Source organism: Neovison vison, chromosome 10, assembly GCF_020171115.1.
Source record: "Neovison vison isolate M4711 chromosome 10, ASM_NN_V1, whole genome shotgun sequence".
NCBI classification, from domain to species: Eukaryota; Metazoa; Chordata; class Mammalia; order Carnivora; family Mustelidae; genus Neogale; species Neogale vison.
Genome location: NC_058100.1, coordinates 4,132,505 through 4,204,376, shown reverse-complemented (window position 1 = coordinate 4,204,376; position 71,872 = coordinate 4,132,505). Strand labels below are relative to the sequence as shown.

Genomic DNA, 71,872 nt, shown 5'->3' with positions numbered 1-71,872 from the left:
AAGCAGGCTTCCTGCTGAGCAGGGAGCCTGACGTGGAGCTCGATCCCAGGACTCTAGGATCATGATCTGAGCTGAAGGCAGACACTTAACGGCTGAGCTACCCAGGTGCCCCAAGTTGACAGCTTCTTTGAAGGTCTATTTCTGAGCTTTCTTTTCTTTTCCACTGATCCATGTGTCCATTCTTTTGCCAACACCATACTGTCTTGATTACAGTAAGTCCTGGAGTTGGATAGTATCACTTCTCTGACTTTGTACTTCTTTTTAGATATTGTGGATCTTTTGCCTCTCCAAATAAATTTTTTAGAGTAAGTCTGTTGATATCCACAAAAGAACTTTTTGGGATTTTGTTTGGGATTGTGTTGGATAGACAAATCTATTTGGGAAGAACTGATGTCATGACAACATTGAGTCTGCCCGTCTGTGAGTACATAATATCTCTCCATTTATTTAGTTCTTTATTTTCATTCATTGCAGCTTTTGTAGTTTTCCTCACATGGTTCTTGCCTATATTTTGATAGACTTATACCTAAATATTGCATTTGTGTGGGGGTGTTAACATAAATGATATTCTTTTTAATTTCAAATTGTACTTGTTCATTGCTGGTATAAGAAAGCAATTGACTTTTGTGTATTAACCTTGTGTCCTACAACCTTGCTATTGTTCACTGGTTCCAAGAGTGAGTTGATTCTTTTGAATTTTCAACTTGGACAGCTGTGACCAAATTCCAACAAAATTTTGATTTGGACAATCAGAGAAACTCTGAACAAATACAGATTTATTTCTTCTTCCCCAATCTATATACATTTTATTTCCTCTTACTGTCTTACGGCATTAGTTAAGAATTCCAGTATCATGTTGAAAAGATGTGGTGAGACAGGACATCCTTATCTTGTACCTGCTATTTATTAGTGGGAAAGCTTCTAGAATCTATTATGATGTTACCTATATAGAGTTTTTTGGTTTGTTTTTGTATCTTCTTGCCCAAGTAGAGGATATTTCCCCTATTCCTAGTTTACTGAGAGTTTTTATCACAAATGGATGTTGACTTTGTCAAATACTTTTTCTTTGTCTATTGATAAGCTCTTGTAATTTTTCTTAGCCTGTTGATGTGAACTTTATTAATTGATTTTCAAATGTTGAACCAGAATTGCATGCCTGCGATAAATCCCACTTGGTTGTGATGTATAATTCTTTTTACACATTATTGGATTCAATTTGCTAATATTTTGTTGAGGGGTTTTGAATTTATGTTCATAAGGCATGTTAGCTTTTAGTGTTTTTCTTTGGTAATGTCTTTGTCTGGTTTGGGTATTAGGATAATGGTTGCCTCTTTGGATAAATTAGGAAGTATTTCCTGTGCTTCTATTCTCTAACAGGAATGGAAAGGAGTTGGTGTAAATTCTTCCTTAAATATTTGGTAGAATTTACCAGTGAACCCATTTGGGCCTGGTGCTTTCTGACTTTATATTATTTTCTTTCTTGTTAAATAAATTATTTTAACATTTCTTGGAAGACAGGTCTACTGGTAACAAAGTCTGTTTTTGTCTGAGAATGTCTTTGATTCTCTTTTGCTTTTGAATGATGATTTTACAAGGTACAGAATTTTAGGGTAGTCATTGTTTCCTGTCAACACTAAATATTTCACTCTACTCTCTTCTGCTTGCATGAATGCTGAGGAGAAGCGATATGTAATGCTTATCTTTGTTATTCTATAGGCAAGATTTTTTTTTTAACCTCTGGCCCTGAACTGAACTTAGTGATAGGAGCAATCCTGTGGTATAGATTGAGGGTGGCAGTAGGACATGGGTCTTCTAGTTCCTGAGTTAAATAAGGATGGGGAGCCCATATCAGGGTATTACCCTGTTACTGCTACAGGTTGCTAACAGGAAAGCAAAGAAGATGACCCATGCACAGGGAAATGGGCTGATTTTTGCTTCTACAAGACTTGAAAGCCAAAGTGAGATAAAGTCCATGCAGTACATTTTTTAAGGAAATGGGTCATTAAGAAACACAGGAGGACTGTGGAAGGGCTGGTCACAGTGATGACATTATTAGCCAGTGTTGCAAAGTATAAGTATAGGGGCAGAAAAAAAATCCTTGAAAAATAACTTCCCCATGTTTTTCTTTTTGCTGAGACATCTCACATCAGAAAGAGATTTAGAAAAAGTCAACATGGTTTATTAACACTCAGTATTGCTTTTTTTATTTCTAGAGAGGATACTGTATAAAGCAAGAAACACGGCAGAGGCAGAACTTAGTTCAAAAGAGCATTGATCCCATTTCTGGGAACATGATGAGCACTGTAGCTCGGATGGCCCTCCCACCACCTGACCTTGTACTAGTTGTCTTCTGTACATGAAGGAGCTGGCCCAGGGAGAGGAAAGCTCAGGACTCAGAATGTTTGGGAAGAACACCTGTTCTGGGACAGTCCCAGGGTGCTTGGTGATGGCTGTGCATGTTGGTAGAGATGACTGGATCAGTCCCAGGTGGTACAGAGGAGGCTGAAGTGCCAGGGTCACTCAACCCCTGCCATCTCTGGCCCGGATGCATCTGTAATGATCGAGTGTAGTAGTTAGCTTCACAACTCTGCTACTCACTAATGTTGAAATATTTCCTCCCTCTCATTCCTGCAGGAAATGAAGCAAATCATGAGAAATTTCTCGATTTGCTCTCAATATTGCTGACTCCCAGGCCTGTGGAAGAGCACTGGGATGCTCGAGGCTGGGGCATAACTCAGGAGTACAGCTCTGTGTGGCACCTGGATGGTTCAGTCATTTCAGTTATTAAGTGACTGCTTTCAGCTGGGGTCCTAATCCCAGGGTCCTGGGGTTGAACCCCATGTTGGGCTCCTTGCTCAGTGGGGAGCCTGCTTTTCCCTCTGTCTCTGTCTGCTGCTCTCCTTGCTTGTGCACACACATACACACACACTCTCTCTCTCAAATAAATCGATAAATAAAAATTTTAAAAGGTACAACTAGGAGCACAGTGTAACCTGTTGGGCAGTGAGAGCATCACCCTTGCTTCCCTTGGTCCAGCTCATTCAGATGCAGACCTTCCTCAGTGCTGAGGTTGACTCTTGATGTAACAAAGCTCCTTGCAGATTTCTCCAGCTTTGGGTAGTAGCACAGGCTTGTCCATTTTTTTCCCCCTTCTAACTTTGTACCTGCTGACTCCTCCTGGCCTCCTGAGTCTTCACTGGCCCACCACCTTTCCAGATGATGTCATCCACGCTTGCTGTGTCTTACCTGTGCACTGGCCATGGTTTTCCCACTCATGGCCATGCAGTGTGATCACAGAGTCACCATCAGCAGCCCTTGTGGTGTTCAGTCCTTGTACCTATCAAAGTTCTCCAGAGGAACAGAACCAATAGGTGTTTCTGTATAAGAGATTTACTGTAGGCGTTGCTTCATGTGCTTATGGAGGCTGAAAAGTCCCATGATCTCACAGATCCCAAGCTGAGGAGCCAGGAAAGCTTATGGTGTAAATCCCAGTCTGAGTCTGAAGGTCCAAGACCCAGGAACCCTGATATCTGCAGGCAGGAGAAGATGGATGTCTCAGCTCAGCCACAGACAAGGATTGGCCCTTCCTCTGCCATTTGCTCTCAACAGGTTCAGGCTCTCAACAGATTGGATGATTCTGGCCCACACTCGGTGAAAGGGAGCTCGAGGCACGAGTAGGGTAGAGACCATGGCTGGTTCCCCTGCCTGCATCCATGGACATCTTCCTATGTGGACAGGAGCTCTGATGTTAAACTCCCCGCTCCCAGCCCAGCACTGCTTGCTTGGTGTCAAGGGAGAACATACTGATGCATTAACTATTTACTGGGTAACAAGCACCATGTTAGAAATTCTACGCTTGTTGTCTGATTCAAACTGTACTGCGTCTTTCAAAACTTAGTATATGGATTCTTTTGTTCCCTCGTGAATCCAAGTAGTGTTTATTGAGGTCTGTGTGACCCATGAAGCTGGCTCTACGCAGGCGGGGGCCATCCCACACTTGGTGACGAAACTCTCCTTTAAATCCTTAAAAAAAAAATGATTGAAGACCCAAGGGCTTTTTTGTGCTATTTTACCGATAAAAAATAAAACTGAAAAATTTTGAAAAACAATTCTTTATTTAAAAATGGCAATCCACATGATAAGGTCAATAACATTTTTATGAAAAATAACCATACCCCAAACAAAAAATTTTAGGAGAGTGACACTTGTTTACGTTTTTGCTGTTTCTAGTGTCTCGCTTCATAGAAAGGAAACTTGCATTTTCATGTGTGCTTCTGCATAAGCTCTGACACCATCTCATGTATCATGTAGCTTCTGAAAAACTGTGTCTCAGGAGAGAATGAGTGGAAAAGGTGAAGAACATTAGTTTTGTCACGAAAATAGTTCTGACCTAAGAGACCCTGGGAAAGGGATCCCAGAGCACTCTGGGCACGCCTGAGCCATGCACGGGCCCTCATCTCTGGGCATCTGCCAGCCTTACCTGAACTCATGGACCATGCTGGTTTTAGAATCAGAGAAATGGGCATGGGGAAGCATCAGTCCTTGGGGGGTGGTTAGCAAAGGAACTGATGAGGAGGTCCATGCTTCTCTTCTCTCGGAGCATTTTTTGGTCCATTGAAGGGGCATCAGAAAGCGTGTTTAGAGGGTTCCTGGGTGGCTCAGTCAGTTAAGCATTTGCCTTCAGCTCAGGTCATGATCTCAGGGTCCTGGAATCCAGCCCCGCCTAAGGATCCCTGCTCAGCAAGGAGCCTGCATCTCCCTCTCCCTCTGCCTGCAGCCCCCCTGCCTATGGGCTCTCACTCTCAGTCGTTCTCAGTCAGATAAATAAAATTTTTTTTAAAAAATGAAAAATAAAAGCAATCCTGGGCCACAGTGGGGAGAAACGAGACGGAGAGCCGAGGTCAGGAGGCTTGTCACCCCTTGGTGCTCTGTATGTGGGTGAAAGGCAGCCTTCCCAAAACTTGTTTTCCTGTTGATTGTGTCTTATTCCTGACCCCGACCAGCAAATTAGAATCTGTTGTGCTTCATAGTACCGGGTGAAACTCAAGGGCAACCCTTTCTTTGGATTGCTAACATCAAACCAGGAGAGAAACAACTGATGGATGTTTTTTGTTTGTTTGTTTTTTGCTTTTTTTTTTTTTTTTCTGGTAGTTGGCTCCGAGTGCACTGGAGTTCAGAGCCAGGGAGTACAGTTAAAAAAAAAAATCTAATGAGAACTTCATGTTTGCATGTTTCTAAGTGCTATCTATTCTATCATAGTCCTTTCTGGGTCATGTGCCAAACTGGTCTCTGTATACGCATCTGTTTTGGGATTCAGCTCTATGGATCTGTTTTGGCTATTTTGTGCCAATTTTGTGCTGTTCTAATTAATATAGATTTATGGTGTGTCTTGGTATCTGCTAGATCAAGTGAAAACCGATCGTAATTTTTTTCTGAAATAGCCTTGTCTGTTTTAGCACATTACTAAATATAAGCCCCACGAAAGCAGGGAGGTGGTTTATCATTTTGATTGTTGTACCCAGCAGCTTTAATAAAAGTGACATAGTGCAAGTACTCAGTAAATATCTGTTAAATAAAGGAATGAACTTACACTTCTGAACTAATTTTAGAATTTGTCTGTCAGTATGTACGCAGCATCTGACTGGGCTTTTTATCGGGACTGCCTTGAATTTGTAGATGGATTTGGGAAGAATCGACATCTTTGCATCCTTGAATCTTCTCATCAATGAATATGGCCCCACTTATGCGGCGCCCCCTTTCTGTTCTTCAGTAAAGGGGCATAATATTCTCCAGAAGGATCTCATATAAAAATATCCATTTACAGTCTAACACCTTACAAAAGCATAACAAAAATACACAACGGCTTCATTGAGATGGCATTCAGAATGTGAAATGCACCCTTTTAAAGTATGCAATTCAGTGGTTTTCGCCAAAATCAGAGTTGTGCAACCATCACCACTAATTTCAGCAGATTTTCATCACCCCCACGGACACCCTGTAGCCCTTAGCGGCCACTCTCCCTTCCTCCCCTCCCCTAACCACTCACTGATGGAGTTTCCATTTAGGGATTTGCCTCTTCTGCACATCTTCTATAAATGGGATCATACAATACGGGACTTGTGATTAGCTTCTTGGACTTGGCACACTGTAAACTTCACCCATGCTGTAGCCTGTATCAATATTTTATTCCTTTTTATGGCCAAACAATATTCTAACATATTGATATCCTGTATTTATGTATCCAGTCACCAGTTGATGGAAATTGGTTTCCAGTTTTCAGCTGTTATGTAGATAATGCTGTTATGAACATCGGTCTGTAATTTTTTGTGTGGGCAAATTTTTCATTTCTTTTGGGCTTATGCCTCAAAGTGGAATTGTTGCTGGATTCGATCTTGTAGAGGATTTTGGTACCTACTACAACAGGAATATTGGTCTACATCTTTTCTTTTTGTGTGTGTGTGTGATGCCATTGTCTTGGTTTACTATCAAAATACTGACCTCATAGAGTGAGTTGGAAACCATTTCCTCCTCCTTTCTGTTCTAGAAGAATCTGTGAACGATTGGTATTTGATGTTTAGTAGACTTCATCAGTGAAGCTACATGGTTCTGGGCTATTCTTTGTGGGACTTCTGTTCGTCACTGATGCAAGCTGTGCTTATTGTAGGTCTCTTCAGATGTTCTACTCCTTAAGTCAGTTTGGCTGGTTTGTGACTTTCTGGGAATTGGTGATTTCATCTAGGTCACCTAACTTGTTGGCACACAGCTGTTCATAGTATTCCTTTATGGGTTTTTATTTCTGTAAGATCGATGGTGAGTGTGTGTGTGGTATATGTATATATAAAAGGAAGTGATTCTCTGCTCCATCCCTCCCTACCCTTTCTTTTCCTCTAGAGGCTACCTGTATGTGGGGTCTTCAGAAAAACTGAACCAATTGAATGTATATGTCTGTCTTATTTATAAACATACATTAAAATAGACATATATATGCTTATATGTATGTATGCATACATATGTATACATATATACATTTATAATATAGTATATATTTGTATTTCTATATTACATAAATATATGTATATATATCTATACATACATATATAGATATATATAGATATCGATATCTATATATATCTATATAGATATATATACATACATATATTTATGTAATAAATAAATATAGCCTGTATCAATATTTTATATAAATATAAATTTAAATTAAATTTAAATTTAAATCTAATATAAAATTAATATATAAATAAATTTAATATAATATAAATATAAATTAAATATAACAATAATATAATTATTATATTAATAATAATAAAATATAAATTTAATAAATTTAATATAAATATAAATATAAATTTTATATAAATATATAAATATAAATTTATTACATGATTTATTTATGTAATACATAAATAAAAATAAATAAATATATTTATGTAATAAATATATATAGCTATACATACATACATGTATTTATGTCTCTGTGTGTCTGAGAGCAAGAGAGGGAGGGAGAGAGACGAAGCGTTATTTTTCTCATGCTGGCTCCCACAATCATAGAGGTTGGCAAATCTCAAGTCTATAAGGTAGCCCAAGAGGCTGGGGCCCAGGGCAGAGCAGGTGCGATAACACAAGTCTGAAGGCCACTGACTGCTGAGTTCCTTCCCCCTCTTGCCAGGCCACTCTTTTGTTCTATTCATGGCTTCATGAATAGAATATATATATATATATATATATATATATATATATATATATACAGACACATATATACACACATACCACATCCTTCCTTATCTATTTATCTCTTGATTACATCTCGTCCCTTTTCATATTTTCATATCCCACCAATTTAAATGTCAGTCTCCACTAGAAACACTCTCACGGAAACATCCGCATTGATTGCTGACAGAATTTCTGGTCAACGTGACCCGGCCAAGTTGACACGTAACATTAGCCATCACACTATTTTCAATAACTTTACCTGTTCTCATCTTTAGTTCCTAACTCACACACTTCCCTCTTTCCTCTTTCTCAAAAGATGTGTATATTCTAACTTCGGTTGTCATTGTTTCCCGTTTCAGTAATAATGAGTGCATGAATGTTCACAGACGATCTGCGTCATGCACTGTAATGACGTATCTCTTGAACAAGAAAGTTAAGCAGTTTTTTCCCTCTCTCTGGTCCATAATGTCAGGCATCTGTTAATTTTCCTACCTTTTTCTTTTCATGGATCCAGTTATCTGAGAGCTCTCTGACTTTTTCTGGTTTTGCTCAGTGGCTTCTTAGCTAATGGATGGGCTATGGGTGTGACACTTCAGTTCCCACCTGGCATCCCCTTCCTTCTCTCCTCTTCCAGATCCACTATCTCCTGGATTGTTTGTCTTTCTTCATGGTGTACACCCTTCTTTTAATTTTAATTAAAAGTGTGGGCACATTTTTCATTTCTTTTGGACTTATGCCTCAAAGTGGAATTGTTGCTGAATTCCATCTTGTTGAGAATTTTAGTACTTAGTACATCAGGAGTATTGGTCTATAGCTTTTCTTTTTTTTGTTTTTTTTTGTTTTTGTTTTTTTTTTTTTTTATGATGCCATTGTCTGGGTTTAGTATTAAGATAATACTGACCTCATAGAGTGAGCTGGAAAGCATTTCCTCCTCCTTTCTGTTCTAGAAGAGTCTGTGACTCTTCCTGAGTCACAGACTCAGGCTGTTTTAATGGCTTCCTGAGAAAGAAGATAGGGGCAAAATGTTGAGATTTTACATGTTGGAAAAAGTTATTTTACTCTCACATTGCTTGATAATTTGCTGAGTTTACAATTCTTGTTTGGACACCAAAAATTAATGATGGGGAAGCCTCACAAAAATGAATTTGAGATGTTTGGGCAGGGGTGTAGTCAGCCCTAGCACTCCTCATTGACTTCAGACCAGGCAGGAAGGAGAACGACTTGACGTTGAACATGGATGCCATCTCCTACGCCAGCAGGAGGAGGAGGAAACGCTGCTCATCTCCACAGGAAATGGCTCAACCAATGAGAAGTCACCACACTTGGATCTCCCAGTTTCTTCCAAAGGACTTCTGGTTCAGAGCAGCCCTCGCAACTCCCCTGTTTTCTCCTTAAAAAAGGTGCCTCTCCTTTGTTCCCAGACTTGTCTGTGGTTGTGCTGCAGCTCCTCTGTCCTGGGTTGTAATTCTCTCTTACTCCCAAATAAACCCATCTTTTGCTGGTAAATAACTGGCAGTTTTTATTTTTAAGGTGAACAGGACTAATATTTCCTTAAACATTTGAAGCCATTATGTCCTTGTCTTCCAGCTTCTTGTGTCAAGTACAAGGCCATTTTGATTCTTGATCCAGTCATGGCTTATTACTACCTCTGGGGTGGGTTATTTATTTATTTATAAATTTTTATTTTTTATTTTTTATTTTATCTTGAAGTTGGTAAGGTCGTCTTGCTAACATGATTTTTAGAAACTTCATAAAGATACATTTTGTGTTGTGACTGCTTTGGTTGTAGGAGACCATTCGTTTGGAAGCTCATGTCCTTTGGCTCTTTGAAGTTTTCTTTTACTATTTCTTTGAAAGTTTAACCCTTTCTACTTATTTTTGAAGTCTGTCTAGTCAAATATTAAACATCTTCTATTTATTTTCAGTATTCTTTTGTGAGCCCCTGAGTTCACTCCTATTTGTCATTTTGTTCTGCTATTCAAGACATTTCATCAAATTTCTCTGCAACTCTCCTATTTAATTTTTTATTTCAGGTAATGTATTTTTAATCTGTAAAGCTCTTTTTGCTTCTCAGTACATGCCTTTTATATAGAATTGCTTTTATTTCCCCAATACTGTATCTCATCACGTTCTTCTGAAAATGTTGAATATACATCTTCAGAAAGACTTTGATCTACCCTATGCACTGTATCTGATTCTACCTTGTTCTTTTGTTACCTGTTTTTTAGATGGTGTCTGTTTTCGTGTTATTCCCAAATGCTTGGGTATCCCTGTCAGTCCATTTGTAACATGACTAATGCACTGACAAGCTCTTTGGAACTCTGTGTGTGTGTGTGTGTGTGAGAGAGAGAGAGAGAGAGAGAGAGAGAAGGGCTGGGGTGTGTTCAGTGGTGGGCTTTACTCACGAGGGTAATAAAGCTAAGAGATGTGGTGAAGCTGGCTTTCTTAAAGGAAGCTTACTTTTTCAGTGTAAGACCTGGAACTTTCCATACATGTTGGGTTTTGTTCATGGGATGCTAAGTTCCCCCAGGAAATGGTCTTCAGGGTCCTGAGTGGGAGCTGTAAGCCTTATCGTCAGTCTCCTGTAAGCATTGCTGATGTTCCTTTACCTCTTCTTCACCTTCTAAAAAAATTACTGTAGCACACCTCCCCATGCTACCTCCCCTCTGTAAGTGCCCCTGGAAATTCACCCCCTCCAGCTTTCTGTGCAGACAGGGGAGAGGCTCTGGTTGGATAGTATCTCTTAAACGTTTTCAGTGGTGTTTTCCAATTTTTAGTATATGTGCTGCCGAAGTGAGCCCTCGTGGTGTTTTCCTAAAGCAATCATACACTCTTAAGTTCAGGAAGAATTGCTATTTCCCTTTCCTGAGCACTTCTGGCCTTCCAGGGGAGAATTCGGTGTCTCTGTGTATGTGCTGTGTTGCAGGCCTTGTACGCCTGTGGTCTTTGTGCTAAGTCCCATGCAAGACCATAACCATGTATGAATCTGCTTTTCAGATTTCACAGTTTTGCTGCACACACCTGTTGTCATCTCCCCGTTTCTTTTGCTGTGGAGGTGAGCCTGTTCTGAGCTGAGGTTTAGTAGGGTTTTAGGGAAAAGCCACCAATAATTCATCTGCAAAATCTGTGTTTGATCCACATTCTCTCTACCTTTCAATTATACTTTTTTAAAGATGATTTTATTTTTTAAGAATTATTTTAGGGAGAGAGTAGTGGTGGAGGGGCAGAGAGAGAGAAACAAACTGACCGTTGAGCAGGGAACTCAATGCAGGACTTGATCCCACGACCCTGAGCCGAAACCAAGAGTCGATGGCACCCAGGCGCTTTTCTCCTCTTTAATTATACTTAACAGAATTCCCGTCACTTTGTTTTAAATAATGACTAGTATTAGCCAGATGTATAGCTTCACAGTGAACAAGAGAAGTGAGTTTAATTTGCTTTTAATTCTTTTATTTAAAAAAAATTACTACTTTTTAGCTCAGGGCTTCTGGTTTATATTTGCTTCGTCATGTATTTCTGTCCTGTTTCCCCTGCTCCGTTACAGGCGGACGCCCGTGTTGCCGCTGTGCCCCACTCTTCAGGGAACGCGTCTATCTGAAACCACCAGCACTTTTCTGCTACCACCTGCCTGGGGAGGGCTGCTGCCTCAGGCCGCTGCCTCCTGTTTCCTTCTCTTGGCATTTCCGGTCGTTTGGGTTCTCCTCCACCTGTGGCACGAGGAAACTTTCCTGACCCTTCGGCTCTGAGTTCCCTCATCCAGTTGGTCACACTTGTTCTGTGTCTCTAGGTCATGCTGCGTAATTTGGAGCCCAGTAAATTTCCATTTCCGTTTTGAAGCCCTGGCTATGGGATCCTCCTTTAAAAATGTTTCCTTTCCAGCGTTTGATCGAGGTAGGGCTGGGGCGTGTGGAGGAGAAACGCTCTGTGCTCTCTTCGTGCCCTAGTGACCCTCGGAGAAACAGAGCTTCCACTTTTCTCTTTATAATTTTCTGAAGCTTTTCTCAAACAGTGTTGCTTTTGTAATCGGAAAAAATGCCAATTAACATACCACTGTTTCAGAATAAAAGAAGACAAAAATAGGCGGCCTCCTTCACAGATGCTCCTTCCGGCCTGTGTGGGGGCCACCCACATATGCAATGGCCCCCTATGGCATCCAGATCTGCCCAGGTTATCCTAGCTCTAGAGGGCTGCCCCAGAGCACATCAAAGTTTGACTTGCTTTTGGTATTTAGTCAGAATCCTCTATTTGGTTACTACTTTGGTCTTTAGTCTTTGCAAAGTCAGTAGCTAAAAGTCTTGTAAGCTATTTTGGGGGGCCAGTCTGAGCTCGTAGGTGAACAGTGATCACACGCTAGCACAATGGTTACCTCCAGTCAGGTTGACAGCATCAGGAATCTGGACAAAGCAAGCCATGGGCTTTTTAACAAATATTCAAATATGCATTTTCAAATATAGTGAATTATTCTGTGGTTTTAGACTGAAACATCTTTATGTGGTTTGCATGTTAAAATTCAATCAGTTAAGGTGTACATTATATTTATTACTGCAGAAGTAAAGTACAAAAACTATTGATGGATGAGAGCTGTTAAGTTGGGGAAACATTTAAGAGTTTTAAATAGGAAAATCATCTTTTATATAAATATCAAAAGTGTGTGTTGTTTTTTGGTTTTAGAAAGTGTGTTATATGTTGTATAGCCAATAAATACTTTAAAATTTAAATGTACAAAGCAGAATAATGGAAATTAGGTATCAGAATTCTAATCTTTGTAAAACTGGTGTTCTGTATTCATAATTTTAAATAAAACAATTGTGAAACACTATTTTTAGCTTTTTAATTCTTTTTAAGTCCTGAATTTACAGCATGATTTTAATTTTGCCACCACAGTCGTATATAGTAGTCTTCAGGTTAAATCATTTGTAATCCATAATTAATGAAGAGTATGAATAAAAAGAAAGTGTTAGAGAAAAACAAGGTATTTCCTTCAAGATAATTTTGTTTCTCTGCCAGTCTGTTTCTCACGTAAGAAGTGAGCCACCCACCGGACGTCCCGGACGTGTGACCACGGTGGCAGCCCAGCAACTACCGTGAAGAGTAAGCGTCCCTCATCTGAGGTGTCCTGTGTTTAAATACGAACACTGAATGCTCAATAATATAATTCCATTGTTGTCAAGTTCTTACATAAGATTTTAATCCCAGCAGCACAGAAATGTAGTCTGATGGTATTGGACTTCAGCATGAACTTTAGCTGAGTATTTTAACTTTCCTCTATTGAGTATTTGCTCAAAGTATGTTGTAGCTGTCCCTCCGTTCATTAACATTATTTGACTACAATGAATTGGAACAGACTAGGGGAGCCTGGGTCGCTCAGTCGGTTGAGCGTCCAATTCTTGGTTTCGTCTCAGATCAAGCTCTCAGGGTCCTGGGATCGAGCCATGTGTCGGGTGCTTAGCGTGGATTCTGGTTGGGCTTCTTTCCCTCTCCTTCCCCGTCTCCCTCTGCTCCTCCCCCTGTGTGTGTGCATATTCCCTCTTGCTGTCTCACACATAAAATTAAAAAAAAAAAAAAGACGAATGAAAAACATCAGAATGCATTGCAAGTGGTAAGGATAAATACTGTTCTGTGAATTCTTTGTTCCATTTGCAGATTTATGAATGCACACTGGTTTATGATAGAACATGCGTTTCTCACTGAGGGTCGTGGGTCATGGTAAAGAATTTGAAATCCACTGAACTAGGAGGAGGGAAGGTGCTTGGTGTGGAGCAGGAGGGTAGGAACTTAGTGCTGCCGTTGCTAACAAAAGATAGTGGTTCAAAGTTTGGGGATTTTTTTTTTTTTCGCAAGTAACTGCAAATAATGTGACTTGAGTGCAATAGGGTTTAGGATTTAAGCATATGTGGGAGAAAAGTAGGAGTCAAAAATTGGTGAAATAATATAAAATGGTCGGGAGAAATTGGAACGGTAGGGATATAAGCATCATAATGATAATATGCTACCTTAACACTTTTGGGTGGTTATTATGGCAATTTCTATCTACTGTGTTTATTCTAGTGTCGTTGATTCTTAGGACAGTCAGACAGGAGACAAAGAGCAGGTCCTCATAACCCCGTTTCGTAGAGAAGGAAAGATTCCGTTACTTCCTCGGGGATCTGCAATCGGGGAGGGGGTAATGGTGTGTGTTAAATTCAAACATCTTATGATGGTGTGCTCTTAACAAAAGAGACCGGTGGAGGAGTGAAGGGCAGTGCCCTGGGTCTGGGGAAACCAAGTATAACACGGGCTTTTTGGCGCAGGGCCCTCCCCGAGCCGCTCTCTAAGACTCAGTGTGTCTGGGGAGTGTCCAGGAACGAGGACTCCCCTCCTTGTCCTTCCTCCACAGTGTGGGAAGAGAGAGACCCCTGAGCCAGGTGTAGAAATAGGAGGGATGGCAGGAAGACGCAAGCACGGCATCCCCAAAATCTCCGAGGCAGTGGCCGCCTCTGGCTGATGAGGTTGAACCCTGGGCTGGGTGGATTACGCTGGAAGTTGATGGAGATGATTTTGCTGTTTTCCTACTCTCATACCAATAAATATTTGTTTCGTCATTTACAAAGGATGTTCCGACCTATCGTCTCGCATGTTTGTCATAAACCTTGGGTATGTTTTATAGATGAGGAAACTGAGTCTTAGGGAAGCTAAATAATTCATTCAGATGTAGATCTCAAGTGAGAGGTTCAGCAGGACTCAAACCGGAGTCTCGTTCTTCCCGTGCTTGTGTTCCATTCCTCTCACTCAGCCGACCTACAAAATCCACTAGCGTTTGCTGGCGCTAAGTTGGCAGGTAGAGTTATCTCTTGAAAACGTTGAACAGGGCAGGATTTTTGAAGATGGTCTAAAATGGAATTTTTATTTCCTTAGTAAAAGTGACTATTGGCAAATGCAGGGTACTTTTGAATGTCACCATAATTTTTTTTAATTCATTTGAGATAGAATGAGTGTGGGGGGGTGTGGGAGAGAGAGAGAGCGCAAGCCAGGGGTAGGGCAAAGGGAGAAGGAGAACCAGGCTCCACGCTGAGCAGGGGGCCCGATGCAGGGCTCGACACCAGGACTCTGGGATCACAAACTGAGCCAAAGGCAGATACTTAACCGACTGAGCCACCCAGGTGCCCCACCATAAATTTGTTTAAAAAAAAAAAAAAAGCCTGTAGTTGAATCCGTGTAAGAAGGAGCCATAATGAGCTATTTATGAAGGATTTGGACACAGCCCTACTTTTTAAAAGAGACGCACAGAGCACCACCGGTGAAGACCACATCAGTGGGTCCTGGTGAGACACAGTAGAGGGCCTGGAGCTGGGTGTCTGGCCATGCGTCCCTGCCTGTCTCACAGGGGTGTCTATGAAGCCACCAAGCAGAAGTTTGCCCTTAAGACATGTGCATGCGTGCGCGGGACGTGGTGAGAGGAAGCAAGCGGAGGAACTCCTTCACCAGACGGTTCATGGGAGAGCGGCTTTGGTCTGGGGTTTCTAAATGCATACCCTGCTGAGTGGTGGGAAGTGGCAGAATGGCCAGAGGACAGGAAAGGGGAGGTGACCGGTCACTGGGTATGGTTGGGGTGGAGGGCTGTGTGGAATGGAGGACGTTCTGAGGACAGGAGTCCTGGGAGTGGAGGTGGCCAGTGACCCATGCATGTCCATGCATGTTAACTCAGGGCTTCGGGTTCTTACATGGTGGTAGGATGGATGGACAATTAGAGCCTGTCTTGGGTGGTTTCTAAGTCATCAGGTGGCTGTGCTGTCCTCACCATGCACAACTTCCCAACCCTCTCCCATTCACCACTGCTGCCGACTCCCCGCTGTACTCCCCTGCACTTGTTACTTCTTTCCACTCCATGAAAGCCTTTCCCACGGCCAGCCCGTCTCTCCTTAGTGCGCGAGTCCCTCAGACCGTATTGCCACCAATCTTGTGGAGTCTCAGAATAGAAATGCCAGTAGGATTTACCTGGTACTACAGCTTTAACTAGATCATCAGGGGATTTTAATCACTTTCTGAAAAGGTTTCTCTGACATGATCACGGAAACAGATTTCTATTTTCGCTGCAGTCAACCTGGGACGTAAGTGGAAAAGATCTGTAGCTCAAGCCTGGTGAGTTTTCCACGCGCTCCCATGTCTGCTATCCGTTTGCTTATGCTGTCCGGGATGCAGAGAGCTTGGATTGTCTGTGAAGGAATTACTTCAGCGAGGACTTAACCCTGTGCAAGTGGGTGCAGGGAAACTCCGTGTCCAAAATGAGCGTTCAAGAACATATTTAAGATCTTAGCTCTATCCCAGAGCAGCCGCCCCCGGTTCATCCTTCCCTCTGTCCTGGTGTCATTCCACCCACACAGCCCGTTCCCTCCCAGCAGTGCCTTCTCCCGTGTTGAAGTCCTACAGTGTCCGTGTTCATGTGTGAGGTGTAGGCTTGCCTGGACCCTGGGGAAATGTGTCCCTTTCTCCAGTAGCTGAATCTTTGTGCTTTTGTTCTCTTCTCAACTGCCCCCTGCTGCATAGGCTCCAGAGTTTTAGCTCTAGGGACTGTGGGCACTGCTCTGCTTTCCTGCTCCAGAGACTCTTACGGGATCCTCGTTGAAGCAGGCCCATCTCATCAGGAAGGCTTCTTGCCTGTGGCCCGGAGCAGAGCATCCTTGACCTCCTTGTTCCTCAGGGTGTACACCACAGGGTTCAACAGGGGGGTGATGACCGTGTACGTCACCGAGATCAGCTGATCCTGATCCCTGGTATTCTCGGACTTGGGCTTGAGGTAGGCAATGGAGGCGCAGCCATAGTGGACAATGACCACCGTGAGGTGGGAGGCGCAGGTGGCAAAGGCCTTCTTCCGGCCCTCGGCTGAGGCGATCTTGAGGATGCTGGAGATGATGAGGACGTAGGAGATGAAGACCAGCCCCATGGGAACCAGGATCACCAGCACACTGATGATCAACGTCAAGATCTCATTGACCGTGGTGTCGATGCAGGAGAGCTTCATCACCGGTCGGATGTCACAGAAGAAGTGGGCGACCTTTGTGGCACAGAAGGGCAACCTGAACACAGCCAGTACCTGTGTCATGGCTACGATGAGGCCAATGCTGCAGGCTGCCCCCACCAACTGGAGGCACACTCTCTTGTTCATGAGGATCATGTACCTCAAGGGGTTGCAGATGGCCACATAGCGGTCATACCCCATGGCCGTGAGCAGGAAGCAGTTGTTGATGGCCAAGGTGATGAAGAAGAACATCTGGGTGGCGCAGCCGGCCAAGGAGATGGGCCGGCTCAGGCCCAGGAGGTTACAGAGCATCTTGGGTATAATGACAAGCGTGTACACAGTCTCTGAGGCAGACAACATGCTCAGGAAGAAGTACATGGGCGTGTGGAGGTGACGGTCAACACTAATGATGCTCACAATGATGACATTGCCAGTCAGGGTTAAAGCGTACAGAGCAAGGAACACCACAAACAGGGTGAGCTGGTGCTCACGGAAGCTGGAGAACCCCTGAAAAGTGAACTCGCCCACCCAGCTGTGGTTCTCTCTCTCCATTAAATCATAGGCCGAATCTAAGAAAGAAAAAAAAAAATCCTGTAAGGAACCTAAATGGGTAGTTTCTGTCAGGGAGACTGGGCGACTTCTTGTGGTTCCTTGGCGTTGGGTTTTGGCTTCTCTGTGTTCACATTCATGTTTGTTCCTTTTGGGAACAGAGAGTGAAACATTTTCTCGTTAAGAGAAAGAATGTGGCTTTTAGAGCCAAACGCTCTAAACTCCTACCGTCATGTGCTGACTTGTCTTGAGTAAGGAATTAACATCTCTTAGACCAGCCGCCCTGTCTCTGTATGAACGTAGCGATGATGGCATTGTAGGGTTGTCGTAGGGGTGCAACGCTTCAGCTTGAAGCGTGGCTATTGGAATTCAACAAATGATCGGATAAGTTCAGGTTTGTCTGCTCAGCTCTTGGGTCTGCAGGAACGGGCTCATTCCTGAGTGGCTAGGGGTTGGGTGGAGCGTCCGCCATGCGGTAGTCACGCCGCGCTCCCTTTCCAGTTCTCCAGCTCTGTCAGGCCTGTTCCTCCCAGCCTCCACCCTACAGGCCTCTTCTCGACACCAGTCGGTTCTCAGAGTCACCCAAGCCCACGAGGCACGAAGACATCCCCATCCTCCACCTTCCCCGCCCCCCGCATACTCCTCCTGTGCAGGCAGCTAGCGCCCAACTGCTTGCTGCCTCTCCTGTACTGACAGCACCTTACCACGTACTTGTGATCACAAAACGCATTCCTACCTGTTTAATGTCCCTACCACCCGGTGTAGCCGGGGGGACCGGGATGACTGCCCGTCTTCGGATGCAGAAACTCTTTCAGGAATAGCCTGGGGACAAAAATGGGCTTGAACCTAAGTCTTCCTATCCTGGGCCTGTTGTCCTCCCCCTAACCAAAACTGCACTGTGGAGCGGCCCCCACCGGGGCTGGGCTGTATGGTCTTTGAGAACAGGGACCCCGGCGTGTCTGCTGCAGAGCAGGGCACAAGTACCTGCTGGAGAATCCTTGCCGGTCACCGCCAAACGAGCTGCCCGCTAGGAAGCAGAGGGCTGGGGCACCACAGGGAGGTTTCCTTCCAAGAGGAGGAGGAGGGAGCGTTTTTAAACCCCGTGTCCTCTTCCCTGCTGTTTGTGCGTGTGACAGCAGCAAACAGCTGCAGAACCGGGCTGAATTTTAACACTGAAATTATAACCCTAGAAGGAAGCATGACACTATTAACATCTCATTGGAAAACACACCATAGTGCAGCTCTTCTAACAGACTTTACCCAATTACCAGCCAACATATAATTATGGAACAGGTTTGCTACAAAAAAAATTAAATTCAATAATAGGGGTGTCTCCTGAAAAGTACCTTTTGTTAGAAGTGCAGCAAATCACCATATTGCAGAATGATTTACTAGTGGGTAAACAGCAAAGGTAAGCTTTCTGAGCGCTTTTAAGATTAATCTGCTTTTCGGAAACACACCAATTTTAATAAAGGGAATCTACAAAAAGGTATAAGGGAGGGGGATGGTTATGCTTCAGCTCTTCAGAGCACGGTGTGAAAGAAAATGCTGTAATGTTGCAAAAAACAAACAAACAAACAAAAAACAAACCCCCCCCCCAAAAAAACAAAAAACCAACAACTCCTGTGCAGTTTTAGGGACCATTTCTTGACAAGGAAGGTGGTTTGGCATTGAGGTGTGCACCACCGTAAGTAAGTGACCATCAGGCTGCTCCGTGAGGCTTTGTCAGCAGCGTCTCTGGGCTATGACTTGTTTGTAGAATGTGAACCATGAATCCTTGCTGATAAGTGGCAGAGCCCCATTCTGTATGAGTCAAGATACCCTTTAATCCTGGGGGGTCATGATTCCTTAGGGCTAGGAAGGCATCTTTGAAAGCGGCAAATCCAAAGCGGGAAACAAGTATTCCTAGACGCCAGGACCCTGATCAGTTTAAGACTTTAATAACCATAAAACTCATCTACGTGTGTTATTCCTACTGTGGCCCTTTGTAAATCACTGAGGTCTTTTTTGAAATCTCACTTACTTTTCTTCCTGCAAATCTGTGGCTCGACAGAGAGATGGAAGTAGAGGTCAGAGATGTGGCCCATGGGTCACAAGTATTCACAAATCATGGTCATGAAGAAAAGATCCCTGAATGCGGTCCTTCTACGTGCCCTCGGGCCAGTCCAGGGACGGAGCTAGAGGGAAAGTCACAGGGGACTCCTGGAATACTAGATTTTCTCTCCAGCTGGAGGAGGAGCTTTTAACACCCAAGAAAATCTCTCTGAGGACCATCTCTCGTGGTTTCTGGGTGCCCTTCCCTGAGCACCCTTGAGAGTCACCCTAGGGCTAGAAGGAAGCCGACAGCCAGTGCCAGGGGACCTCGTTACAGGTGCGGAGCATTTCCCATGTTGCCTGGGCCCGGGCTCTGGGAATCTTCCAGAGCTTTGTCTGCAAGTAGAAACAGCAGTGGCTTATTTGTCAGGTTTCATTTTTTAAATAAATATTCTATTTTTATATAGTTAGGCCTTGGAAAACCATGGTTACAAAACCCAAGTGAGCTCTCAACTAAGAGCCACTGCTTGGATTCCAGGAAACTGTGCAGTTTTCCCTGTAGTCAAGAACCCTGCTCAGTGTTAGAGGCTGGTCCCCCCCATCCCCCCTTGGACTGAAATAGTCCAATATGGCTATAGTTTTTGTCCTGTGGGATTCAGACATGGAAGAGCAAAGTTCAGTAGACCTCTCTGGAAGCCCGGGAGGCCACTGACAGTGTCCCAACAAAGTTGAGCTGGGGTTTCCTCCTCAGGGGACATCAGGGGGGCTTCCAGAGCCCCTTGCCATGCTGGCTTCCCTCTCCCAACCCCACATGCTGCCTTTCCCAAGAGTATCTTAGTCTCACTGGTTTTTCTTTTATATTGTTCAAAGATGAACTGAGACATATTAAAAATGGGAAGTTTATTTGAGCAGAAATCAAGTCCAGCAGCAGCCGAAGGGCAGTGGTTAGAAGTGTGGTCCCCAGCAGGAACTCGGGGACCTGTCTGGAGGAAAGAGGAAACAAGGCGAGGGAGGACCAGTTGGCGTAGCTTATGGCCTCCGTGGCTCGGCATGGCTGGTCGTCCTTAGTATTCTGATTTCACAACCGTGAGGCATTTATGGGCTTAGACTTGGGTTCCTTTATATAGGCATAAGGCCTTACAGCCCTCCAGCCTGTGGCCTCCAGTTTAATTAATCTAATATTCCTGCATACCCTTATCGGTCTCCTCTCCTGACAGATTCCTTCCAAGGTGATTTTTCTACAGTTCACAGAAATGCCTCTATGTGTATTTTTTTTAAGATTTTATTTATTCATTTGATACACAGAGAGATCACAAGTAGGCAGAGATGCAGGCAGAGAGAGAGGAGGAAGCAGGCTCCCCACTGAACAGAGAGCCCGATGTGGGGCTCGATCCCAGGACCCTGAGATCATGACCTGAGCCAAAGGCCGAGGCTTTAACCCACTGAGCCACCCAGGCGCCCCTCTATGTGTATGTTGATAAACCTGAAAAACATCCCTGTTCCTCCCCCGCTCCCCATTCCCACTTCTCTACTGAATTTGTGGTCACTTTTAAATTTAGAAAATGATAACTTGAAGAGTTTACAGCAAATATAATCGTGGTGATTAATGTTCGCCCTTCTCCCTACCCGTTTCAGAGACCAAGAGGGGAGACTGGCCAAACTAGAGTTACGTAGGAGACTCAAAAACTTCTCATTCAGCTGGCGCCGTGAACAGTTAGCATCTCAGCCTCTCCCTTGTTACTTGCAGCCGCGTGGTATCGTCATATGTGTGCCTTTGCTGCTTTGAGGTCACGGTGGGATGGGATCGTCCCTCACTTTGGGGTCACCTTGCTGGGTTTTCACTCTGCTCTAGCGAGAACACCCCAGTTGTCTCCCCGGTTGTCCCTGAAGACACGAATCCAATTAGCGGCACAGACAGCCTCCCTTCCTCCCCAAAATGGGAAGCAGATATAAAGCCTCTTGCTCCAGAGACCAGCAGAACACCTCTGTCGACACGCCCTCAGGCCAGGGAGAACTTCCTGCTGTGACAGTCTGGTCCAAAGTAGGCCACATTAGAGCAGGATGACCTGGTGGCCTGATTTCCCAGTAGAGAAGAGTTGTTGAGAGAAAATAAAAATTAGACTGATTTCAGACTTCCCCGATTAGGGATCTACATAAACCTGATCATTCTGTTTGAAATACTTAAGTTCTAGGGGTTCTTGGAAAACGAAAGGGAAACATGAACCCCTCCCCAAAGGGAGATTTTGTGTCTCTGCCTAATCTAACATTAGCAGCTTGGGGGTGACATCGGGGTTGGAAAGTGTAAGACACGTTGAAATGTCCGGTGATGACCACCAAAGGCAGACAAAAGTTCTAAGCCGTTTTGTGATTAACGACACTCTGGCTTGGCCGGCGAGATCCGGCAGCCGCCAGGTGATGTGACTGTGGTATGGTTTTTGTGACCACATGGAGACTTGGCACGTTATGATCTTTATTTAAAGATATTTATCATTTTTAACACACTTTATGCTTAACGCTATGTTTAAAATGATGTAAGTTGTGAAGCATAAACATCTGGAAGCTCCTCACTCCGCGCTAGCTCTGCTCACACATTCCTCACCCCCCCACGCCCAGCAGTGCCTACTTTATGGTTTTGTGTTGGTTGTTGTCTTATTTCGTACCATTACGACGTATGTGTGTTTCAACAATATGTTGTTTATTTATATCTCCTTCTGAACTTTATAAAAATCATGGACTATATATTGTTTTCTGGGATTTGCTTTTCCAAAACTTCAGGGTCACATTTCAGAGATCCAGAGGGAGATGTGGTCTTGGACTTCCCCTGCTTTGGAATGTCCCACCGCGGGAACGTGTCCCAGTGCTTCTCATCCCTCCTGGCGAGGGCGAAGGTGGTGGTTTCAGGTTTGGGTTCTTCTAAATTATCGTGTTTCAGATATCTCAGCACATGATTCCTTGAGCAAACATGGGAAAGTTCCTCTGAGATTTCTCTTTTAGGGGAATGACTAGCTCGAGGGATATAAATAAATAAATGAAAAAAAATGTTCAATTTTACAAGATTGTGCCAAATTGAGTTTTGAAGTGGTTGTGGTGGTTGATGCTGTGACACGCAAAGCGTACGGGGAATTCTAGCTCATCTAGGTCCTTGCACACCCTTAGCAGACTTCCTAATTTCTGTCACACTTGTGGGTGTAAAACAGTGGTTTTGCTTAGTTTCCTGAGTCCTAAAGAGGTAACCATCTTTTCAAAGTTTATCGGCCATGAATATTTGTGTTCCACAGAATACTTGTTCGTGTCCCCACCCCCGCCCTTCTACGGGGTTGTGTTTTCCTTGTTCAGTTGTAACAGGTCTTTAATACTCTGGGTGCTGCCCTCTTGTCCTTAGTATGCTACAGGAATATTCGCTACCATTTGGTGGCTTGTTTTTTTCATTTTCTTTATGGTGCTTTTTATTGAACAAAATTATCGTAATGTCGTCAAATGTATCATTCTTGTCTTTTATGGTTAGCTCTCTTTGTATCTTCCTGGCAGTTTTACCTTCATGTTGCAATAATCTTATTTTTTTCTAAGCATATTAACATACTGTTCATATTGAAATCCACTGATTTTTGTGGATATGATAATATAGATGTCTAAATGCATTTTTGTGTGTTTTTTTTTTGTTTTTTTTACATGGATAACTACTTATCCTGGCACTTGTGTTTAAAGAGCCTCCTTTCTCCAATGGCCTACGATTCTACCTGCCACATCTCACAACGAGACACACAAATGGGTTAGTTTAGGGACTCTCTCTTCTGCTCCATTGGTCTGTTTGACCTCTTGTGTCAAGATGATGCTGTCTTAACAATGATAACTTGATAATATATCTTTGTTTTCAGAGAGATCAGCTCCTCCTTCTTATTAAGTAGTTGGACCCTTGCTTTTCCATACAAATCATTAGGGAAATGAATTGATGATATATGCTATCTCCCCGTATATTTAAAGGTCTATAATCTTTTTTTTTTCTCATGAATAAATGGATAATGAAGATGTGGTCCATATACACTATGGAGAATTATGCTTCCATCAGAAAGGACAAATACCCAACTTTTGTAGCAACATGTACGGGACTGGAAGAGATTATGCTGAGTGAAATAAGTCAAGCAGAGAGAGTCAATTTTCATATGGTTTCACTTATTTGTGGAGCATAAGGAATAACATGGAGGACAAGGGGTGTTAGAGAGGTCTATAATCTTTTGTGGGAGGTCCTCAAGATCACTGCCGAGCTAGATGATTCTTTTGGAAGGACTCCCCATCCCCCAGAGGCAGAAGAACTGTTGTCGTCATGGTTATGGTTTATTGTGGAGGTAAGGTGCTGATTAGAACTAACAAAGGGGAAGGAGCAGGGGTGAACAGTCCAGGAGAAACTCCACTTCAGCTTCCAAGTGTCCTTTCCTGGTGGAGTCACGGGGACATGTGTGAATTTCCCAGCACCAGCACATGGCAGTAAGTGCACAGTGGTGTCACCAGGAGCTCTCACCTGAGCCTTGGTGTTGAGGTTTCTGTTAGGGGTCAGTCATATGGTCCTACAACACCGTGCTACTGACCTCGGGTCCTCAGGCTCCAGCCCTCTGGAGCAAACACTTGTTCAACATAAATCACAGTGTTAATATAAATGATCTGATCAGACAGGTATTTGGCTCAAGGCCTTGAAACACAAAATTTTATCGAACAGCATAATTCAGGGGCTCAGAACTCCTCTCCCAGGAGCTGGCCAAGGGACAGTCTGAAAGATGAGCCCTTCTTGGGAGTAGGCAGGGTTTCAGCAATGCAGGCTTTCCTGACCTAACCCTTTTCTGCATAGATGTCTTTAAAGGAAATAATTTTGTCATGTTTTTTAACAACACTTTTTAAGGATACGGTTTCAGACCTAGAGAAAACTCCTAAGAATACAAAAATGGCTTTTCAAACATCTTTTGTCTGGATGCCCAATTATTTGTATTTTGTCTCACTTGCTTCATCAGGTTTTCCCTCCTCTCTCCTCCTCTGGTTCTCTCATTTTCTTCCAAAGCACTTTAGAGTAAGTTGAAGCCATTGTCTCACTGTGCCTTAAATAGTTTCGTGTGTACTTCCTACGAGGAGTATTTTCTTACAGAACCACAACACGGTTGTTGAGAATCAGTGTGTGTATATAGAGATCCATATGTAGAGTAGCTAGTATCAGACACGGTAAAACTATTGTCTGACCCACAACTCATTGTCAGTTACCCTGGTCGTCCCAATAATGTCCTTTATAGCTAAGCTTTTTTGCAGCCTAAGGTCCCATCCAAGATTACCTGTTGTTTTTTGTTGCCCTGTTTCTTTAGTGTATTTTTACCTGAACTGGTACCGTGGTTGTCTTTGTGTTTCTCAACCTTGATACTTTAGAAAATGACAGGCCAAGTGTGTTTGTAGAATGTCTCTGAGTTTGCGTGACCTGAGGAGTGCTAGAAATTCTAGTTTTTCCCTCACATTCATCTCCAAGTCTTTTTCAATTCCTTCTCTTCTCTCTTTATCCTTTGGTTTAATCTTCATGATTAAATTCAGATTGAGTTTTTAACAAGAATGTTACAGAAGGGACGCTGTATCGTTCCCAATGCATCCTACTGGGAGTCGTGTGATCTCAGTTTGTTCCAATATTAGTCATGTGACCTCCTGAAGCGAGAGAGCGAGGTTCTTGTCTCATGGAGTCGAAGAGTGAATCTCTCAGGAGAAGGAGAGTGAGTAAAACGATAGCGTTTTCTGAAGCAAGGATACAGAGAAAGGCCTGGGGAGTGAGGGGGTCCTGACAGGAGGGCCAGCGTGGGCCTCCACCAACTGTCTTTTCTTTAGAGCTGACTAGGGGGCTTGTGACCTTTTCATTCCCGGGATGTCTTGGTTTGAGTACGGACTGGTGATAACATCGTTAGTGTCTTAACACTACCTTGGGGTCTGGTCATTCTTCGTTGGTCAAAATGTGACGGACATAAAAAGATACACCTCTGACGCCCAGTTCAGGGTGGTCTGGTCAGTTCCCTGATTTCTGGTTTCCTTACACCTCAACATTTCTGGGATTTCTGTGAGCCTGATCCCGTAGCCCCCCTACCTCTCTCTCCCTACCGAGGCCCACCTGTCCCTTACTCAATGCGACCATTCCAATGTGTATCCGTGGGTCATATACTTGGGGAATGATTGCCAACATGTATCTTGGTGTCGGGGGGTGGGAAGGGAGATAAAGGAAGTTTCCGAATGCATTTCTGTGTTTTAAAGTAGACTTCCAGCATCCTGGGGGTCAGGTTAGATTGCCTTTTGCCTTTGCAAAGTGTCAACATCCAGGCATTCGAGTCCCCAGGGGACTGGCACTCTGCCTATTTCAAGGACTTGTCAATAGGTTGTAAGTAGTAAGGAAATTCAATAATTTTTCCTTCTGTCTTTGTTTCCCAAATCACTATAATCTCTTGTTCAAGGTGGTATCCACTAGATCTCTCTATTGTAAAGTTAGTATTTTCTCTTTTGGGGGGTGACCTACTGAGATGAATACTCTCTTCTCGACTCTCACCCTGGAGTTTTAGGCTCCCTGATGAGTCTCTGGCTCCATCTATCCTGCATTACGTAAGTCGGCATTCTACGTAAGGAAGATTCCTACTTAGGTACAAGCAGATTTAGATGGTATAGGTACTGCTAGATAGTGGTGGATACTGTAACATTATCTTGATGTCCAGATCATCACAGAACCAGTCAGTGGGAAAACCTTAAGTCTGGCTGTTCTGTTCTTTTGACCTCTTTCCATTATTCACTGATGACTTTTTTATACACCAGCCCAGTAAGATGTCCCAGGCTTGTCTTGTACTTCCCCAGCACTGGTCCCAGAATCAGCCATTGATGCAGGGAGCTCTGGTACCTTTTGGTGGAGGATAATACTTAGAAACCAAGATCTGGGTCCTAGGTATACTTTCTGCCATTTCTGTGTGATTATTTTTAGACTCTTACAGTGAAAAAACTAGGAAGTTGTATGTCTCTTGGTGTCTGTGTATTAATATCTACATCTTAAAATCCACAATTTCATAATAGTATCTGCAATTCAAACTATCTCACAGTCTACTCTGGTGTTGCTCCTTTCCATATTTATAAGGCCTGTCTACAGCACTAAAAATCCGGTTCATAGTCTCAATATATTTGCACATTTGCTTCTTTAATATACAGAGAGCGTAGTTTCTAAATTGCTAATCCCCTGCTACGTCAAAAGCCTAACCTACTTAATAGAATTCAGAAATGTTCTATGCATATACCTGAGCATGTGTTTTTGTAATACAAATGGACTGTGTTCTATGTCCTGTTATAGATGTGTTCATATAACAGTACATGGGAGATGTCACGACAAATCAGTATGTGAAGATTCATGCATTCATTTGAACAACTGTGTTGTAGAGTAAGAATATAACATAATTTACTTAACTTGAATCAGTGGATAAGTAAGCTGTTTGCGGTTTCCAACATTTTTTAGAAGTATGCTAAAGAATCAGTCTTTGCGTAGAGTTGTGCCCTCCTGGGAGCCTATCTATAAGATCCATTCATGAAAGTAAAATTCCTGGTCAGTGTAAGAACTTAGGTACTGTTGCTAGACAGAAGCCAGAGTACGATGTACGTCTGCATTTGGCATAACTGAGAATGCTTTCTTACCCAGACTTCCTTCAACCGTGGGCTTTGACCAATTTTTTCAGTGTTTGGCAAGCTGATAGGTAAAAATGGTGTATTATTTTTTTCTTTGGATTTTTATTTCTTTAATTATGAATGAGGCTGAATATCTTTCCCTACGCTTATTAGTCACTTGTACTTCCTTTGCTGTGAATGTCCGTTTACATAGCTTGCTCATTTTTTGTATTGTATTGCCATTTTCTTGTAATGAGTTCTATAATGGGGAAATATGCCTTCTATCATCCATGCTGCAGATAGCTTTCTTCCACTTACAACTTTTACTGAGTTTATGGGCTTGAAATTCTATTAGGATTATATTTATGTGTGTGTCGGGGCCTTCCTCACTACAAGATTATTTTTTAAAGGACCCATATTTTCATTTCTACCTTCTATGTTTCAATATGTGATTCATTTGGAATGTAATTGGTTGTAAGAAACAAATTTTGAAATATTTCTTAAGATCAAGTCAGACATTCCTTTTGTTATTCCCAATAACTAGGCATCGTCTCAACGCCGCTGAAGGGGGAGCAGATTTTGCGATCCCAGAATGTGTTTCTCTGGCGTGGGGATAATTTTAAGCTGGTTATTTTTAACAGCACACACAGGTGTAGCTCTGAAAACTGAGTAGAATTGATCCTTTCAAGAGACATTTGCATCTATAAGGGAAATCTCGATTTGTAAGGGTGTCTCCCTCATTGGTAGGGAAAACGAGGAGGGTCTTACCAATTCTGAATCACAGCCTTACCCTGGGTTACTGCGCTTTTCCTGGTCACCTTCTACGATTCTCCCCTTTAACCCCCAACATATTCCTTTGTCTTTGGTTTATATTTAAGGTGATGGCTTTATTTGGGGGAATTACTTAGTTTTTCTGGGTCTCCTATGCATACAGGAGGTATATATGCTATTAAACTTTGGTTTTCTCCTGTTTTACATCAATTTTATATCATTTATCAGACCAGTCAAAGAACGTAGAAGAGGGAAAACGTTCCCACCCCTAGGTCATACACTGAATAATAAAAACACCGTACATTGGTACTCCATGACGCTACCATCTGCAACCCCCCCCACCCCAACCATAGTTCCTGTTTGGAATTTCTCTATTCTCACATTTTTAAGAATTTTTTAAATGGATTTCTTATTTGTATTCATAGAAATTTAAGGAGAATAAACATCTTTAATCTTCACGCTGAGGCTTTCCATCCAAAGCGAGATTTAAAAAAGAAACATTTTTATATTTCATAGGGTTTTAAGATCTTTTCCATAGAAACTGCACATTTCATATTCCCATGTATTTGCTATGTTTTGTTTCATTTAGAAATGGGCTACTTCCATTATATTTTCTAGAAATCTGTTGATTTATCGCTTATCTTTCCGGCTCATTCTCACTGGTACCCTAATCCAAATAATTTCTCAATTTGTGAAGTCCTATACTCTGTATCTGTATGTGTTTCCATCATTCCCAGGCTCTCGGGCTACTGCTCCCACTCTTCTCGCTTTCCTCCCCACCCTGCCGAGCCTCCACAGACTGTCACTGTCAATTATTGCCTTGCTTTTACCTTGAATTTACTGGCTCCTGTCTTATCTGGCGTAATGCTGGCTTTGGTTAAACCAAATATTCCTTGGGCCGAGCACCCATGCAACTGAACGTCATGGTTTTAACGGGCAAAAAGGCTACTATTGTAACCTGATTAGCACGAGTTTGCTCCTTGTGGGTCACGCATAGAAAGGACACCAAGTGGAATTATCACACAAAGGAAATTTTGTCTGAAGCAGATAAAGAGATCTTGGGGGATAATTTCCAAAATCATGCCTTCCCCATTTTCAAAACCATCCCTACCCCCCAGCAAGGGTGAATGGGGCCCTTTTATTTAGGGTTAGGATGAATATTTATTTATTTATTTAGATTTATTTGAGAGAGACTGAGCACAGGCCGGGGGGCAGGGTAGAGGAGAGGGAGTAGCACACCCCACTCCCCCACCTCCCCTACCCCGGCTGAGCAGAGAGCCCAAGGCTGGACTCAATCCCAGTAAGCTAGAATCATGACCTGAACAGAAGGCAGACGCTGAACTGACTGAGCTACCCAGGTGTCCCCAGGATGAATATTTAAAAAGGGGATCCTTGTTACCATATGCAGAGGTGGGCATAAGGTCACAAATACACCTTAAGGAGACATGCCTGTTTGTTATGTTAATGAGGCTTGTGCTCCTCCATGGGTGGAGATTTTAGCACTGTAGTGGGGTAAAGGTAACTGTGGGTTTCTCCATGGTCCACCTTCCCAGGTGTGAGTAGGGGGTGGAGCTCAGCTGCTCAGGGGCCAGTTGCCTCCTCTGCACACGCCACAGTTAACCTTCCCCAGGCTCTTCCCATGCTCTGATCTCAGCCCGGAGCGCTCATTCTCAGGGTTCTCCAATGGCTCACCCACTCCTTCACTTCATTTTTCTGCTTACATGCCATCTCAGAAAGGCCTTTCCTGACCACCTGACCTAAAAGATCTGCTGTTCCTTGCTGGCAGGAATGACTACCCTTTTGCCCTTTTTTGCTCTATTTTCAGATGCTTATCCCTTACCAAGATAACCTATATTATTTACATACTTTGAAAGTCATCTGTGTTCTTGAGTATGAACTCTGACAACAGGCCCTTTCTTCACAGCTTGTTTGTTTTTATTAGTGCTTTTTGCTTTCTTTTATGTAGTATTTGCCTGGTAGACATTTTTCCGTCCCTTATTTTCAACCTTCTTATTTTGTTTCAGATAGTGATACATGCTATAAAAACCATAGAACAACTAATGGAGAATGTCATTGGTGGCCATTATGGTCAATGAAGTGGTTTCAGGGAAGGAATCCCTGAGGACCGCTGCTCATTTCCCTGGAGGCCTGAATGATGGAGAATGAACCAAAATCTGGAGAAAGAGCATTCTCAGCTGAAGGGATGGCAAGTCTAAAGATCCTAAGTGGGAATAAACCTTCCATGTCGATAGATGCTGGAGTAGCAGGGCTTAGCAGTAGGAGATGAGGTCCTTCCTAAAGGCATGGGTGGCAAGAACAGGTAGGGCCTTATAGGCCACCATGAGGAAAGTGGATTTTATTCTGAGTGCAGTGGAAATCCATTGGATAGTTTAATTAGGTGAAGGATGTCATCTGGCTTTCATTTTTAGAAGATAACTTTGCTATTATGTAGAGAATCAATTGGAAAAGTACAAGAGTAAACAAGGGGAATGTATGCTGAGAGATTGTTTCTGGATAAAAGAAGTTTCAGTAGAGATGGAAGGAAGTGGATGATAAATTCACATTGTGTTTTGTAGGTAGAGCTGACAAGGCTTGTCAGGGGATACCAGTCTAGATGGCCCCAAAGGCTCATTTAGTAGCTTGACAAAGAGCTGACACAGCAGTTCTAAGAAACTTTGGTGGAAGAAGAGGCCGACACCAGCGGCTGAGTTCTTGCTGCTGCCCTCCTTTCTAACAGGCCTGTTGCCACCTGGGAGCTCCTGTTGTTAGATTATCACTTAGAGGGTCCCTGTTTCTCCTTTTATACAAATGTGCCATCCTCAGGTATAACCAGCCCACTTATACACAGCCGAGGCTACAGGTTAATGAGAGTTTGGGAGATTGTGTGTACTCTTGAAGATTTTCTCCTTATAACCTTGTTTTGTTCAACACCCTGTGGTGCTAGGAGAATGTTGTCTTTGTCTTCTTTTGCATAAAATTTGCTGACAGTGCTGGGGAGGAGGGAGGAAAAGATAGGATTCCAGACAGGCTCACTGGCTTTTGGATTGAGCAGCTGGGAAGAGAAGGTGCTACATACTAGTTGGGGGAATGTATAGTAGTGTGTGTGTGTGTGTGTGTGTGTGTGTGTGTGTGTGTGTTTCATCTGGAACAATCCTAGGCCTCCAAATAGAAGTGTCAAAAGCAGGCAGCTAGTTATACAAGCTGGGATCTAGGAAAGACCACAGCTAGAATTATAAATTTGAGACTTCCCCTTATTCTTCACAGCTATCAGCATAAAACAACAAGAATCAATCTAAAGTGACCTTTTCTTTAGAAAAAGTCATAGAGGAAATGGTCAAAGCTTTTCTCTCAATGAGAGTCTCAGCCCCAGATAATTCAAAGCTAAGAAATCATAATGAGAAGTCAGAGAGTAATTCTACCAAAACTTTAAGGAATAAGTAACCACGATGGTCTTTAAAAAGATGCAAAGCCTAGAAAAAGAGGAAACCCTTCAAATTATTTTATAAAGTGAACAGCATTGGAAACAAAGGCTGATTGATTATCACAGGTACACAGGACACACACATGTTGGGGAGGAGGAATTTATTCTACCCTTGAAGTTTCTTCTAGCTGGGCTGACTCAAATTGACATGAGACAGATTAACAGGAGAAAATCAAGTTTAACAGTGACTAGACGGAGAATCCACAGAGACATGGAATTCCAAAGACAGTCAGCAACAGGACACTTACGTGAGCTCAGGAGAGGGGTAGTGTCTGTGGATACAAAGGAGGAGGAAGACCATTAGTGGGAAGGTGGGAGTACACATTTGAAAAGCAAAGGCGTGGGGCACCTGGGTGGCTCAGTGGGTTAAGCCGCTGCCTTCGGCTCAGGTCATGATCTCGGAGTCTTGGGATCGAGTCCCGCATCGGGCTCTCTGCTCAGCAGGGAGCCTGCTTCCCCCTCTCTCTCTGCCTGCCTCTCTGCCTACTTGTGATTTCTCTCTGTCAAATAAATAAATAAAATCTTAAAAAAAAAAAAAGCAAAGGCGTTCTATTATGCAGATAAGTTTCTTTTTTTTTCTTTTTTAAAATTATGTTAGTCACCATACAGTACATCATTAGTTTTTGATGTAGTGTTCCATAATTTGTTGTTTGTGTGTAACCCCAGTGCTCCATGTAATACATGCCATTTTTAATACCCACCACCATGCTAACCCATTCCCCACCCCCTCCCTTCTAAAACCCAGAGTTTGTTTGTCGGAGTTCATAGTCTTTCATTGTTTGTCTCCCTCTCTGAATTCCCCCCCTTCTTTTTTCCCTTCCTTCTTCTAATGTCCTCTATGCTATTCCTTATGTTCCACGAGTAAGTGTAACCATATGATAGTTGACTTTCTCTGCTTGACTCATTTCACTTAGCATAATCTCCTCCAGTCGCATCCATGTTGATGTTAAAGTTGGGTATTCATCCTTTCTGATGGCTGAGTAATATACCGTTATATATATGAACCATATCTTCTTTATCCATTCATCTTTTGAAGGGCATCTCAGCTCTTTCCACAGTTTAGCTATTGTGGACATTGCTGCTATGAACATTGGGAAGAACATGGCCCTTCTTTTCACTACGTCTGTATCTTTGGGATAAATACCAATAGTGCAATTGCTGGGTCATGGGATAGCTCTATTTTTAATTTTTTGAGTAACCTCCACACTGTTTTCCACATTGTACTAACTTGCACTCCCACTAACAGAATAAGAGTGTTCCCTTTCTCTACAGCCTCTCCAACATTCGTTGTTTCTTGCCTTGTCAATTTTTGCCATTCTAACTGGGGTAAAGTGGTATCTCAGTGGGCTTTTGATTTGAATTTCCCTGATGGCTAATGATGTTGAACATTTTCTCATGTGTCTGTTAGCCATTTGCCTGTTTTCTTTGGAGAATTGTCTGTTCATGCTCTTTGCCCATTTTGACTTGATTAGTGTTTTGGGTGTTGAGTTTGAAAAGTTTTTATAGATCTTGGATATCAGCCTTTTTTCTGTAGTGTCATTTGCAGGTATCTTCTCCCATGCCGGGGGTTGCCTCTTTGTTGTGTTGACTATTTCCCTTGCTGTGCAGAAACTTTTTATCTTGATGAAGTCCTGAAAGTTCATTTTCACTTGTGTTTCCTTTTTCTTTGGAGACCTGTCTTGAAAGAAGTTGCTGTGGCTGATGTTGAAGAGGTTCCTGCCTATGTTCTCCTCTAGGATTTTGATGGATTCTTGCCTCACATTGACATCTTTTATCCATTTTGAGTTTATCTTTATTACAGTTTAAGAGAATGGTCTCAGATAAGTTTCTTAGGCAAAGAGGAATCTCTATTAATAGTACTTTTCCTGGTACTGAAATGCAGTTGAGGGGGAGGTGAAGAGCTTTTCCTGAATCTGCTGGATTTTGATTACTTTTAACTCAAAATAGTGTTCATGCCCAAGTAGCCCATCTTGGGCTGCCTGCTTTATACATGCAGACACAAAATGCAAATTTCACTAAAGTAAATGGAGAACCTAGTGCTAGATTAAAATAATAGTATACTGGGGCAAAGTGTAATGTCATATTGCATGTGATCAATAGGAAATCCAAAACTCTTGGACTTTAAAAACTTCACCATTTATGAACTATATGATTTTAGGCTTGTTATTTAACTTCTAGGTGCCTCTGTTTCCTTTTCTGCAAGGGAGGTATAACATTATTCCTACCTACAAAGTGGTAATAATAATAGAATCTACATCATAGGATTGTTTTGAGGATAAAATCAGTTGATTAACATACATCCTTAGAAAAGTGCCTGACACATGGTAAGTATGCAATATGTTAGATATCATACCAGCAACACAAGGAGGGTTCTGAAATTTAAATCTATTAATAAATTTAGTGAACCTTATAAAATAGAGAAAAATTATATGCATTTCTCTCTAGATGCTGAGAAGGATCCATGATAAAATGTAACCTCTATTCTTCATTTAAAAAATCCAATTAAATAGGATTAGATGAATAATTCCTTAACATAAAAATGTGTATATTTCAACTAAAATTCCTACATCAGGCTTTATAGGGGGAAATGAGAAACACTCCCATTAAATAAAATGAAACAAAATGATCACTATAACCATTATTGTTTAACTCTGTGTATACTGAACAACATAATTACCTCAAGAGAAATAATTAAAAGGTGTAAAAAATGTAAAGGAAGAGGTAGAATTATAATCTTTCCCAGGTGATATAATAGAATACTTGGGAAATAACCCAAGAGGATTCACTGAAAAATTATTACATTAAAAATATTCTATAAGGAGTCTGGGTTCAGATTTATCATTATCTTAGCTACACAGAAATAAAAACCAATTAACAATGGAAGAAAAGCCATTTTCAATCAAAGAACTATAAGATATGTCAAAGAATAAACTTAAGAAATGTACAAAATTTATAGAAAAATGAATTTCTGATATAGATAAAATGGCATAGATTCATTTCTCCCCTTAAGTACAACAATAACCCTTGGAAATAACCCAAGAGACAACCAAAGGAGAACTCTAAGAGATGGTGAGAGGAAGCTAGGCTTGTTTTGGATCTCAGGTCTGGAGGAACAGAACAGTGGCAGTAAATCTTAACCTCCCCCATCCCAACATAAAGTCACCTTGGCCCCAGTGTTTCCTGACCATCTATCTGGCTCATTCCACTAGCAAGGGAATTGATGAGGGACTCAGTAATCGTACCCTGGAAGGTGTGTTCTCTCCTTGAAGGTCCTCCCTGACCCAAAACTGGCCCTCCCTGACCTGATCTCACCAATAAAGCGAGTTCTGGAAGCCTCTTCGACCCTGGGAGCCTAAAACTTCCCTCCTTCCTCCAACTTCCCTCCTTCCTTCAGAGATACAAGTTTAGGGATAGGGTGTACTATTAAGAAAGGATCTCCATCCCCACATATGAGGAGCATGTGATCTGAACAAGCACCTGCCTAGAGAAGACTCTGACCCCTCAGGCTGAGGCTCCCCTCCATGTCAGCAGTCCAGCTTGGAGAGACCCATTGTAGCCCCCTGGCAACACCAGCAGCACCATTTCAACAGCACCAAAGAAGCTAAACACACCCAAAAAACAGAAAATGTTCTGAAAATTAAATGTTTTTGGAACCACCAGCAACGAAAGTAGGCCGGGCCCTGCATGCTAACCCTAAACTGGGCAACCACCTACTGAAGTAAAAGATTTAATCAGGATCTAGAGTCTTCTAGTGCAATAGGCAAAATGTTTAGGTTATAACCCAAAAGTTAAGAGGAGAATAGGAAAACTTCTAAAAACATAAAAGTTAAGTGTCTTGCTCCTAACAAATCCATGCATCAAAGACAGAGTCTCAAAAGAACAGGAAAGAATGGAAATGACTGTACGATATATTGGGCAGATGCAGCTAAAGCAGCAGTGTTGGAGTAATTTATAGCACTAAAATGCTTACATCAGAACGGAAAGAAACTCTCAAATGGATAGTCTAAGGTTCCTACTTCAAGAAACTAGAGTTGCAAAGTCCCAAAACAACCAGAAATAAATGATAAAGAACAGAAGTCAATGAAATAAAAAATAGGAAAATAGAAAAAAAAATCAGTGTAACAAAATTGGTTCTTTGAAAAATCAGTAAAATTGATAAATCTCTAGAAAGACTGACAAAAGACACAATTTGCCATTATTGGGAATGGAGTGAGGGTATCACTAGAGTCTGCAGCTATTAGAAGGGTAATATGGAAATACTATGACCAACTTTGTTTATAAACCCAACAACTTGATATGGGTCAAGTCCTCACACTACTAAACCCCAGCTGATAATCTGAATAATCCTATGACACTGATAAATTGAGTAGTCTTATAACTATTTTAAAAATTGAGTTTGTTATTTAAAAACTTAAGAGAAGGAAATCTCCAGGTCTAGATGGTTTCCCTGGAGAATTTATCAAACTGTGAAGGAAAAATTAGTGTCAAGTATGAGCGACTCTTCTAGAAAACAGAGGAGGGTAGACTACTGATCAGCTCACTTGGAGTCCATGATTTATGAGTCCAGTATTTTCCTGGTACCTAAATCATGTAAAGGCTATCCTAATAAAACTATAGATCAGCATCTCTCATGAATTTAGATGCAGAAATCTTCAGCAAAATATTAGCAAAACAAATCCAACAATGTATAGAAGGAATTACACATCGTGACCAACTGGATTTATTTCAGTAATGGCAAGCTAGGCCTGCAGTCACAAATCAGGCAATGGTATCCACTATATTAACAGACTGAAAAAGGAAGGTCATATAATGATATCAACTGACCTACAGAAACACTTGATGAAATCCACTCATGACACACATTTTTTGCAAGTTAAGAATAAAGGAAAATTACCTCGATTTGGTAAAGACCATGTCCAAAAAAACTGTAGAAAGCATCATCCTTAATGGTAAAAGACTGAATGCTTCTTCCCCTTTACTTCCCCCACGCCCCCCAAAATCAGGAACAAGACAAGGATGTCTGCTCATACCAGTCTTATTTATCATAGTAAGGGACGTTCTAGTCAGGGCAATATGGCAGGAGAAAGAAAGTAAAGACATACAGATCAGAAAGTAAGAAATAAAACTGATCTTAGTTATGTCGAGGACATAACTATCTATGCAAAAAGACTGAAGATATCTACTGATACTCCCCTAAAAACTCCTAGTGACTTAAAGTCACAGCATGTAATATCAATACATGAAAATCGTATTTCTGTAAACTAGCCCTGAACATGTGGAAACCAGAATTAAAAGCACGATATCATTTACAATTTCTCAAAGAAAAATGAAATGCTTAGGTATAGAGTGTAAGATTTGCATGCTGAAAATTACAAAATGCTGATAAAAGAAATCAAAGAAGATTTAAATGGATAGAGACCTATTGTGTTCATGGATTAGAAGACTCCACATCGTAAAGATGTCAGTTCTCCTTAAATTGATCTATAAATTTGATGCAATTCCTATGAAATCCCAGCAAGGTTTTCTATAAACATAGATAAGCTTATTCTAAAATTGGTATGGAAATATACAGAACTTAGAATAACTAAAACAATCTTGATGAAGAATAAAGTAGGAAGACTCACGTGACTTAATATTGAGGCTTGCTGTATGGCTGCATTAATCAGGGTGGTGCAGGACTTGAGCAGTAGACACGTCGATCACAGGACCAGAAAGACACCCACAAATTGATCCCCAGAAATCAGCTCAATGGGCTTTTGATGAATGTGCAAATTCAATTCAGCAGAGGATGATCGCCTTTAAAGAAGACAGGGCTGGAGTGATTGGCTATATGAAAGCAAAAATTAAAACTTTGACCTCAACATCACACTTTACACAAACTGACTCAAAATAGATCACTTAAATGTAAAACATAAAACTATAGAACTTTTAGAAATGGTTACAGGAAAATGTAAAATTTCCTGATTCAAAAGCTGACTTGAGACGATGGAAAATAACACTCTGTTTTTGAATATAGAGATTCAAGATCATTAAGACATCAATTTTCCATAAATTAAAAAGGCAGTAGGAGTCTAGTAAAATGGTACCAGAGTGTGGTCTGCTTATATGTGTTTAACTGCGTTGAGAATGCTGTGTGCATTTTTTTGGGAGGGGTGGGGGAAGGGGAGGTTGTAATTTGAACGAGCTGCTTCTAAAACTTATGTGAAACATTGAAACAAGCAAAACACCCCCCAAATTCTAAAGAATAATGGCAGATAACTAGCTCTAGCAAATAAAACATTAAAAAAAAATCATGATAATTAATGTTTTGACATGTAGAATAAATATACAAATGCAACAGAATAAAAATTCTACATTGTTTTCACAATCCACATTCCTCATTCTTTCACAGGACTTTCCGTTGCCCCAGGGCAAACCTAAAAGAACCCAGAAAAAAAGTCCATTGAATTTCAAAAAGATTTTTTAAAACTCATAACTAAAACATTTATCTTAAAAGTGGGAATGGTTCTTAACGTTAGCAAACTTTTCCAGAGAGGAAAGTCTCTTTTAGCTTACCAATAATTTTGAATATCAGAAGCTTAAGGACTGAAGTACTTTATATGTGAAATGTATGATGCAAATTGTAGAGTTAAGAATTATTCAGGTTTTTCTGTCAAAACAAAAGGAAGGCATCCAGCTTGGTGGAGCCCACAACAAAGGCATTAGCTGGCAATTAGGCAAGGGCAAGTCTTGCACCCGCCAGCCAAGCCCTGCTGTGGGGGCAGAAGGGTGAGGTATTCCATAAAAACAGAAAGGGTATGCTCTCACTTCACAGAGAAGCAGACTCTTAGAAAAAGCTGGAGTCCTGGTAGAGGAGACGTGAGTAAGTGATGAATCCGGGTGGGTGGCATGGTGACTCCCCACGGAGTCCTATTCATCACACCATCAGGGGCAAAACTAAATGTCTAGATGCCTTCAAGAAGTGGCTGAGGGTGGGCCAGTGGCCCTAGGAAAGTCATCGGAAGATGAGGGCCCAGGACCACATTGGTTAAAGAACATTACGCCACCAGTGTCCTCGTGGTAGATGCCACTCAAGATGGCCTCTGGGTGTCATATTTCTCCATAGAATCCATCATGGGGCAGTTGGAACCTACTGTAGACCAGGGAGGTTACTTCTCCTCTATGCCAATAAGACTAGAAGACTTTTTTTTTTTTAATGATTTTATTCATCTGTTTGTCAGAAAGAACGAGCAAGAGAGCACAGAGACAGCAGGGGAAGCAGCAGCGGAAGGAGAAGCAGGCTCCCCACTGAGGAAGGAGCCCGATGTGGGACTCCATCCCAGGATTCTGGGATCATGATCTGAGCCAAAGGCAGGTGCTTAGCCCACTGAGGCCCCCAGGCTTCCCTAGAAGACTTGATGAGAACTTAATTGATTCACCCCAAGTAGAATGGTAAATATAGGGGAGGAGCGGGACCTTGAATTTAATGATGATTTCTCATCAAATGACTTATTCACTGAATTGCCCAAGTTTGCATGGAAAGAACCAGGTAACTTCTGCTGTCCATCAGGTTGGGAGCTCAGAATGACAACATGAATTAAACCGCAGAACCTTCTAAAAGTTTGGTTTTTATGTATCTGCATACTTAGCCTATAAAATGCATAATCACTTTACACATTTTGATATTTCTGCATTTCAGAAGTGTTCCGCAGTGAGAATGCTGTGCACTCACACACTGATTGTCTACCTTTTTACAAACAGTGCAGCACAGGAACTTTGATTTGCTCAGCCAGCACAACTGCTAATAATCATCATGTTATTCCACACCTATTTTGTCTCACAAATTGAGTCCAAAGTTCACCCTGATTCATTCTTATATTTTTGAGGCGAGGAACAGGAAACAGTCTTTTATTATTCTATTTCTAACTCAGTTGCTTTAACCTCATGAAAATTTTCATGTCAAAAATTCTCTACTGTTGACTTTTTTAGCTTTTCATCATTCATTCATCAGAAAGGAATTTCTTCTAATTTATCAGAAAGGAATTTTGTTGGTGCTTTTTCATATTTTCACTGAATTCTCTTTCCTTGCCTTTGTGACTTCACTTAAGAAGGGCAGGAGAAGAGCCCATCCAAAGGACCTGATCTGAATTCTTGCCCCACCAACTGTCCCCTTGTCCTTCTGCCTTCTCCTGCTCTCCTCTCACTGGAAGCTCCCATTTGGATCTGCCTCTAATTTTTCTTTTTTTGATAGTCAATTTCACAGATTTCTTTTCGGCAATCTGCTCACTGAGCCATCTGTCTGCTCCTCTTATGAGCCCACTGGTCATCCTGTCCAGGGAGAGCCACTGCTTTCAGCCCCACTAGGACTCTGTTGTGTGGCTTATGTTCAGCTTGAAGAAGCAAAGGATCAGACCAGGTCTGTGCGCTCTGTTCACGTGGCCAGAGCTGCATGGCTGTTGCGTGTGGCTCGGAGTCCTCTCCTTCTTTTCTCCTCCACCCCAGTTCCTTTTCCTTTGGCACCCCACATGTGAAACTCACATGAACAGGAAACTCGCAAAGGGTTCCTAGAAAATCTTCTCTCTAGAAAGTTCTTATCTCATCCCAAACCCATTTCCTAAAAGATATCTCATTTTTGCTCTGCTTAACCTTATTAAAACCAATGTGATTAGTTTTTGGCACAATATTGTTTCTAGTAACCACTTGTTCAAACATCCACCTTACGTTAAAAGAAGATTCAGTCACGTATGATTTTAATGTGGTTTGTACTTCAGCAAAGTGGACTGGTCACTTTAAATTTAAGCTTGAGATGAGCACTAGATCACACTGTTGCCCCACCAGCCGTCCCCTTGTCCTTCTAATTATCTCCTGGAATAGAGCCAGTAGGTGTCGGTTTACAAGTCTGCAGGGTAATTTATGTTTTTATTGTGTTAACAAAGAGGTTGAGGAAGTGAGAATCAGCTATTAGAAGCTGGCCCTCAGCTTCAGGTCACTTCTGCTTTGGCCCTGGCTGTGATGTAGGAGATTTCACCAGTCACTGGAAACCCTGACTCTATAGTTTTACCTATAAGCTTCCATCTGGAAAACATGCATGCCTATGTATAGGGTGGAGATTTCATCTTAGGGAAGGGATTTCCTACCCATCAACCTCCTCAGAGCATCCTGGACTTCTTTGTTTCTCAGACTGTACACCACAGGGTTCAGTAAAGGTGTTATGACCGTGTAGGTCACTGAGATTAACAGATCCTGATCCCTGTTGCCCTCAGACCTGGGCTTGAAGTGGGCAATGGAGGCACAGCCATAGTGGACAATGACCACTGTGAGGTGGGAGGCGCAGGTGGCGAAGGCCTTCTTCCTGCCCTCAGCGGAGGCGATCTTGAGGATGGTGGCGATGATGAGGATGTAGGTGATGAAGATGAAGGTGGAAGGGGCTGTGAGGGCCAACAGGGTGATAATTAAGGTCAGGATATCGTTAAGGATTGGAGCAGCACAGGCTAGGTCCAACACAGGTGGAACATCACAGAAGAAATGCTCAATCAGTGAGTTGCAAAAAGACAGTCTGAAAATGGCCACGGCCTGAATCAGAGAGAGCAAGAACCCTGAGGCACAGACCGAGGATGCCAGGATGGTACAGACCCTCCAGTTCATGATGACTGAGTAACGAAGAGGGTTGCAGATGGCCACGTAGCGATCAAACCCCATTACTGCTAGCAAGAAGCAGTTGTTGATGGCAAAACCAAGGAAGAAAAAGAGCTGAGTCCCACAGCCCACCAGGGAGATGGATTGGCTCAGACCTACAAGGCCAGAAAGCATGCGTGGGATAATGACCAGGGAATAGAAAGTCTCCGACGTGGAAAGAACACTTAGAAAGAAGTACATGGGGGTGTGGAGGTGGTGGTCGATACGGATCACAGTCACAATGATGACATTGCCAGCCAGAGTTAGGATGTACACGATCAGAAACACAATGAAGAGTGTAAGTTGATGCTCATGGAAGTTGGAGAAACCTTGGAAAACAAATTCTCTCACTTCTGTGTGGTTGGCCATCTTCATTGAGGATCTCAAATCAGAAAGGTAAAGAGAAGGTCAACACCATCCCTTCATAAGAGAGACCACCCGTCCCTTTGTGAGCACACCGTCAAGAACAAAGTTTCAGTATCGCAAAGACCCAGCTCAGAACTTCCCAAGTCAACTGTCTTTTCCAGGGACACGGCAGACTCTGTCCCAGAACTGATGCATACATGACAGCGAAAATCCGAGCAATGTTATTTGAAAGTTTGAGGTAAGGCTTTCTTTTCAAGGACAACTGACCCAACGTGTTGTCCATGAAGTTGGTCTCAAAAATTTCTTAAAACTAGATTTTCCTAAACTATTACCCGCATTCTCAGACCACAATGTGATTAAGTTAGAAACTATCACAAAAAAAACTTGAAAAATTGGAAATGTTTGAAAATCTAACCTATGGTTCGAGGAGGAAATTATAATGGAAATTAGAAATCTTTGGAACAGAGCGGTGACAGGAGAATCACATACTACAACACGTACCTTGCATTCAGAACATTATTGAAAGGAAGTTTATCATTGAAAATGGCTTGTTTGTGTTTTAAAACTGAAAATTAATGAGAATCCATTCTAAGAAGTTATTAAAAAAACATAAAGTAGAAGGAAAAAAACAGCAATGAAGAAACAGATGTGAATGATAAAATACAGAAAATCCATAAAGGTTCAAGTTTATAAACTTTAGGTAAACTCATGAAAATCTGACCAAGAAAAACAAGTGAAGACATAACATAAACTCGATTATGAATTAATAAAGGGACAGAAGCTTCAGACTCAGAAAGATGAGAAGTAACATTATGAACAACTCCTCCTCCACAGGTTTTTAAACTTCAATGAAATGGATATACTTCTAGAAAAAAAATTATCAATATTGAATCAAGAAGCAGAAAACCTAAAAAAAAAAAAATATAAAGACAGTAGCGAAAAAACTACAAATACATCTCTCAGCCTAGAGAAATTTACCACTACATGCTATGAAACATTCAAGGATAAGTCGATTTCAATGTAATACAAATTACTATTTTAAGTAATAAAGAGGAAATCCTCTCACCTCATTTTATGAAGCTGGAATTATCTTGATGACAAATTAAACTCGTAGATCTAGAGCCAGTCTCGTAGATCTAGAGGTAAAATTCTTGATGAAATATCATCAAACCACACCCAACAATGTGTAAAATGGGTACATGACCAAGTTGGTTTTATTTCAGGTTGTGAAATTTGTTTAACATTTAAATAATTCAATTGTATATTTCCTCTAGTAAACTGTTCAAAGGGAAAAGTGACATGATTATTTCAATAGCTGCCCCCAAAAAAGCATTTTTAAAATTCAGTGTCTACTTATAAGAACCCTTAAAAAACTAAGGATCAAAGATTTTCTTTAAGCTGATAAAGCATGTGTACAGTTTTGCAGTCAATATATACTTAGTGGTGAGATACTGAAGAGTTCTCTTCAATAGTAGGAACAAGATAAGGGTGACTGCTCCATCCACTTCTCTTCAACATTGCACTGAACATTCTGGTCAATCCAATAAGCCAAGAGAAAGAAATTAAAATTATAAGCATTAAGAAGGAAGGAATTCTCTGCAGATGATGCTATTGTGTATATAGAAGATCCAAAAGAAACTGCTGATAAATTATTAACATTATTAAGAAAGTTAGCAGGCTTTCTGGTACAAAATTTAGGTATAAAAATCTATCAAATTTCTGTACTTCAACAAACTGATAGCAAATTAAATTTAAAAGGACTGTCATTTATAATAGCTTAAAAGTATAAAGTACCTGGGAATACAGATGTTTATGAAGAAAATCACAAAACCTTAGTGAAAGACACCAAAGACTGGAGTAAGGGAGTAAGGGACCCTGCTTATGAGGTGAAAGATCTGAGATGGTGAAGATTCCAATTAATCAAAAATCTATGAATTCCTAGATCTATGATTTATGAATTCTCTACAGTTCAATCAGAATCTCGAATGGATTGATTTTGGTTGGTTGGTTGCTAGATTGCTAACTGATACTAAAATTTATACGAAAGTACAGAGATCTGAGAAAAGCTAGAACACAAACACAGGAAGAGAAGATTTGCCCTTCAAACATTGTTACTTATTATTAGGCTGTAGTAATTAAGAAGGTGCGGTGCTGGCACAGAGATAGAGTCACACCAATGGGAGCAAACACAGTTCTGAAACATGGGGACTCTTCACACCAGAGCTGGCGTTGGAGGCTGGTGGGAAGCACAGAGTTGTCAATTAAGGATGAAATTTTTGGTTATCTGTATGGGAAAAAATGAAATCAGATTGTGCCATACAATTGAAACATTAATTTCCAATTGTATTAGAAACCCAAGAAGAAACAAAACACTTCAGGAAATGTTTAGAAGATAAACTTGGGGTAGCAAAAGATACAGAAATAAAATAATGATATATTCTGGTACATAAACATTAACTTCCATTTTTAAAACAAATTCCAAAAAAGGGAACAAGTTAAGATATTTACAACAAAACCAGGTAAAACACTAGTGTCTAGGGTACCTAGAGCTTTAACCACAAAGCGAAAAAAAAAAAAAAAGATCAGCTTAATATAATGATTTTAAAAGTGTATAAAAATTTCGTATTAGGGGAAGCACAGATGACATGTGAACAGACTTTTAACATCATTAGTAGCCAGGGGAAAATAAGACCACAGACCACAATTTCACACCCATCAGGCTGCAGGAAATCAAAGCTATTACAGATAAAGAGCAGGGGAAGCTCCTGAAGAGAGTGAATTGATAGGATCATTTTGGAAAACAGTTCGCTATTACCTGTCTGAGTTGAGAACGAACAGGTTGTGGGAGCCAGTGATTGCACCGTCAGAATTTAATCCGGAACAGCTACAGAGACACACAAAGTTAAAACAGCTTTGTTTATAATAACAGGGGAAAAGCACTGAAATGAACCAAATGTTCTTCAAAAGCAGAAAGGATAAATTGAATAAACCCACAATGTATTACAGAGCATCGAGTGAATTAATTATAGAGCATGGGTGGGCAAACGACACCCCATGGACCAGCAGTCTGCTTTGTAAATAAAGCTTTATTGGGACACGGTCACACCCACTTGTGAAAGTGTCATGTGGATTGCACTCACCCTGCGACAGTGAAGCGGAGGAGTCCAGCAGAGACTGTATGTAGGACCTGCAAGAATAACACGTCTACTCCCCTGTCCTTTACAGGAAAGGTCTACAGACTCCTGCTAAAGATGGCTGAGGGCATGGCTTACATTTTCACACTTCAACTTTCTTGACCCTCAGAATCGTAACGTTGCACAATAGAAGCCAACCACAAGGGAGTGTGTGTGTGTGTGTGTCTGTCTGTCTGTCTGTCTTCCATTTACTTAGTGTTCAAAAGAAGGCAGGGCTAGTAATATTTAGGGATAATCTGTTTCTTTATAAATGTGCAAGTGCTTTAACCTAAAATTGATGATCATGACTGTTTGGTGAGATTTGAAGCCTTTGAAAGCAACGTCTACGAGGCTTTAGATTTATAGTGATCTTCTGTTTCTTAGCCTGGGCAGAAGGTAGCTAGGTGTTTGTTTTGTTATTTTTCTTAAAATGCACATTTTTAAAGCTCTTTAATGCACACCCTATGTTACAAAAAACCATTAACATTATACATCAAGAAGAGCATTCATGCTACTATTAAATGGGAGAGATACCACAAAATAGTAAGGATCGTATGAACCCAATATGGTAAAGGAAGTAAAAATCTATATCCGTGTATTTATGAACATGTCTGTATACAAAAAAAGACTATGAATTTACAAATGGGGGTGCTTGGGTGGCTCAGTGAAGCCTCTGCCTTCAGCTCAGGTCATGATCTCAGGGTCCTGGAATCGAGTCCCATATCCGGCTCCCTGCTCAGCGGGGAGTCTGATCCTTTCTCTGCCTCTCCCTCCTCTCATGCTCTCTCTCTCTCAAATAAACAAATAAAAATCTTTTTTAAAAAAAGAATATATAAATGAATATATGGGACATTTGTAAACAGAAACTAACACAATATTTTAAAACTCTTTTGAGTAGCTTTTAATTGATGCATATGAAAATTATGTAATTCAATGGAACATAAATTACAAAACAGGATGTGAAAAATACAAAATTACCTAATTACACGAAAATGTGCATAGGAAAAAGCTGAAGGGAAATCATTGAAATGTTATTAGTACATGATTCTGCATGGTAAAATTATGGGTGGATTTTTGCTGTCTCCTGGATTTTCCAAAGTGTCCACAGTAAATATATATTATTTATGCAGTGGGTTGGAGGGTAGCTTCAGTTTCTTGTAAGTGTCCCTTGGAGTTGTTCTCCTCACCATTTTCCATGGAGGCGTCTCTCCCACCTTGGTTCTCTCAGCATCTCTCCTTCTTGCATGATAACACTTGTCACATTCGATTGAAATGATTTATTATCTGGCTTTTCAACTAGATAGTACCTTTTTGGATGACAGATCATACTTAGTTGTTTCTGTATCCCCAGAACTTAGCTCGATTTTTGGCATATGTCAAGCCTTTGATCACTGTGTCAACGGAACTGATAAGTGAAGGAAAACTCTGAAGGAAAAGCTTCTGAGCTGAAGGAAGAGCCCACGCCTGTGCCAGATTCATCCAGGCGTATGGACACGGACAGGTGGAGACAGAACCAAGTACTGAAGGATTTCCGAGCTGGAGGGAGTGAGAGGTGGAGGGCATGGACCTTCCCATCAAGGGCAATTCAGACACAGGGAGCTTGTGAATCACTCAAGCAAAAGACAGAAATGCGGCATCCATGCAGACAGGAAGGGATAGAGTCTGCAGGCTCATCAAGTGGCAGAGGTGAGAGACGCCCAAAGAAAAAAAAGACATGAAAGAACAATATTGGAAAACATGGCTGGATGAACTGAATGTTGGCAAACCATCATCATCCACGCAGACCATTCACCTTGGGCTAGTTCTCCAGTCCTCAATCAAACTTTTGGAGGATAGCCCTTTTCGTAAAAGATTATAGAAATTTATGGGAGCTTTCTTTTACATTTGACAGTTTCCTTTTTTCTTCAGTTTCCATTTCTACAATGTGGTAGAAATGTGGGGGAACCTAGTCCCAAAAAGGATAAAGGACTCCTGATAACACATTTAGTTTACGGCAAAGGGGTGGGGGCGGCTCTGCTTGCCCTGTACTGAGTCCTTTGGTCTTAAGAGACCTTAATCCTGGAGGGGAGCCTTTCTGCCCCTGCTGAGCTCCTGACAGTGTAACTGACACAAAGAAGCGGGTGATCCTTCTTTAGGAAGACATTAAGAAACAGAAGAAATCACTGTATCTTGTTCTGAGTTTTTGATGCCTCTGTAAAAGAACATGGGCTTGATACGTATGACCCAGGTTCCTTTTAGTTCCTAACATACCGACCAGTGTCTGGAAGGGAGGGCAAGGCTCAGAGGAATGGGCGTTCCCTTTCTTTTTTTTTTCTACTGCAAGTGCGGCTTCTCTTTCCCTAGAGTCTGCAGCTCCAGCCCAATTCACAATTCACATCCTCATGTCTGTCTCTCTCTCTCTTTCATACACACACACACACACACACACACACGGATTCTGCTATGTCTATTTTTCTGGAAGTAGTGATCTGGAGGTCCCTGTGTTACATTGCTAAATGAGAGCAGGGCAAAGAGCCTGACCTCGGATTAAGCATTAAGTAAAGGGAGTCAAAGCAGCATAAAGATTAAGAGACTGATAGAAAATTGTCTCAGGTCATTAGAAACGATAATGTAGAAACTAGCATTTGTTTAAAATATATACCAGTCTATTTTTTCTTTAGGAAGAGACCATGCACATGCAAGAGAGAGAAAAAGAGAAAGGGGGGGGGTGTTGGAGGGGCAGAGTGAATGCCCAGTGCAGATCTCCATGTGGGTTTCGATCTCACGACCCTGAGTTCATGACCCGAGCCAAAATCAAGAGTCTGAATTAACCAAATGAGCCATCCAGGGCCCCCCAAATACATGGCAGCTTATTAAGACAGGCTCCATAGTTGAAAGCTTAGTAATTAACCTACAAGGTAATAAAATACTCTGGTATTATATATGGAGGATGTGAGGCTCTGGAGGGCAAAAGACTCTCATCAGACTTGCATATGTAGAGATAGAGAAGACCAGGTGTGAAACACAAGTGTGCCTCCAAATCCCTACCCTTGCTTGGAATCCAGACCCTGCTGAATGGACGCCCAGACATGAGGGTCAGGTTATAGGGAAGGAGGCAACAGCTGTATGAAACTGCTTGACCCTCAGCCTCATTCATTGAAGACACAAGGGACATCAGTTGTAGATGACAGCTCTGGGATTAGCAAGGCTGTCTTATTTTCTCTCCTCTCTCTACGACTATGAATGGATTCCCCCATCATTTGCTTATGGACATGAGAATACTCAATGTCACGTTATAGGCACCAGGGCTCAATCAGCCAACAGGTGAGACACAGGGAAAGTGCGAAACCCTAATGTTCAAGAAAATTGTCAGAAAGCCAGAACAGGAAAAGGAAGAAGCTTAAAAAAATTAAAACTCAATTCTCTCTTGTGTGTGTTTTTTTTTTTTTTTTGTACTAACAACCACTTACTTCTTGCAAAGTTGTCAAAGGACATGAGAGAAATTCTTTTACTTGCAGATACATCTGGACTTTTTAAAAAAAGAACGCAGAATGGGAATCTTCACGAGGCCTGTGAGGGAGATATTGAACCCCAGGCCTAGGAGTGCAGCATTTCCTGATGGTCTAAAGGAAGCTCAGGTGTGGACCCACTCAAGGCCTGCAGGGCTGATTCGTATGGCTTTAGCAGATCCTCCAAGCCTCTTAAAACCCTGTTCACAGACTGATTACGAATCCGTCGGATGCAGGACTCGGGGGACTTCCCCTTGAGGACCATTCCAGGGCACAAGGGGCAGCAGAGAAAGAGCTTGAGGTTCTGTCCCAGGGGCCTGATTAGGATCTTGGGCAATTAGTAGAACAAAACTCTACCTTTGTTTACTGGTTCACAAGAAGTGTTTGCGTTGTAGAAACAAATAGGTTTTGTCAAAATCTAAGGAAACATGCAAAATAAAATACACGTGTATTATTCTATGTCTGAGGATCCTGCCTTAATTTATTGAAGTAACAAAAATTAATGCAAATCTACTTATGTTGCAGGCACTATGCTAAGTATTGGCAGTACAAGTATGCCAAGAACAGTCATGGTATTTGCTTTCATGGAGCTCATCAAGGAGGGAAGCCTGTAGATCTATCGCTTGCTAATCCATTGGGTATCTTTCTGCAGATTAGTAAAAGGAGCCTCTTCTGGGCAGATACAGCCTGTGTGTGCACCTCTTGGTGAGGAGACAATGCATTTTTGCAGCTAGGAAAAGAGCATCCATTCATATGGACAGAGGGAGCTCTATACCAAGGGTGTGTGACTTGTCAAGTGGACGGTGGGCTGCCATTATTTCACTCTCCACCTTAATTAGGCATCCTTGTGTAGTGTACAAGGTTCACACCAGGTGGGTTTCAAACATATAATCTTATCAGTAAATTATTACAAAACAAAAATAAACAGGTTTCATGGGAGCATCTAACAAAGGGGTCAAGTTTTGGTAGTCTAAATGAGCAATTCTCTGAGCAATGATTCTGAGCTGGGGTCTCTAGGTGAATGAGGGTCAACCAGGTGAAGTTAGGGGAGATAATTTAATACAGAAAAAAAAAACCATGAATGAGGGACTACATAGATTATTGATAGTGATTCACTCTAAGAACGGAAAAAAAGCCAAATTGTGCCAGAGAGCTTGAGGGAGAGATGAATTCAGAAGGCACTAGAGGATGTGAGCAGGGGGGTCTTGTAGCACTTGAAGCTTGTAGGATGATGTGGAGCCAGAAGAGCTTTTAAGGAGGCGAATAGCACACTCAGATGTGGATTTCAAAGTGTCTGGTGGAGAAGCAGAAAATGAACTGGAGAAGAGCAAGTCTGGAACCACGTGAGGAGGCAGCCGCAGTTGTCCCGTGCAAACATGGCGGGACTTGGGACCAGGTCCCGGGACCACCAGCTCGCTGGGACAAGTAAGACCACCTCATAACAGGCATCTGACGGTATGTGGTCAAGTAACCTGCCTTTTCCAGGACTCCGAGTGATTCAGGAGGTATTTCTCAGAACAACGTTTACCTAGAGAAAGAATGTATGGTTCCAAGGATATTGCACTGTGATCCTCCTCTCGGGGCCTGATAGAATCCCGATTTAATTCCTTATAATGGAGAATCACAATCTCTCACCCAATTCCCAGACTGGAGCCCGTTCACAGAATTCAGGTCAGGGCTCTGTTTGCAGGCCCTAAATAATTTTAAAATGTATTGATACTATTATATAGATTCTAAAATGTATTGCTACTAGTATAGATACAATTTATATTATAAATGTTACATGGCTATCATATTGTTACTATTATATAGACCTCTTTCATGTAGGTTACTATTACATAGTTTCCCTTCCGTTTCAGGCTTCAGAGCACCATAATCAGTTAGATACACCAAGGAGCTCTGTAAGCAAGGAGTTCCCGTTACTACGCTACCTCTTTCCATACCCGTACATAGTCTTTACGTCTGATAGATTTGTGATACCACTTGACCTTTGACTCATTGGACCCCATTCTACCCGTTGAAATCAGGGAAACGTCCACTGGTAATATCTCATGACTTCTACCACAGGCTGCAGGGACCAGACACTATTTGATTTTTGCTCTCAAGTCCATATTTTAGTTCAGCAACTGAGAGAACTGTAAGAGCTACTCCTATCTTCTTGGGAAGATACATTGCGTACAAAATCTCTAGCTAAGGGCACACATCAGTACATGCTGCCTGTCTGAACATTGTGTTTCTTTCTCCTCTAACATATGTAGAGTAAATCCCTGCACAGATTTCTCTAGTTCTCAATGTTATGAATCTAGAATCTATCACTAGTTATGGGTCAGGAGGCAGTGAGAGAACGTGAGGCAGACAGAACTTGTAGCACTGTTGGCAAGTTAGGCCAACAACTCTGTTCTGAAAAAAAGAAAAGAAAAGAAAACTGAATTATACGAGCAATGATTTAAGAGCACTGGAAATTAACCAAAGGCAGATAACACATTAAGAAACATTAATGTTCCAAACAGTGCTTGAGCTTTAGGTAAAAATGCAAGAGTATGTGCTATTTTTGCTTTGGGTTGTTCCCACCACTGTCCCCCACCCCACCCCTGCCACCCGTCTTTCAGCACAGAGGTAGGAACTATAGTCTTATCTGTTTGGGGTTGGCAGGAAAACCCAGCGGCGTGGGAGCCAGAAATCTCAGTCTATAATGTGCACTGGAGGTTGGGCAAAACCTGCAGCTTTTATGGCTTAATGCAGACTCATTTGGGGAGAAAAACCCACAGCTCTCCTACTCTGATATTGTGGTCTTGGTTCTGAGCAAGGAACAAATAAGCCATAAATTTAACTGAGAGATCCTGGAAATAAGAGAGTTACAGAAAGGCTGAATAAGTTCTACATCTCTAGCTTCAGAGGAACGATGGATGCCCAAGGGAGACCTGAGAACTGGCTGGAAATCTGAATGCATCCAGCATCCTGCCCATGGGGTAATCAGCAGAGGGTAAACAGTGTGGTTCTAGGTGTTTACATACAATCTCTGAGCAAAATCATTGGATAACCACTAAGCTATGTATTCACAGGGAAACCCCTGGGAAGCCTTGCTGCAAAGATAAATGTAATCGAGAAACGGAGCCGACATCCGCATCCATACACAGTAGTCTCTGCACTCGAGTTGAAAAGAATAACTGAAAATGGAAAAAAACAAGGATTGACATTTAAAAATATAAAATTTTCAGAGTTGCTATGATATACTCAGTTACCAACCAAATATCACAAGTTGTGTAAAGAAACAGAAAAATGTGACCCAAATTCAGCGGAAAAAGTAGTCAATAGAAGTAAGTTCTGAATGGGCCCATTACAGCAGAGTCGTGATGAGCAGATTTTATAAATACAGTCGAAGAATCAAAGGAAACTGTGTTCAAAAAATTATATATAGAGAATGGCAGTGATCACACAAGTAGGGAACCTCAAATAGAGGCCATAGAAAAGAAGGGAATGCCAGTTCTAGAGTTGAAAACTATAACTGAAATGCTAAGAGCAGTAGAAGTGAGATGGCAGAAGAAAGAAACAGGGAGCCCGAAAATCAATAATAGAAGCTATCTAGTCTTGAGGCGCCTGGGTGGTTCAGTTGGTTAAGCATCTGGCTTTTGGTTTCAGCTCAGGTCTTGATCTCAGGGTACTAGATTGAGCCCACACTGGGTGTGGAGACTACTTGAACAAAAAAAATGTTAAAAAAAAATCATCCAATCTGAAGAACAACAACAAAAGAATGAAAACAAAGTACTTTCACAGACCCACAGGACAAAGTAAACACTCCAACAAAGGTGTAATGGGATTCCCCGAAAATGAGGCAGAAAAAGGATTTCAATAAATAATGGTTGAAAACTTCCCAAACTTGATGAAAAACATTAATGGCTTCAAGAAACTCAACAAATCCCGAGTTGAGTAAATGCAGAGAGAGCCGTATATAAGACATCAAGCTGCAGAAAGCCAAATGCAGAGACAAAAATCTCGATAACCAAGGAACAGTGACTCACCACGTACAGAGAAGAAACTGGTGGATAGCTGATGGTCTAGCAGGGGAACACAACTGAGACCGGAGGGGGGTGCCGCAGCATTCAAATTGCCAAAAGAAAAACTTGAACAACAGCAGAAAAATCTATCTAGCAACAACATCCTTAAAAAATGAGGGGAAAATTAAAGTGTATCTAGAGAGACAAAGACTGAGAGACTTTTCTGTTAGCAGATCTACCATCCAAGACACACTAGAAGTTCTTTTGAGTGAAAGGACAGGACAGTTGACAAGAACTTGTTTCCATAGGACAGAGAGACGAAAACCAGAAACGCTACTTCGGTAACATAATAAGTCATCATATGTAGGTTTCACATCTGCCTTTTTATTTTCTTCCTGTAGTAATTTCTTTTTAAAGATACCATTACTTAAAAACAGTTATATTGTTATAATACTGTATGGATTTATTAGTAATTATATATAATTATATTTTATACATAATATAATTAATAATTATATTATTATTTATAATTGGGTTTATAAAAAATAAAGATGTTATATGACAATAATAGTGCAAAGGAGTAAGAGAGGGGGAAATGGAGCCATATTTCCATATTGTTGTATTTCATTGAAATCAACTCTGTGTTAACATGAACTACACTGTGATAATTTAAATATGCATAGAACAAACACTAAAAAAAATCTAGTTTTAAGATCAACAGAGGAATCAATATGGTACAATAAAAAAGTTGTTTAACAGAAAAGAAGGCAGTAAAAGCGGAACAGAGAAATGAAAAAGACATGAAAATCAGGAAACAACGAAAAAGGAGAAGCATTAATCCGTTCACAGCCTTAACTACATTAGAAGTGAATGCATGGAATCCTTAGGTCAAAAGGGAAAGATTGTCAGATTTGAACAGCAAGATATAGCTGGTCATCTGTTCATGGGACATAGCTTTAGAATCTGAGACACGTACATTGAAAGTAAAGGTTGTAAGTGGAAACGCCATGTGAACTAACCGTAGGAGACCAGGAATGGCTGTGTTAGTATCGGACAGAAGAGACTTTCAGACAAGGAATATTACAAGAGACAAAGAAATATATTTGTTTCTGATAAAAGAGTCAGTATGTTAGGGAGATACAAATCATAAATGTATATGCACCTGAGAACAGAGCCCCAAAATCCGTGAAGCAAAAAGAACAGACTTGGAAGGAGAAATAGTACAACAGGTACTGTTGGGGAGTTCAACAATTTGATTTTAGCAATTTATAGAACAAGCGGACAGAGAATCTGTAAGGATGAAGAGAACCTGAACAGTCCTGTCAGTCAACCTGACCTGACATTTATGGAATACTACACAAAGAAGGAGCAGAATACCTAGTCTTCTAGCATACATGTGGTACCCTCTCCAAGCTCCACCAAATCACAAAATCAGCCTCAGATTCTTAAAATGTGAGATCTTCTTATCTGATATTTACATAAAACAGTAACTTTCTTTCGATTAGTGTTTACGTGATATTTTCCCCATTCTTTTATATTTAATCTTTCTGTATGCTGATAATTAAGGTATGTCTGTTGTAAACAAAATTTTGTTTTCCTGTCCAGTGTGACAATTTTGTCTACTAATTGGATTATTATTATACATTTAATGAAATTTACATTTTATTATATATAGCGAAATTTATAACTCATAATTTTACATGTAATGAAATTTACATTTCATTATATACATGAAACTACTGACATCTTTGGGTTTAAATATACCATGTCAGGATTTGTTTCCTACTTTTCCCTATTTTTATGTACATTCCTATCTTTTTATCTTATTTTAGAATAGTCAGGTGTTTCTATTTTTTATTTATTTATATTTATTTTCATTTTTTATTATGTTATTCACCATGGATAGGACTGGGGGAGGTTATGCTAAGTGAAATAAGTCAATCAAGTGTTTTTATTATTCCTTTTCCTTTTATTTGTCACTTCTGTATCATTTTACTGGTTATTTTGGAGATTATATTTCAAGGACCAAGCAAAGATTTTGTGGAACATGTATTTGATTTATCCCCATTTTAATGTTATTGTATGGTTTAACTCTACAATATTTAGATATCCATAAGACATGAATTTTATGGATAATATTAAGCATCATGTTAATTGATAATTGCCCTGACACTTATCTTCTGTTATTTTAAAATTTATTTTGGTTGTTTTTCATTTGGTTTGCATCTGGGCTGGATTTTCCTTCTGTCTGAAGAACTCTGTATTTCTTTAGTGGAAGTCTGCTGATGAGGAAGTCCCTCATTTTTTTCCATTTCTGAAGGTGTTTTTGTTTTGCTTCTTTTTCCTCCATGAAGGGTATTTTCCTGGAGTGCAGACTTCTCATGTGGCATCCACTCCCTTTCAGCACTTTGAAGATGGCATCCCATTGACTTCATTTTCTCATTATTGCTATTAAGAAGCCAGTTCATAGTCTTACTGTTATTCCTTGAAAATAATGTTTTTTTTTCTTCTAGTTCCTTCTAAGGCTTTTTCTTTTAATCTTTATCTTCCAGCCATCTTACACAACATGTGTACACCCATTTTGTTGGGGTGGGGAGGTGTGTGTAGATTCTTACATGCAGTTCAGGGTGAATCTGTATGTGATGCTTTCCTCAGGTTTGGAAAGCTTGTGGCCATTCCTTCATCTCTTGCTTCTGACACGTTCTATCTTTCCTGTCCACTTGTGACTCCAGTGACACCCATGCTGGACCTTTCCTGGGGTTCTGTTTGGTTCTTTCCCTCTTTGATATACACTGCATGTTCCCCTTCTCTGTGCTCCAGCTTGGGTATCTTCTACTGACAGACTTCTCATTCACTGATTTTTATCTGTACTTTTTTTTTTTAAAGTGGGCTTTTTCAACTATTCTATTAAGTTCTTAGTTTCAGTTATTGTATTTTTAAATTTCGGATGTTTTCACTTTATTTAAAAAAAATATTTTCCAGTTCTCTGTGTGGTTCCACAATCTGTCACCTATTTTCTTCAACACAATAAAAATTAGTTTTCTATTGCTTCACAACACATCACGATTTTTTACATGTGACATACTTACATTTATTTTCTCATTATTTCTCAAATAGGCACGAATGAAATAACTTAAAACAATTCACGTGTATCATATCATGGTTCCCACAGGTCAGGTGTTCTGGTGATAGTTTGACTGCGTCCTCTGCTCAGTGTCTCACAAACTGGAATCAAAGTGTTAGCTGGGCCGCATTCCCTTCTGGACCTCGGTGTGCTTTTCCAACCTCACGTGGTTGTTGGCAGTTTGATTCCTTGTGGTTCTAGGATGGAGGCTGTGTTTTCTCACTGGCCGTCTGCTGAGTTTGCTGTCTTCCTCCAGGTGCCACATGACCTCCTGGAAGTCTTCCTAAAACTTGGCAGCTTACTTCTGTAGAGTCCGCAAGAGAGGGTCTCTTGCTCCTGTCTGCTAAGACAGATTTTTATAGGATGGAATGTGAGCAGGGGAGTGACATCCCTTCACCCGTGCTGTACTCAGTTGCAGAGGGGCAAGTCCCGGCTCTGCCCATGCTCAGGAGCAGAGGATTATCCGTGGATGTGACTGATGGTGGGTCGCCTTAGGACACGTCTCCCACAATCTATTTATCTCAGAGTTGTATCTATAACTTTAACACAGTGACTTTTTTATGAGTCTATTTCTGTTGAGTGGATTTTCCCCCTTCTTGATTCTTAGCCCTTTGGTCTTTTGTCCTGGTATGGTTAGTGCATTTTTATTGTATCCTGTACATTTTACACCAGAAGTCCTCAAACTTTTCCTGAAGGGGGCCAGATAGTAAATAATTCAGGATTTGTGGGCCAAATGTCTTTGTCGCATCTATTAAATGCTGCCATTGAATGGTAGCCCAGAAGCAGCCAGAGGGAGTACATAAGTACATGAGTGAGGCCATGGCTAAAAAAAGAAAAAAAAATACCTTTGATTATGGTGACTGAAATTTGAATTTCATACAATTTTCATGTGACAAAATAGTTTCCTTTAAAAACGTTTAAAAATCATTACAAAAATGTAAAGGCCATCATAAGACTATGATGAAAGACTATGAAAAAAGTCTTCTTTATGAGAAAAGTCTTCTCATAAGACTATGAGAAAACCAGTGGTGGGTTCCTGGCTCAGTGGTTTGCTTAGTGCTCCATGTGAAAAAGTTATAAAGCTAAGTTGAGTCTCTGCATTGTAGGATCTTCTGTTTTACTTCCTAGCAGATACTTAGACTAGGGGGAGAGCGCTCGGTAAGTAGGGGTTGAGTGAGATTGAAGCTGGTTTCAGTCTTTGTGAGGGTTCATTTCCACTCTACCCTCTCACCTAGAGGGTAGCCCTGAAGTCAGAGCCTCTGCTCATCTTGTTTCAGTGCTTTGATCAAAGCCCGTAAACAAGAAATTACAGTTCCTTGAAGAAGCTGCAAATCGTGGGTGTTAGGCTAACATTCCTACATGTGCTTTCTTCATGGAGTCTTGGCTCCTCAGTCATTCACGGATGCGGAAGCTATGCCACCTCTTAGAGTCATTCTAACATCACTGCAGAGACAGAAGAGCGAGAATTCGGTCCTTTTGATGGTCCGCGCGTGTGAAGAGGAGCCGGGGCGGGCGAACCCTGGAAAGCCTCACTCACTGCACTTCTCTTGTTTAACCTTGGAGTGTTTGTTGGTGAAACGGAGATAGTGATACTCAGTATGCGTCCACAGCATCATGTGACCGTGCATTACTCGGAACCGCACGAAGGACGCAGACGGAAGGCAGCATCGGGCGCGGCACCCCTGTCCTCACCGGTTCTCACCATCATCACTCTGTGACATCCTCCCTCACAGAAGGAGGAGGAGGAGGACCAGAGCAGAGACGCGTCCATCCAAATGCCAACCAGATTAGTGGCAGATGTGGCCACCGGACGTGGTAAACAAACAGTGGTCTGCTGCTTTTCCACCATCTCCATGCTGCCTCCCTGGCTCCGCGTCCCCGGCGGCACCACCACTGAGCACAATTTCAGTTACATTCCATCCAACCAACAGTTATGGAGAACTAAATCTGTGTCCAGACTTGTGCTAGTATTTCTCCGGAAGCCGGATTTCCAGCTTAAGGCATGGTTTCTCCTTTGTCAGCGCTGTGTCCTAGAGAAAGCTCCATAACATCTCTGTGTCTGTTTCCTCTTCCGAAGACGCACATGGTAATGCCACCCCATAGATTCATCGTTAGTCTTCAGTGAAGTAAACGTACACTGCATAGTTTAGTGCTAGCGGATAAGACGTGTGTATCAGAAATGCTAGCAATTACTTTGGGCAGTAACCGGTAAGTACCCCACGAGAGGAGGTGAATGAGAGTCTCCAACGGTGAGTTATAGGAATGTAAGATCAATGCAGTGAATATGAAGAAAGAGTTTAAAATGTGTGACAGCTGAGAGCCAACTTTCACCTAGCTCAAAGCTACATTTGTCTGGGCTGCGGGGAGTTAGACGGATGTGTTCTCCGGAAGGTGGCCTGGCCAGAGGCTTCCGAATGATGCGAGGTGTGAGGCGATCGGAGGAGAGCGGAGAGAGAGTGGTGAAGAGTAGAGTAAGTCACGGAAAGGGAGCTACAGCATAGAGGACACAGTCCGTGGTCTTGTACTGGTGCTGCGTGCCGACAGATGGTGGCTGCCCTCGAGGTGAGGGCACACAGCACACCGTTACGCAGCACCCCTGAAGCTAGTGTAGCGTCACGCGTGAACTGTACTTCAATTTTTTAAAAAAAGGTATAAAAGTGAGAAAGAGAAACACCATACGATTTCACGGATCTGTGGAATTTAAGAAAGAAAACCAACAAGCAAAGGGGGTAAAAAGAGAGAGGCTCACCGAGAAACAGACTCTTAACCATAGAGACAAACTGATGGTCGTGGGCGGGGCTGAAGCGGGGTGGGGAGGAAGGTGCGCACTTAGGACGAGCACCGGGTGTTGTAGGAAGTGTTGAATCACTGTGCTGTGCACCTGAAACTCATGCTAACACGGTGCGTTCACTCGCTGGGATTCAAATAAAACCTTTTTTAAAAGTTTCAAGTTCTTACAACAGAAGTCAGAGACTGGATTGCTGATGATACCCTGGGACTTTCAACTGGCTTGAAGCGGGCTCGCTGGAGGCTCAGCCCTCTGTGCACCCGGCCGCAGGGGTCCACGCTTACATCCTGCCTGACTGTCGCCGCTTCCCTTGCACCACATGTAAAGAGTCATTTCCATAAGGTCTTAAGCTTCTCTCCTTCGGCACCAGAGAAGTATGATACATACCTTAGCAGGACCATGGCCTGAACTAATACATTTTTTTTAAAAGATTTTATTTATTTATTTGACACTCAGAGACCACAAGTAGACAGAGAGGCAGGCAGAGAAAGAGGAGGAAGCAGGCTCCCCGCTGAGCAGAGTGCATGATGCGGGGCTCAATCCCAGGACCCTGGGATCATGACCTGAGCCAAAGGCAGAGGCTCTAACCCACTGAGCCACTCAGGCGCCCTCCGAACTAATACATTTTGAAATCAGCCTTTTCACCCCAGAGATTTCTCCTAAGAGCCAAGCCAACTCTCTCTCTCTCTCTCTCAAAACATTAATCCCAGGATTAGGAAATGAGCTTCCTGAGTAATGAGGTCTCTAGACACTGTGCTGTTTGGAGTGTGCCCTCCGCTATCGGTCACTTGGGAGGACTTGGTGCTGTTGTGGGGGAAGGAGACCCAGGAGTCTGGGACAAGCAATCTGCACCTTGTTAAGAAACCTCAAGCTGGAGTTACTGCTTTGTGACCCAAAGAGGAGCTTGTGTCAGAGGAGGCGGTGAGAGTCTAGAGGAATTTAATGGGACTTGCTCTGCCCCTCACTTGCAGGCTCAGGCGCTAGAAGATGGGGTGATGCATTGTTTCCTTCCTTTCTAGTTTCGTTTCGGTATCACAATCTGGGTGTTATCTCAAGATTAGCCAGTGAAGGAGGAGTTCTTATAAACCACAGTTTGGCTTAGTAAGATGTAGGCAACCCTCAGATAAGAAAACGTGTAGGTTTTTAGTAGGATAGCAATATTTTACAGTGATCTAAACTCAGGTAACTGATGGATTTTAAATAATTTCAGGAAAGGTATTGACAAAAACTGGGAAATGCTTTATAACTATTAGTTTAAAAAAAAAAAAAAAGTATCTGTGACGGCAGGCAGACTTCCCGCGTGGAGGCTGTGACTCTCAGAAGAGCGAGGAGGCAACTGCTGGTGAGTTTCACTTCCTTAAGGGCCGGGATGGAGCATGTCGACTGCCGCGGAGTCGTCCGGGCCAGCGATGGTCTGCAGAAGGGGGAGCAGGATCCCTGATACCGAGCCTTGTGATGTTTATCACGTTGGTTGTGTGTGTATGTGAGCTAATGGAGGGAGGAGGGACGTAAGACTTGAGGGACCTTCAACTGCATCCAAGCTCCGTGAGGGCAAGGACCGTTGCTTGGTTTCTTTGTGTTCCTGATACCAGTGCGGCACTCACGTTCATGATGTACTCAACTCAGTGAACCCCAGAAGAAGAGGTTTTGTTTGGATTTGAGGCAAAATTTTATTAGTCACAGTAGATGTAGAAAAAAAAAATCAGAGATCAATGAGATAAATAAGTTTTCTCTGGAGAAAAAAATGTGAGTAGTATATTCATCCAAGGTTGGGTCAGGGACAGGCTTTGTTTCACTTTTTTGGATCATTTATTTGAAAGGAAGAAATGGTAATAACCTCAATGCCGAAGATATGGTCTGAATTTTGAGGTTGCTGCCCGTCTGCACCCTCCCTCCCTTTTGGTCTCTCTCCTCCTTCATCTCCATTTCTTACACCCTGGATGAGTAAGTCTCCTTGTGCCCGTGTTTCTCATTTCCCCCGTCCCACTCTGTGTGCCTTTCCTGGTCCTTCTGCGGAGTCTACCCACATTACGATGCTGGGATAGAGTTGTTTCAGGTGCTGCTAATTTAGAGCCGACTAACGGTCTGGAGGAGGAAAGAAAAAGAAATATTCTAGGCTATAGGCATGAGTAAAATCTTTTGCCAGGAAAGTGAGTTTAAGTTACAAGAATAACCTGGATGAATTTCAATGTAAGTGCGCAAGGATAATGAAAACGGTGGTTTTGAGCGATGGGGTCCAAACTATCCATCACAACATGCGTACGCGATCTGGATGTCACTACAGATTTTTCCTAGATGTATCAACTGGATGGGCTACTGTGATCTAAGAAAATGTTGGGCATCTTTAAGAGTTGGACTAAAAGCAAAACTAAAAATCTTGTTCTACCAGACCCATAGCTCTGCTGGGATAGTTGTAGAACAATACACAGATCTGGCCAGTGCCCTTCAAGAAAGATTTTTAAAGCACATTAAAAAAAGTCCATATAAGCAATTGGAAGGGAAATGATGAAAATTATAAATCAAGGCTGGATGTGATCAAAGGTTTGTTTAAAAAATCCTTCGAGCCTGAGCTGAACTCCCCTCCCCATACCCACTGTTGTGTCAAACTCTTCAAATACCCTAACCCCTCTACTACTCACGGTGACTCCAAAGAGGGGTATTGCTACACTCAATTTACAAAGGATTTTAAATATCATGCTTCAAATTTCAGGAGACTACTGAAGGCAAGCTCCATCATCAGATTTTTAAAATTTTTATCTTAATTCCAGTGGAGCTAACGTACAGCGTTGCATGAATTCCAGGTGTGTGATATAGAGGATTCAGCCCTGCCGTACACTACTCCGGGCTCATCACCATAATTATACAGTTAATCTCCTTCGCCCGTTCACCCCTTCCCAAGCCACCTCCCTTCTGGTAACCATCCGTGTGTTCTCTATCATAAAGAGTCCAGTTTTGGAGTTTTCTCTTTCTTTTTCTTTGTTGTATTCGTTTCTGAAGTCCCATGTGTAAGTGAGATGGGATGCTATTTGTCCTTCTCTGACTGACTTCGCTGAGCATTTGACTCTCTGGTCCATCCATGTTCTTGCACATGGCAGGCTTCCCTCCTCCTTTGTGGATGAGTCATGTTCCATTGTGTGTCTATGCCACATCTTTATCCGTTCATCTACTGCTGGACCCTGGGGCTGCTGGCATAATTGGGCCATTGTAAATAATGCTGCAGTACACATAAGGGTGTGTACATCTTTTAGAGTTTGTGTTTTCATATTGTTCAGGTGAATCCCATTAGCAGATTTCTTTCTTTCTTTCTTTCTTTTTTTTAAAGAATGTTATGACCACCTTTAGGAGGCAGGCTTGGACTTGGACCTCCATCTGCAATGACAGAGCTTGACTGGGAGACCATTGCAGACCCTGCAGAGAATGATGGTGTGTGCTCAGAAGTTGGGTGTTGGTGGAAAGCACAGGGAGGAGGGGACAAAGATGACAGAATTTCAGGGTGTTTTCTGGATGGAAAAGGATGATTCTCAGCTATGTGGTTGGAGATGATGGTTAAACATGGTATGTTCTACCAGGAGTAGATACGGGTTGAAAGGGCAAGGCTAACCCTGCCACTGTAGTCTCCAATCCTGAGCTCACATGAGAGGAGTTCCTTTCTATTCCCATCTCAACTTGGAATGTGCAAAATTGAAGGAAAAAGTAGACCCGGTCTTCTCCAATTAGGTGAGTTTCTCTCTTTGCTCTCATGCTAGGAAAACCCATTCCCTACTTGAAGGGACATCCTTGGATTCGTTCCATCCTGTTTTCTGCTCGAATTCAAGGAGTTAAGCTGCGTACCTGCTGGGCCTTATCAAACCATTGTCCATGGCCCTGGAGGATACTTGGTGCGGGGTTTTCAGGAGGAACTTTTTGTTGAAATGCTCCCATTTCTAGTCTTTCATGATCACTGGGGATGTTTAGGTTCAGGGCTTAGGGAAGTGAAGCCTAGGACATAGGTAGGGTTCTGGGGGAGCAGAAATCCTGGCAGGCTGGGGCTGGAGCACTGGGTGGTGACAGTGCATTCTGACCAGTGTCGGAAGGCTGTCGGCCTCAGCTCTCTTCTGTCTTACACTTTACCTACTATTCCTCACCAGATCCTTCCCAGCTAATTCAAGAGCATTTGAGGAGAAACTACAGTGCTGAGCTTCTTCCTTGACCTGGACTCACCTCGCCAGTGTCTGGGTAATTGCTTCTACTCATCTTTCTTTTACTCTGTCTCTACTGTTCCTCCCAGATCTCTCTCTCTGCCATCAGTCTCAGGGTCCTGGGGTAATACTTCTGTAGAGCCGAAGAAGAGGGTGGGCAAAGGTGATGACAGCAGCAGATACTGATGACTCCTGAGGTCCGGGGCATTGCTCAGCTGATGGACACACTTTTTACTGAAGGCCTTGGGTTAGCCTACTCTCTTTTGTGGTTGGTTCATCACACCTGTCCTTTCCCCAGACCTAGACCTCTCTCAATGTCAATGCCAAACTCCAGTGCTGTGACCCAGTTCCTCTTGGAAGGGTTCTCCAGCTTTGGGTGGCATCATAGGCTTGTGTTCTTTGTTGTCTTTCTAACTCTGTACCTGCTGACTCTCTCTGGCAATGTTGTCATCGTGACTATTATTCGCCTGGACCGTCACCTCCACACCCCCATGTACTTCTTCCTGAGCATGCTGTCCCTCTCTGAGACCTGCTACACTGTGGCCATCATTCCCCGTATGCTTTCTGGACTCCTGAGCCCCCAGCAGCCCATTGCTGTCCAAGACTGTGCCACTCAGCTCTTCTTCTATCTCACCTTCGGCATCAACAACTGCTTCCTGCTCACGGCCATGGGCTACGACCGCTATGTGGCCATCTGCAACCCGCTACGGTACTCGGTCATCATGAGTAAAGAGGTCTGTGTCCAGTTAGCATCTGGATCACTGGGAATTGGTCTGGGCATGGCCATTATCCAGGTAACATCTGTGTTTGGTCTGCCCTTCTGTGACGCCTTTGTCATTTCTCACTTCTTCTGTGACGTGAGGCCCCTGCTGAAGCTGGCCTGCACGGACACCACTGTCAACGAGATCATCAACTTTGTTGTCAGCGTCTGTGTCCTGGTTCTACCCATGGGGCTGGTCTTCATCTCCTACGTCCTCATCATCTCCACCATCCTTAAGATCGCCTCAGCCGAGGGCCGGAAGAAGGCTTTCGCCACCTGCGCCTCCCACCTCACGGTGGTCATCGTCCACTATGGCTGCGCCTCCATCATCTACCTCAAGCCCAAGTCCCAGAGTTCCCTGGGGCAGGACAGACTCATCTCTGTGACCTACACGGTCATCACCCCCCTGTTGAACCCTGTCGTGTACAGCCTGAGGAACAAGGAGGTCAAGGATGCTCTGCACAGAGCTGTGGGGCAGAGGCCCCTTTCCTCGTAGCAAGACAAGATTGTTGAAAGCCTTTCACTTGATTTTGTAAATGTATGTTGATTTTAATGCTGTTTCAATAATGCTTTTAAGCATGAGATCAAGAAGAACAGACTAAAGTAAGGGGAACCAAAACTGTGGGCTTCTGTTTGGGTTTGTCACGGTTTCCTATGCCCTTCTTCAGAGAGGATAAAAAGTGGCCTGGCACAGAGAGATAGATAGTTTGGGCACCTGCATGGCTCAGTCTGCTAAGCATCTGCCTTCAACTCAGGTCATGATTCCAGAGTCCTGGGATTGAGTCCCACGTCCAGCTCTGCACTCAGCGGGAGTCTGCCTGACCCTCTCCCTTTACCCCTCGCCCCTCCCCCCACTCATTCTCTCTGTCTCTTTGACAAATAAATAAATGAATAAAAAATGGCTTGGCAAATGCTCAAGACTAGAGGGGAAAGGTTTACCTGCCTATGTCACGCCCACCTGTGTCCTATCACACATGAGTGCACACAGCTACACAGCTCCATCAAGACATAAAATCAGCCGCGTCCAGAAAGCCCATGAACAAAGTATTTGGAAGCCACCTCCGAAAGACTTTCACTGTTGTTGGTGGGAATGTAGGAGTAGTTTGTGCAAACTTTTTAACAAGCGAGGAGACTATGTGTATTCTTTTCTGTGGACATTGAGGACTTTCTCGTAATCTGCTTTTGCTAACGCTGATATCTCAGAACAGCCTGAGCAATCTTCAGGAGGCTGAAGTGGTGGAGGTAATTCCGAGTGGTGGAAGGGCCCTACCTGGCCATTCCTGGGAATGCGGGATGCAAATGTGGGGAAGCAAAAAGTCATCAGCTCCCGAGAGCACCGAAGCGGGTTGTCCACAGCCGGAAGTTGGCTAGGTGAGAAAACACCAGATGTAAAGGAGGGCATGTTGAAAAGTTCAACACCTTCCATGTTTCCAACCCAGGAGTAAGAAGCACAGAGGTTGGAAGGAGCCAAGAAAAGCATAGTTCTTTCACAGGGTAGAGCTAAACTGTTTGATAGGGCGTTAGAAGTGTAAGCAAATTAACTACAACTCCTGAAAACACTTATTAATGAGCAGAAGTCTGAAGCTTGACTTAAATAAAAAACTTTCTGGTAAGCTCCTAAGCCTGCAGAGGTTAATCCACTGAAGTTTCTTCTGAGATATCCCCAACTTAAAAACGGACTTTAAAACGGCATTCCTGTCTGAGCGTCACAGAAGGTGAACACGTGTGCTCTGGTAGGTCCTTTTCCCCTCATCTTCGGCTCCATTCTGGCCTCTGCACTGAGGAATGAGCATACGTACTCTGAGTTCCAGACACAGCTCCCATGTCCCCGCAACTCAGTTGACCCCACGGGGTGACCCTGCAGAGGCAAGATAGCACTTGTGAGAGTGTCCTGAGGTCTGCCATTTGCAGGGGATGGGACAAGGTAGTGGAAATTAACAAATTCTCTAAATCTAGTTAATATGTCTGACTTTCCAAAAACATTAGCATGTGAAGGTAACCCGGAGGCCAAGATACCTTTGCTTTCACGTCCGGATTTCTAGAAATAACTCATGCATTGCTGTGAGAATAGTCGAAATTATAAAAATTTCTGGGCTTAGTGATTCTTCTTTATCCAGATAAAAAGCCATGAGGTAGAGTCTGATGTCCGGGGCCTTACTCTGTTCTAGCACAGTCATACTCAGTGGATGCCGTGCAACCCTCCCCAGATGGCACACCTTCGGGACCCACACGTTCATTTCCGCAGGCTGCCAGGAGGGTGTTGGGCCCGCAGCAGTCAGTCGAGTGGCTCTTTGGAAATTGGTCTTGCTGAAGAACTACTTTCTCCAGAGTCACACATCTCCCCAGGGCACCCTGCCTCCAAAGACTTGCCTACGTCAGGCTGTAAAGACGGGCCCCCAGCCCTCCGTCTAAGGGGCCGTCCTAGCTCCAGGGCTCTTGTCTGTGAGATGGTTTGAGGTTTGCTGTGGCACTTCAGCTGCTCCCTCTGCCGGGCTCCACTGCCTTCCCTCTCACACAGGTGTTGGTGCGGAGGGCACTCCCTGAGAAACCTGTCGCATTTCAATATGCTTCAGAATCTGTTTCTGAGGATCCTAATCTGCAGCGTTTTAGGATCCCGTTTCTAGAACTCCACTTGGCAAGCAGAGGACCCAGATTGTTCACCCTGATATATTCTAGTGAGGGCTGAAGGCCAGTGGCTCCTATATTTTCATTTTTTAAAAAGATCACCCTATTAATTGAAGTATATGTTCTGGGGCTCAATTTCGTTGGTATCGGAGTACAGTATTATCCTCTTGGAATCTGAGGGGGAAAAAAATAACAGCTGGAACTTCTCTCAACATCCCCAAGAAGTCATTCCTTTATCTTCAGAGTTTTGACTGCAAGCAATTTTCAGTTGCACGGCAGCCCTGGATTTCCATTCAGTTACCTTGCAGGGAGATTGCTGACCAGTCGTGGGATATTTTTAAAATTTCGAATACAGGAAAGGCGAAATGTGAGGATATGTTATTCCAATGTTCAGGAAGGGAAAGAGTGTGGGAGCTACCAGTGATGCGTATAAGCGTACAAGCTGACCTGACCGCGATCCTGGCACCGTCGTCCGTGAAGGTTTGGGTGGAACCTGGATTGCTCTGGGGGTTGATGAAGCAACTGAGCTCGGTGAGCAACGGTCCAGAGCTGGGCAGACAACTTAAGGCAGGAAGACAGGACCAGTCTGCGAGGTTATCTAGCGACCCAGGCTGGCAGGTGTCTCTGGCATTCTCCACATAAAGCCCCCATCTCTGGGGTCGGGGAGATGATCCTGTTGTCCCACTTCCCGTTTCATGAGAAGAGAGAAAGAGCAAAGCCTTTCTCCAGACACTCAATTCCCCGACATACTGACAAGGTGGATCTTTTGTCCGACGTCGAAGTGACCAAGGGAATTTGTCTTTCCCTGGCCACCAGTAGGGAGTTCACTGAGTTGATTGTCAAAAAAATACAGTGTCTATTATTGGGAATTCACGATGATTTGTGGCAGCCATGTTGGAACAGCAGCTGTGGAAGAGAAAATTTGCCCTGTGAGCTGGACCAGACCAATGCGGTGAGAGACGGGGCAGCAGACGAGGCCCAAGAGTGACGCGGGGGTGGGTCATCTCTACTTCAATCACCGGTATGACATACGTACTCCCTCTCTGGCATAGACAAAGTATTATATATATATATATATATATATATATATATATATATATGGAAGCACATCTTTTTAAATGTCATATATTAGAACGCCACAAAATTTTTAAGCCCCGATTCTGTTCTACACTCCATATGAACAAGCAAGGTATGGAAGGAAAGAAATCAGGAAGAAATGAATGGTAGGGAGAAGTCTCCCACAAACCTGAGATTCAGATCACGGAAGAGCACGGCAAAGAGTATGTGGAGGACAAAGGGACAATTCCCACCAGAGCTTCTTGGGGATGCATTCTGAGCCTGTGAGCCTGTGTAGTCACCGCATGGAAAGTAGGCTCCACCAAGGATAGGACATCTGGGTTCAAGGAAGCTTAGAGTCCGTCTAGTCCAAAACCCTCTTTTTACAAAGAAATGGAATCTCAGACACTGGCAAGTGACTTTTTCCAGTCACACAGCTAGTTCACAGTGGCCTGAAGATTCAGGTTCGTGACCTCTGAAGAGCCCTTGCTAGCTTGGGTGGGGAGAAAGGGGAGGTGGAGGTGAACTGTGATACTCCAGAACCTAGAAAACCCCTCAGAAGTTGTAACTCGAGCTGATCAAGCCTGGGCTTTCTTTTTTTCTTTCTTTCTTTTTTTAAAGATTTTATTTATTTATTTGACACAGAGAGAGAGAGGTCACAAGTAGGCAGAGCAACAGACAGAGAGAGAGAGAGAGAGTGAAGCAGGCTCCTTGCTGAGCAGAGAGCCTGATGTGGGGCTCGATCCCAGGACCCTGAGACCATGACCTGAGCTAAAGACAGAGGCTTAACCCACTGAGCCACCCAGGCACCCCAAGCTTAGACTTTCTATCCATGTTAAATACCTCTTAACCCTTCACTCTGGATCATCTGAGCTCAGACCCAACAAAGGAATAAGTCGCTTGCTCTCTGGTCTGATGTGTATGATGCCGTGTCTAGGACGCTGTGAAGCATAATGTTGTTATGAAGGTGGCGGCAAGACCATGGTCTCGAGGTCTCATGGATCTCCTGTCATCCCTTAAAGTCAGGGGAAGTGTCCAGAACAACACCAAGGAGACTTCTGTGGGGACTTTTCCTGGCCTCTTGTTGCAAGAAAAATCTTTTCTCTGCCTGTGAAGTCAAGTGACATGGCTATTCATGGGAATCTGGTCATTTCTTACCACTCTGGAATGATTGCGATGGAGGGGGAGGGTGACTGGGATGTTAAGGAGATACATACCAGATACCTATATTAAGAAAGGGGGAAAAAAAGCTCCAATATTTTTCTCTGCTTTGTGGTCCAAAAACACCTTTTGGAAAAAAATGGGACTTCTCAGTCTCATGGGTGTTTACAAATTTCCCCCTAGATTCACTTCCTCTTTATGTTAGTAATTGTTCTAAAACATAGTGAAGCTATGGATACTCTGATATCTCGTTTGCTTGTGAACTCATGGTCAGCACTGACAATAGGTTGCCTCTCTTCCCTAACCCTTTCCCTAGGCCCCCGTCTAACTGTCTCCATGGGCATAGGGGGGGTGGGGGATGGGAGAATGAAGACTGGGTCTTTGCCTGAGATCTTTCTGTTTTCAGAGCTGAGAGTCTAGGTGATAATTATTTGCTGGGGCTTCTCCAAGATGTTTAGTTCAGTTGCTATAAGAGGGTATTCAAGATACAAGTTTGGGAGATATTGGGAGGAAAAACAATCAAAGGGAAAATCTTAGACTGAGCCCCATCCCCAGAGTGCTAGGGATCAAGATTGCCTCAGATCCAGAAGGAGCTAGAAGCTCATGAGTGGTATGTTGAAGTGAGAGCATAAAAATGGTCAATCTCACCAGCATCTCCCCATGTCTTTGTAGTCCCAGTCTAGATGTAGAGTGGTTAAGAGAAGACATCTCTAGTCTAGAACTTCATGGTTCTTGCCTCTAGAAATAAAAAAGAAACTAGCAAGCCTCAAATACTCAGAAGCATCATGTTACCTGGTTTCATACTTTTTTATTCAGGCTGTACTTGTCTCTGACAGATGCTAATAAATGAACCTACTCATTTTTTTTAACTTATTTAACAGACATTTATTGAGCACTTATAATTACATGTCACTTAATCAGTTTGAGTTGGTTTAATGAAGCAGTTCTATAAAGCCTTGAGTGCAGACCGTCTTGTGTGCATTGGGAGCTGTGTCTGACGATGGAGAAGCGATGGCTGATGCTGGAGAGAAGTTGTTGTTGCTAACGGTTCTTAAGCAGGGACATCATTTCTTTTCAGGATCTGGCTTTTTGTTCTTTCTGGTCCTCTGAGTCTTCAAGATCCGTGTCAGCTGCTGCTGGGTCAAGATAAACAGTCCTGTGTCCACAGCAAACAGAATCACCACCAACAATGGGATCAGAAATTGTAGCCAGGAGGTTTTCCTTTGGTGAACACTCTGGTCGAGGTAATCTAGATGCAACAAGAAACAGAAGTCATATGAAGAACTGATAAATGAGGCCCAGGACATCATCCCCCTAAGAGAAGGACCTCGCCTGGTGCTTTGTCTTCTAGCGCCAGCATGACATGGCATCTAGGACCAGAGAGCAACACCCACAGATTTAGGTACCTCTGTCCATGTTTCCTGGAGCCCAGGGACTCCTGAGATCTCCTTCATAGCCCCTGCCTACAGCTCTTGTAGCCAGTCTGTCGGAGGGGGAAGGTCATAGGAAAGGTGAACCCTTTATTTGGGCTCACAGTACCAGTGCCCCCATATGAGTTGGGGGTGGACAGGAGAAGTGAGGGCTGGGGTGGGGGTGGCCGCCTCATTTCTGAATTGTTCATCATTTACCACCTGCCTGTCGGGTGAAACAAAGACACTGGACCAGAGCTTCTTCAAAATAATCCTCTCTCCTGTGGCTCTGTTATTCTGTTTGCAAGGCATTGATTTTTGTGATTATCTTAGACTGTAGAGCCCCAGAATATTATAGCCAGAACACCCCCCTGCCTGAGGTCACCTCGACCAACAGCTTTCAGCACAGGCTGCACATGACCATTACCTGAAAGGGCTTTTAAAAAATATCAATGCCCAGTCCTCCAAACCAAGTAAGTCAGAATCTCAGGCGGTGAGAGGCAGACACCAGTATTTCCAAAGGTCCCCACGGGGCATCTGGGCCAGATCCTTTACTTTGCAGATAAGGGTACCAGAAGGCCAACAACAATTAAATAGCACTTGGGTCTCAGACTAGTTAACAGAAAATTGGCATTAAAACTTCATTCTGGCTTCCAGTCTCATGCTTTTTTAGGCATTAGAATGAGCCAAATCTGCCAAGCAAAAAAAAAAAAAAAAAAATTCTAATTTCCTCCTTGCAAGGCAGATATTCCAAAGGCCCCCTCTCTTCTCTGGAGGTAGGTAGGAGCATCTTTATCTTTGGCGGTGGAGGCAGCCCACCAGCCTGCTCTCCTCAGGAGGCTCTGCCTCCTCCCGACTCAGGCACCCAGTCTGCTGGCCGTGGGTCTCCTTCCCCAGCCCTCCTCAGCCAGCGTGGCATCTCCAAGCTCCTTCCAGCCTTCGTTCCTTTAACTCGGAGACTCCCTTTCAGTTTGATAAATGTAAGTGTGCACCCCAGGAGCAGCAGAGGCTTTGAGAGCACGCTAGGAATTGTGATCATTATGGTTGGGTAACGCTTAACAGGCTACATGTCCACTTCCCAATATTTGCATTTAGTCTTCATAGAAACCCCACATTGTGAGCCAGTGTCACTGCTGCCAGCAAACCAATAAGGGCTCCAAGACTGGGCGTGTGTCACAGCCTGGGCCCCTGCCCACAGGTCGGCGGACTCGGCAAGGTGCACCCACTGGCCCCTGCTGGACACTTCAGCCGTTTCAGGATGGGGGGGTCTCTCTCTCCCCTTTCCCCTACCATGGGCCCCCCCTCCCTTTACCAACTCACTCTTTTTCACAATGATGTTGATGGTGTCGGAGGTATGATTTTGCTTCTTAATCCAGCCCGTGCAGTAATAACTGCCGTTATCCTTTATTGTGGCGTTGGGGATGGACATTTCGAAGTTTTCATACCCGTACTTGAGGGCTTTGCCATTCCTGTAGTAGGTCACCTTGGTGACGTTCCAATTCTTCCAGCCGTGGCACCTGATGTGGAAGGACTCACCCTCCGTCAGCTCCTCAGGAGCGGCTTGAAGGAGCAGCCACTCTGAAGACCATTCGTTAGGTTGTGTAAGAGCAAACGGATAGACGGACACAGGGAGAGACACGAGGTAAAAGTGGTCACTCACAGGGCATGTGGCAGAAACCATGGTTTATCATGAACCCATTTCTTAGCTCATAAAATCAATAAAAAAGGAAACACAAAATAATGCTTAGAATCTGTCCTCTATACGGATCAATCCTCTCTCCTCCTGAAAAGTGAGTCTGGGGCCATCAGACCACTCTGACGTTTCTGCAGAGCCGGTCCATGGGCGGCCTGAAAGCCAGTGCTCCCTTCAGCTCCGTCGGTGCCAGTTCTGGTTACTAAAGGGGAATAATAGTCTCCTGTCCGGGGAGTCCTCCCCCAAAGGCAGGTCTGTTTTGTCCTCTTGCCTCTTAGAGGCTCCCTAGCTCTACCCCTAATCATAGCTGGCTCCAAAACTCCCCCAGAACATGACTGTCAATTTCAATGATGTGTGCCTAGTTACTCACTGATGTCCTCTTCCTCACCTGGCTCCATACTCCAGGAGGCCAGGGGTCATATCTGATCTTTGCATTATATCCCTAATGCCCAATACCGTTACCTTGGAGTGGGCAGTTACTCAGCAAATACTTGTTAACAAAGATTCTGTATAATACAAGAGTCAGGTTCTCTGGCTAATGTCATTGTAGGTACTGAAACACACTCAGGGGCACCTGGGTGGCTCAGTGGGTTAAGCCTCTGCCTTCGGCTCGGGTCATGATCTCGGGGTCCTGGGATCGAGCCCTGCATCGGGCTCTCTGCTCAGCAGGGAGCTTGCTTCTCCCTCTCCCTCTGCCTGCCTCTCTGCCTACTTATGATCTCTGTCCCTCTCTGTCAAATAAATAAATAAAATCTTAAAAAAAAAAGAATTGAAACACACTCACTGAAGGAGAATTTTGAACTAAAATCTGGCTGGGTTGCGCAGTCAGTTTATTTCAGAGCAATCCTGGAGTTTTCCAGGACCTCGTCCGAGGAAACGAATAAGTTACTGCACGCTGCTCTACTTCGTACCTGGGATTTGCCTCTGGATGCTACCACACCTCTTTTCACTCACAAGGAAAATACAAAGGGTGTTTATCCTTTAAAATATATTTGCATTAGAAAAATAAAGCAAAGTATATCCATGACCTTGCCCTTTCAGTGAAATCCTTCCTTTGTCCGTCTGGCATTTACTAACCAACCATCTAAGTCTGAGCGTGTGGTGCCGGTCGTTGGCAGTGGAGGAGTCACAAAGTGGAAACACACGTAGGGTTTGTTCTTCAGTAAAAGTGAAGGTCAGGAGGATTCTACATGATGTCTT

At 42.7% G+C, this 71,872-nt stretch overlaps 4 protein-coding genes across 4 annotated transcripts in view; 1 reads left to right on the top strand and 3 right to left on the bottom strand.

Annotated features, from left to right (window-relative positions):
* Positions 1-16,345: 16,345 nt before the first annotated feature.
* LOC122918059 (olfactory receptor 10J1-like) lies at positions 16,346-17,275 on the bottom strand. The gene has a single exon (XM_044266215.1). The coding sequence runs from the start codon at positions 17,273-17,275 to the stop codon at positions 16,346-16,348; it is 930 nt and encodes a 309-aa protein (XP_044122150.1).
* Positions 17,276-40,298: 23,023 nt separating this feature from the next.
* LOC122918057 (olfactory receptor 10J1-like) lies at positions 40,299-41,231 on the bottom strand. Its single transcript, XM_044266214.1, has one exon. It carries the CDS (start codon positions 41,229-41,231, stop codon positions 40,299-40,301), a length of 933 nt encoding a protein of 310 aa, XP_044122149.1.
* Positions 41,232-62,041: 20,810 nt separating this feature from the next.
* LOC122918056 (olfactory receptor 10J3) lies at positions 62,042-63,465 on the top strand. The gene has a single exon (XM_044266213.1). The coding sequence runs from the start codon at positions 62,154-62,156 to the stop codon at positions 63,222-63,224; it is 1,071 nt and encodes a 356-aa protein (XP_044122148.1). The 5' UTR covers positions 62,042-62,153; the 3' UTR covers positions 63,225-63,465.
* A 4,964-nt stretch (positions 63,466-68,429) lies between these two features.
* FCER1A (Fc fragment of IgE receptor Ia) overlaps positions 68,430-71,872 on the bottom strand; it is a 5,736-nt gene continuing 2,293 nt past the window's right edge. The window contains 2 exon segments of the mRNA XM_044266212.1: positions 68,430-68,819; positions 70,300-70,557. Coding sequence (XP_044122147.1) covers positions 68,635-68,819; positions 70,300-70,557 — 443 coding nt within the window. The 3' untranslated portion in view covers positions 68,430-68,634.

What these genes read in the sequence shown, in the direction of transcription:
- LOC122918057 (XM_044266214.1), bottom strand. Translation starts at nt 41,231, where the DNA reads ATGAAGATGGCCAACCACACAGAAGTGAGAGAATTTGTTTTCCAAGGT.
- LOC122918056 (XM_044266213.1), top strand. Translation starts at nt 62,154, where the DNA reads ATGACTCCTGAGGTCCGGGGCATTGCTCAGCTGATGGACACACTTTTT.
- LOC122918059 (XM_044266215.1), bottom strand. Translation starts at nt 17,275, where the DNA reads ATGGAGAGAGAGAACCACAGCTGGGTGGGCGAGTTCACTTTTCAGGGG.